Consider the following 72,089-nt stretch of genomic DNA (forward strand, 5'->3'; position numbering starts at 1 on the left):
AAAGAAAGTGATCACTAATTACGAGGAGCAAATTAAATATTCACAACTGTCTTTTGTCAATGTTTGCAAGTATACTAGTATTTGAAGAGAAGCTTTTCGCGGTTCGAATTTATTAAACTATTCCCTTGGTTAAACGAGGCGCCAATCGGCCAGATTAATTAGTAGTCGTGCGTCGCGAACAGCTATTATTAAAAATGTTGACGTTGAAACAGTTGGATTTATATTGCAATAACACCCCCAACCAAAACCACCACTTGCCACACGGTTGTGTCTACCACCTGATGCGCGGTTGTATCATGACGCACACGGGTGCTGAATTGTACTTCGTGAAACGACTGAATGAAATAATGTAGTTGCCAACTACCGATCGCTATTTGATTAAGTGTCCTGGGGGGTATTTCAAGGAGTGAAACGGTAGCTTGCCAAGAGCGATCGATATAAGAAAAGAAAGGAATACAATAACGCATATCGACCCGCGAAATATATGTACGTCAGTGTTGTACCAGTCTAGCGCCGCCGCTGATAACAGTAAAACACAGAAATGGAAAAAAACAAACCGGGAAACAAGTATACATTGTTGCATGAGCTCCACGTAAGGGAATCGCACTCGCATACAGTAAAATAATGTTTATTGATATTTATCTACGAACATTTCATTTGTGTTTTACTGAAGCGTCTGAGGGGAAAGGGCTTAGGAACACTGTTTGTATCTCGGCTGTCCTTATCTGCTTGTGCTTCTATTACGCCATGCCACGTGACAAGCTGACCAATCACAACGCGCCGTTCTCTCCACTGTCCCCTTCATGGCAACCTTTCTTTCAAAGTACCGTGGATTAAAGCTAGCCGTAGAATAATGCTGACTGTTCGCACGAAAGCCAAACGCCGGGTATTGTGGAGGCGACGGTCTAGATCTACAGCTTTCCGCCAGTTCCCTCGGATTTAATGACTTAACGGAGAGTACTGTCTTTAACAGCAACATCGTTGCGTGTCGGAATAGCGGTTATAATTTAGGAGGGCATTTGACATTAACTTTCCATACGGCGTATCGGAAAGTGAACGTATATACTGGGACTGTACTACGTATACGGCAGAACGGCAGACTATCGCATTGATTCGCGTGTGTGTGTGTTAGGCTATGTCCGCTAGCGGCAAAGCATAGGTAAGTCGGATAGTGTTTAATATTTCACCTTTACACGATGTACATAGACTCGGCGCTGCTAAAATATAATACCTAACACCGTTGTTTTCGATTCGATTTCAGTCAGACGTAAAGGCTTTGTTGATACTACAAAAGCCACTCAGAGTACGGCAAAGCATCGTCTGTAGAGTTCGGTGTAATATATATTTGGTTTGTCATCCAGTAAACACAGCTCCGGTTTCTTGATATCTCAAGGAGTTGCCAATTAATCACCAGTTGCTTGTAATTGTCGCAAACGTCGTTGAGCAGCTGAGACAAAAATTAAATAAACCGATCTAGTCCCGTTTGTGATGCGTATTTATTAGATCGAGTAGTGAACTTGAATCATCAAGTTGATGTATATATTTAAAGGTCTTTTTAAACATTGATCAGTGAAAGCAACGACCAATAACATTGAACCTGGTGTGTTGGACGGTCACCGTGACAAAAGCCTTACACACTGACCCCGTCGCCCCTAAATAATAACCCGGCATAACCTGACATGAACCCAGACGATATCCAAGCAGTATTCACATTTCATACCGCCAACCATAATTCTGACGCGTCTCGTCCAACACCCCTTCTGGCTTCGTACGTATGAAACGCATTCTCCGTGAAGCAGGTCGCATGTACAGTGAGTACACTGGCAAATCTCTTTCGGGCCCTCATCTCTGACTATGGGATTCGAATGAATAAAAAACACATCCTACGCCGTAAGATGCGTAGAGTTTTTATTTAGTAAGCAGGGAAATATGATAGGGTCTCACAGTATAATTGACATTCCACTCCTCGTCAACTAAGTCAGTGAAACGTATTAGTTGAGCTATGTACATTTCAAAACATCGTCATGCTCCGCTATACCACCATGACTCGAGACCGCTTGTCTGAAAATAATAACGAGATAAAGGATATTAAAATGTTTTCGTGAAAAGATCAACCTTCCGACTATTTCACACGAAGCAAAAATCTAATAAATAGGTCTGGTTGTCTAAGCTATATTGCATGATCGTATCCATATTTGCCCTGCATTTAAAGCAAAAAAAAAAAACAATCAAAAAATGTCTCGCTCATCGAACGAGGTAGATATGGGCTGGGCGATTTCGTATTGCATATAAATGTTCGAGGCTTGAAATAATTGATTTTGTAAATATTGACACGTCCTATTATAACTATCAGCGGTTTCATTGCAACTATTAAAAATGAAGCTTTCACGTACTACTATACATATATATTGCACGTAAAAAAAAAACTTCTTGACGCTATTCGTGTGAACTCCATACGTATTTGTAGATACGTGTTAACGCTGTACTCTGCCATACATTACCGTTCTCGACAGCAACGTTATTATATTATAGTGCTTAGTGATGAAAGAACTTTAACGTCAATGCAACGGACCCATGGTCGCAACATTCTTTCGCGGTCTTGTCGGAAATCCATGCTACAGCAATTTTTTTCATCGTTTTTCAACAGTTTTGTTTCCGACTTTGTTTTTACTGAATATTTTTAAACTTGTATCTTTGAGAAAATATCTAAGGCACATTAAATTGCAGCGATATCGTTTTCATTGGTCTTGATGCCTTGTTGTATTTCAACTGTTTTGCCATCGTCCGTGACTAGATTGTCAAACAAGGTATATATGCGTCAAATGAAATTCACTATACGAAGCATATGAGATAATTATTTGCTACGGCGGTTTCGTGGCCGACAACCGCCATTTGCACGGAGGAACTTTGAAATCACGTGACTAATAATGCAGGTTGCCCCAAGTTCAATTGAAAATATGAAACAAAAATCTGTTTTAAAAATTTTGCTGATCTAATCAAACACCAACACACCAGGACACGTGGTAAAATCAATTTTCCTACTCATAAAAAAATCATAAATGAAGTTTCCATCCCCACGTGACCTAGTCCAAACACTAACTACATTTGTGTGGTTGATCAATTATATGCCCCCGGCGGCTGAACAATAAAAGAATCATCATAATTGTCTGTTTCACCCATATGACGTCAGACTTATAGATAATACTTCTCAGCGATGACACAAAAAGGTATAATATTGGCTAACGTACTAGTATTCATTTTTTCCCGTGTACGTTGTTTTCAAATCGTTGATATCGTGGTAACCAAGACGCTTCTGTCGTCATAGTATCGCTAAGAGGTTCAGTCATCCATTCATCTTATAGAACCCCGGTAAGAAAGTGAGACAATGTAATTATTTGGCGATCGTTAATTCCCGACTCCTATGTCACCTTATAATACTTCAGAATTTACAGCGTTATTGGGAAAAAAATGAATACCTGACAAGAAACGCGCACGCCGAAAGGTGTTTATTTGGTTGTCATGGCGACGAGATAAGAAATATGGAAATAAATAATGCATATTTATTGAAAAATAATCGTATTCACAACACAATTTAATAAGACGACCATACAGCACACTCACACACTTTATTTAATGAAATAAATTGATAGGAAAGGTCCCTGTTGAAATTCACACACGCGATTACGCTCAAAATAAACCAAAATGACAGCAGGCTGTTCAGCGAGTGTACGTTATGATACTTACACGATACCGTGACGCCGTAACGACGCTGTAATGTACACTTGTCCCGGCAATGACATGTACACCACTTTACTAGCCGCCGTCGCGCTCTCCAAGTGAACGTGAACTCTTCTAATCAAATCTAGTTTACTAGCAACAGGCCGTGCAAATGTCAGAACAATGTTCATTGCGCGTAACTGCTGGCGTGAGACACATCGTCTGCCTGACTCCGGGTGGTACTTTTTGTTTTCCGCAAATTAAATAATTACCAACAGTTTATTTACCCACGGTTTTGTGTTATTTCACTAAAGGATAATATTAAATTGTCTGAATGCTGTTGAATCCTCGACTTTGAATATGAAGAAGAAACTAATGAATAATTAATTACCGTCTTTGTGCATATTGTGCCATGTACGGCCGTCAAGATTAATATTGATTTCCCCGGCCGACATATTCGTATCTAGGCAACAAGGAGTGTATTGTATCAGTTCATTACCTTATATGCGTGAATGCCCCCCAACGCTGCGTAATGATTACAGTACGTGCATGCATCGTCACAGCTTTCGTTTCAATTACTTGGCGAGAAAAGTCAACTAAATTATAAAAAATAACACTTATTTTTTTCAAATAATACGTAACGGCTTTCTGCCAGTGATTCCCCGGCCGCTGTGCTGTCGCCACGTGGAGGTGAGCTCTACAACCTGTTTATACAGCTGGTATATCATATTGATATTCGATGTAGTACGCGCATAACATGTTACGGTAATAGTTGATCTACCGCTACATGAGACTGGATTGCCAGTATGCGGAATAGAAATCTCCTGCCAGTTACGCTCCAGTCCCTCATCACGTGACCGAGTATTATTTTACAAAATAAAAATTAAAATACAATTATGCTCATATTTGTATAATAATTGTATTATTCAAATGGTAACGATTTCATAGATTCTGCATAAATAACGTGCCGACCTCTGGTTAACGATCCTGTTTGCCATCAAGCTGATAAACCATAAGCACAGACCAACATCCATGCTAGGAATAAATGAAAGCTCTTTCGCAAGTAATTGCGGGTGCTACAATGCAGATAACACGTATATGTATATATATATATATAACGCAGGACACTCGTTGCTATGAAGCGTGGGGCGCCAAAGAATAAACCTGAACCAAAATGAAAAAAAAAATCCCGTTTTAATCACGCCACCATACACGCCGGGGCAACGAGTGGTTTGGCAATTCCCCCCAAAATAGCAGTAACATTAACTTGAAGCTCAGCGGGTAAGGGACGTGGAGCCGTCGCTATTGTTGTTATCGCTATTGTCAGTTTCTCTTTTTATTCCGTCCATTGTTATACTATTGTCTGTTTCTCGTTTTGTATTATCAATTGTAATGCTGTTCGCTCGGACTGGCTCAGAGTTTTAAATCACGTACGATGAGACATTTTGTTGGCGATTCTTTATTTTCGAGATATACGAGTTGTTCGTAACTTCGTAAGTTGTCAATGTTTGCGTCCAGGGTATAGGTCGGGTCGAACTAGTGGTCTTATATTCGTGACAAGCGCTGGACCACACCGTAGTTCCTTTTGAGACATGTCCATGTACGTATGTCACTAAGTTCACTGTTAAGGAGGTCGAAGTCCAAATGTAGGAGGTTGAACATCAACTGATTATTGCAACTTGCAATCAAACGAACCAAAGAGAATATTGAACAAGTGCTCCCCTATAAACTGTAGTTTTTGTTTTTGTTTTAAAGTTTTGTTTGGTGGATGGAAAAATGACGACTTCCAAACATTGAAATGTTTGTGTAATTAACTACATTTTGTTTTCAATAATGGCAACGATTTTGACTATTGTTCATTTTGATTGTGATCCAACATTCGGCCGATCACAACACCACAAGTGTACGGGGACTTTTTCAACTTGATCGACAGGGGTCCAGTGAGTAAGTTGCATATTTTTTACGGTTTCATTTGCAAATGGACAGTCTCCTTTAGAGGTACTAAACTTTGACAGAAACGGCGTTAGACTCTGATATAATGTGTTTATTCTTCCAATTTCTAAAAAAAGTGTTGTTGTTATTCTTTTCTCCATTTCTATGGGTATTGTTCACGATGTCATTCTATGGTGTCCTTAAAACTTATTCTTTGCTGAGAACTGATGAATCGAGTGCCACGGTCCTTCACAGGCTTGGCTATAGCGACAGACAATACGCTTGTTGGTGACATCACACCACTGTTATCGTGCCACGTTTGTCAACAGCGACGGAAAGACTCACTATTCCGAGCAGACAATAATATACAGAAATTCACCGTTATGTCCCAGCCATGTAGTGCTAAATCTATAAACATCGCGTTGTCAAATAGAATGTTTCTTTGACTACGCACCCCTCAAAAAAAAAATATATATACCAGGAAAGCGTGTTTAAAATTGTAACACTCTGTCAGGGTGTCAGCCGTATATGGGGTTTATCCCAAGATATGACAAGGCACTAATCGAGCTTCTTGCTAAGAACCACTCATGCGTAAACAGGTCTCATCAACAATACACGCCGTTGTGATGCCATGCTGTGCTCATGGCAACATATCATTACACCAGTCCCATTGTGTATCTCCCAAGGTACGCATGTGTGTATATGTGATCAATGCACATGTATCACACTATTCTTAATTAATGAGCCTATCAAAACACGTGATGATCTATTTTCTGTTATTTATCAGATGAGCCAATAGTTGTCCCTACAATCAGAAAATGAAGCAAAACTTGCAGTTCGCAGTCAACGAAACGAACAACATGTATACGTATATACAATTACTCATCCTACGTTACCGTTTGTTGCATATCGTGGTGTCCATGACAACCAACGTAATCAAGAATGGAATTCGACATGTAGGATATAAATATACGAATTGAGCGACTCTCGGCCACACATATACTTAATATTTTATTTTAACGTTATTGCACGTGCGCGTATATTTAAACTTAATCGCGACTTGCCCAACCCCACCTATCCAGTTCCTTAATGTCGCATCTTTATACAAATCACGCGTGATCCAAGATTTGTTTTATATCGTGAGGTCGTTGTTGTTCCCTTGAGAAGATAATTTTGACTATAATCGGCACTGATTCCCAACATTTGTGCTGTGGTATCCAATCAATAACACTACCAGAAATTCCATGAAAACTGAAGTAAATGAAATATTCTGTCAATGAACATCAATACACAACCAATAGAGATACTGAACCCCTGCATATTACCCGTTCAATCTGCCCACCGTGACGTGCCGTTTCGCCACTGCCAACATAGTGACAAAGTCCAGTGTGGTTTATTATCTCACTGCCAATGTCAAGGACGTGAAGGTTTTCACAGAACCAGTAAACGACACATGTCAGTCGAATAAATGTGGAAATCATCTCGTTGCTATAGTAATACATCATTTGCTGCCATGGTGATAGACCATATTGCTTCATTGTTAGTTCATTATCCGTACACGAAGCATGGCCGTAGCTAGCTTTTTATTTGGGTCAAGAATTACGTACAAGAAGTCACGGAAATATGTTTTTTTTTAAATAAATCTAACAAATTCTAACACACCACGACCCTGTAATACAAGTTAGAAATTACTTCATCTAAGGGAAACAAATCCTACTGTCATCTCGCACAGGTTGCCATAATGCTATTAACAGTGTATACTTGGGCACTTTTCGATAATGTATTTTTCGAGTAAAAAGCTTGTCTGATGGTGTATTATTAAGTCTTCTCTGGCATACACTGACATATGGTTGACCAGTTGCCAATACATCAATGCCTACAGCGTTGTTTTCTATTCGTTGCGTGTATACATTCATCATTGCGTAATTTCCTTAGGTATCATCATCATCATGCTGCAATTTTGTTCCAAAAAGACATTTACATATATATAACGTGTTTGAATTGGTGGGAGTACAAGCATGCTACTTATACGTTGCCTCAAATTGGTGTCCACCTGAAATCACTCAACACTAAACACGTAATAAATTAAATTTACAAAGCGGTTCTTGGACCTAGTATGGGGGAAAGGGTCATTATATTGCCCACTGGCCTGTTGCATACCAAAGCGGGCAATTATTGATGATTGTCAACCGCTCAAGATGTTGATGACACGCCGGTACACAGTGCCGTATTCCACGATCTGCACTCGCAACTTTAACATCGATTCATGCGTCTGACAACGTAATTTACATATAAAACTATTCTAAAAAAATCCTTTTTTAATTTGAAAAATCCCAGTGTGGGGACATATATATACTGTTATATATAAATTTACTATAAACCCTCATTTAACTGTGGATAAATCATAGATTTGAAGACTTCGGTTTTTCTTTTTACTCGTCCAGGCCATTTAGCTCCATGCCCAGACAGACCACTTAATACACCACGGTAATCGGTCATCTCACCTCATTACCCCCAAGTCATTGTAAAGGACAATAGATTACTTTCCCTCCTCTGATTGACGTTATCGCGGGTTTTGTGAATGACCTACGGATTCTTTAAACCCGTGAACAAATTGAGTCGTCGAAGGTTCGTTTTTACGTAGCATTGGACAGTATTGTAGCACATTGATACCTGACTATATTGCTGTTGTAGTTTCAATTTAAGATGCCCTTAAAATAGTCAATGCGCTCTTGAAGAAGTACTCGAATAGTGGAGAGCGCCAACCCTGCGATAGCTTTCACAAATGAGGTAGCTATTTCCATGGGTCACGCCTTCCTAAAAGCGAAGATCAAAGGTGAATTGGAGAGAATAAACAACGTACTAACGACAATTGCTCCTTTCTCCGCGCGTCTGAGTAACCCCGGCAACCGAATCAGAGCGTGCGCGCATTGTCGAATCTCCGAACACAACCAGTACAATAGGCCATTATGGCTGGCTGTATTTGTGGTTCACACTGTAATTAATTATCTTGTACCAAAGTTGTATTCGCGATGAACCACTGATTGCAGCGCTGCTAATATTAATGTGTTGTTAACAACTGGATTAGTATTCACGTTTAAAGACCGTTGCTGTTAGGTAAGACATGATGATATGTATATCATATTTGTTTGTTCAGGCTGTGTGCATCGTCGAAGTGTTCCATTCGGACATCGTTTGCGAAATGTTTGATAAACTGTTGTGGGGGTAATTATATGATTGTAATTCAACATTGTTTCCACCACCCAGTATAATTACGTCCATTTCGTCCACCCCTGCATACATGTATACGTTTTTGTCTCAAGATGAACCGGGGCTTTTACCGGGCTGGTGAACCACGCACTAGGATCGTCTAATCTCCCTATTCCTCTCTCTGTTATTAAACCACCGCCCACTTTTATTTTTGCGAAAGATCCCCCAAGTTGATAGCACAAGTCAACTTTATTTTAATGTTATTGTGCTGGTAATGTAATACACACTGTTAGCGATTATAAACGACAATTCAATTAGTACATACACTATGTCACACATTTTCTCACGCAATTGTGCACTTTTATAGTTCACATAACTTTCTAATAACTAAAATTTATTTGTCAAAAAAACACGAACATCTTTTTGTGTATAGAAAAGTCCATACAACTCTGCTAAATATAATCCTATCACCTTGTAAAATAAAAAAAAAAACTTAATCGAATCTTTCGTTTTTCTATAAGAAAATTACAATTACTAAAGTAAAACGTGAGTATGCAGTTCGTGTTCGCTAACGTTGTTCGGTGTTCAGCGGCGAACCCCGCGTCGAACGTTAGTACGCCCAAGTACGCACGTGGCGCGCTTGTACAGGACTGTTTACTTTGCGTGATAACGCGTGTATACGGTATTCCTGTTTATGTTAGAAGCAAGTGTAAGTGTATAACCATATCAACACAAGTCGCTTCAAACTATAACGCCATCATGGAATAGATGCATGTTTTCTACCAGTGACGAGCACTCGTCCCGGGGCTCGATAACACGCGTAAGCATGACCATCAGTTGGGACACCTGTGTGGTATTGATAATATATAGTATACCTATATCAAGCATCAAATGGGAATACTATCAAATCTGTTTATTCCAGAGTTAACATTATTTTTCCATAACTCATAATTTCTTGTTTGCTGGAGGTATCGCAATAACGTTATCTATAATGGATCAGATATAATTTTTGGGTCGTGATGAGAAAAAATGTCGTTAGCAGGAAACAAATGTGACGGTGTTTAATTCGGTTTTATGTTGGAAATTGGCCTTTAAGTGCTCGTCTCCTTTACTGAAAAATAACTAATCAATCATTCAACGTCGTCTATCTAATTACAGCCACAAATTCATTACCTATATTGCTCACTGTTTAAACATACGACAAACTCCGCGAGGATCAGGTGTTTTTTTTCTGTTTTATGATTTGAATCTTTGAAAACATAAATTTGAAGACAACAGCAATTGTATAATCGCATCCGATCTTGTGATTTGTACTGATAGGAATCTGAAAACGCTTTGACGGGTCAGGCAGATATTAGTAGTTCAGCGTCTCATCGCGCATTTCAATCAATCAATTCAACAAGCAAGAAAGTTATGCATCTCATTAAAATAACATCACGGAAGTCCAGCTAGATGCGGTTGTGCTCTTTTAGTGGGCTGAGGTATTTTGCAACAACATGTACGACTATACACAGTGGAACCCCTCTTAATAATACTGGTTAACGCGAAGTTGAAACGGAAATACTGATATATTTGATATTGTTTTTTCCCCCTGTTAATATCGTTAAAAATGAGAATGACTATTAAACGAACCAGATTATCATGAATTTGAATTCACTGTTCTTGAAAGCTCCAAAATACCCCGGTATCTTTCGTAGTCCGCTACTTGAGGCTACACAAAAGTATTGTATAAACAGAACATTGTGTGAAGTCGACGAATCATATGATATGCACGTTTAAACAACTGGAGAAAGCTGTCGATAAATATAGTATATAGAAAATAGTAGGATGTAATCGTAGTAATCATTTGAGATATACGTAGGTAGTGGCCGTGAAAGCGAAATTGCAGCTTCTATCATGATTTGAGTCGGAAGTGATCGTGTCTTAGGATGACGTTCAAGGTTTCAATGCTCTGTGCAAAGACGATCGAGCTGTTCATATTGAATATCTATTTGCTATGACGATCAAAATATTAATAACAAATAACTTCTTTTGATGTAGAAGAACAACGTAAAGGAATAAATGAGTATGACTATGTTTTGAGTAACATTGACAACCGTCGCAATGCTCCTTAGTTGTATTATTAAGTAGCAACGACATCCGCCGATATGCGTGCGTTGTTGTATTAGTCGTCCATAGCAACGCGACAACATTTGCTTAACTACAAACAACTAGGGAGTACGGCGCGATTATGATGTGTAGATGGCGTCGATCGATGGATGTTGAAAGAGCAACAAGAAATGTAATATTTTCTTTTTTCCCCATGGTTTGAGACTCACGTAGGAATATACTTATACTGTTAAGAATGGAGATAACATGTGTCCCTTAATTAGGCGGGATTTGGGGTGCGACACGTGAGAACCACTCTCGAAGAGAATGCGGCTGAATTTGTGTTGCGAGCTTTGAACGTAATTTTTTCCCCAGGCTTCGCTCAAGATATAACAGCGACCAGGATGAAACCACCGTTGGTTTACGGCACTGAAATAGCGCATGCGATCATTAGATCGTAATGTCACGTGGTTTTATTCCAGGCAAAGGTAGTAGATAGAGATTATGTACAGAAGCTATAGGACATCATGATATGTAGATATATTCACGTCCGGAGTACTTCCTTTAAAACCGACCTACATGCAATGGATGGAGACAGCGTTCTTCATCCGTTTTCGTCTTCGTCAGTGATAACATATCTCTTGTAACAATTAACTAACAGAAATTTTTTTTGTTTTTTTTTGTCCATACAGAGAAATGAGGTTCGGAAGAGTGAGGCCGAGGCCCCGTTTTGGCAACGGCGAACGCCAGAAGGAATACCGTGAAAAGAAGCGTTATTTAGCTAACGTGATACGGGTATCTTTGATCGCTGGATGCGTGGTTTCCGTAATTGCTTGGTCGTCGTTATCGGCGAGAAATTTTGACGAAGGCGGTTCATACGCAGGTAAGTGTCCATTGTCACAACACGTGTGGAGTTTGGGGTTTGTGAACATTTTTAAACATTGTCGCATTACCGCTATTACGTGAAGTACTATCAAACTTGTAACCAATGATATATAACATGGCAACAGACTAATTGCCATAAGCGAACATATATCATCAAATTATTGTAGTAATGAAAGTGTTTGTAGTCTCAAAACGACGTAGAACAAATGGATTGATTCAAGTCATCGACATCCTAAAAAGGTCTGTCATATTTCTAGAGAATTAGACTGAAATGTAAATGCGCCATCTTGGTGACACTGGCACATTGACCCATATCATTCGTTTGCCACGCGACGCTACACACAACAAACAGTTATGATAAAACGATGACAGGTTCTAACAACCTTTTATTTTCAATATATAAGAAACTTAAAGTAATTTTTAGTCAAAATTATTAACGACCCAAAATACTGATTTCAAATTGTCATAAATCATTCAATTTGAAAAATAAAATGCTTAATTATAAATATTCATATTTTGATTTCCCGGTAGTTGAACAATAATTAGCTTCAACTCACGTATCACCCACCATCTTGGTACTCGTCTCTGAAACTCACCTGTGCCACGCGACTAATTTAATGTTTACCCACACTTTTAATTTGAGACTAGCACATCGGCGTCTAGGGTAGCAATTTACTTACTTCAGGGTCTCGCATTTCTCAGCTCATTGAATGGGTGACATGTATCATCAATTTGTATCTGTTCAAGTTTGTTGACAGCGTGATTGCTATGACGACCGTATCTATTAATTACCACACTGGGATAATTACGTTAATGTTTTGACTACTTATCTGCATGTCGGGCGATGACAGCTATCTTTCTTTCGTGTCTTCAATGTGGACGTCAGTGTGTCACGTATAAACTTGTCTACTACCTACATCCGGGTTCTGTTGACCAACATGTACTGGTATCGCGCCGGCGTACTGATGTGTTTCTAGTGTACCAATATGGGAAAAAGAGAGTGTTAAATTCTCTAAGCGTTTGTGGGGAAATTGGCGACTTGACACAAGCAATTACCTTGAATTAATTAATTAATTATAATTAATTATAATTAATTAATTAATTAATTAATTAATTAATTAATTAATTAATTTATTTATTTATTTATTTATTTATTTATTTATTTATTTATTTATTTATTTATTTATTTATTTATTTATTTATTTATTTATTTATTTATCGAAAACTCTGCGAATAATTTCATTGCCGACTTGGACATTACGTCATTCCGCCACTTTTAGGGCCTCTTCATAAAGGTCGTGCAATAGAATACATTCTTGCACTTTGAAGTGTCTTTCGTAGGTCACACTAAGAACTTTGCAAATATTGTTTCTATTCAAGTACCAAGTACACAATGTTATGCTTGGTCGTCGTATATGTAAACTCAAATTGTACGTTTTGTGTTCACCGTGACCGTGACCACCTCGCTCACAGTTTTTCACACTCGTTTGGGACGTTGTTTGTTATTTTCAAGTTTGCAAATAAAACAGGCAAAAATGAGACAATGTCGAAATAAATTAAAATGCATTGTAAACAACGAAAGGTTCTGTAAAGTAATGTTTTTGGAGTTGTTCCAACTGTCATTAACGTTCAACAATCGATATGGTTGGACGGGTTTGTGGCGAAATCACTCTACCGTGAAGGCCATCGGCGATAAACTGGGATAAATAGTATTTCCCGTGAAAATGGGATTAATATAATTAACCAAAATTACGTGCGATAGTGTCGATGTAAACTGTACTTGGCCTTATTGCCAATGGCAATTTATTACACGCGCGAACGCATTACCAATCGACAGATACATTCAAACGTAGATGCCGAATTTATAACCACTTTAACATTATACGTATTTGTCATATAATAGAAACACACGTTACTGTCAAAGCAGGCCCCGGCGGCCATTGAGTGGGATGGGTGCGCAATATTACCTTTAAATCACAGCCTATATACCGGGTTAAACAGCGATGAACTTTTCATCACCATGATCGCAATTTGATTCATTCCATAGTTACCGTAGATCTTTACTGCAAGAATATAGGTATGACGAAATATAGTTATGATAACTGGTGACTCTACAACTCGTGTAAATGTTTAAGGGATATATATGCAATTACAATGTTTTTAGTTATTTACTTTAAATGCTTAAGATGTAAAAAACGTAGAGACCTTACATACAGAGACGTTAATAAGTATTTTACAAGCTCCGAATCGCTATTCGCTCGGTCCGTTATAAGTGCTATAAAGAGTAACATTTGCCATTCAATCTATTTGCAGCAAGATTATAACCAAATGATGGGGTTCCCCCCCATTAAAAGGGGCCGGTATGTGCATGTCATCCCCAACCTCAGTAATTCAAGTTGCCCCGAACACAAAGCACGTTTTCATAATCTAACCATAGAAGGGACACGACCTCTCAATCTGGCTCACCAAAACGGCTGAAGACAAAAGGTGTACGTTGCTTACACAATGTTGTCATGGGTTTGGAGGCAACAATTGTCGACTGTGTCTTGGAATGTATAAACTGAATCCCAACAGCCACCCTGAACGAAAAATAAAGCTTACTCTAAAACCAAAGGCAAATAACACCTCGTTCAAGTTGACGTCCCTGACTAAGTGTGCGTCAAGGTGCAATGTTGCTTGCACACGATGCTCAGATGACAATATTTGTTTAGTTGCCCGAGACTCTCGTCAGTTACGAGCGAGTGTTTGGATGAGATTAACAATCGGGCGCCATCATTGTGGCATGATGGGCGTATAATAACACGTATTGATATTAGGAACAAAAGCATATTTCATCTCGGGTTTAGGTGACTCACGAGCGTCATCACCAACATTGCAACAATGGACATTTAAATATGAATATATATCAAGTATAGAATGAATAGATTAGCTAATAGAATGTTTAAGTGTGTGTAATTCTATAGTTACTGTAGAGCATGTCGAAACGTTAATATTACTTTCTTGAAAACATATTCATTCAAACTCCACCACGAAACAATCCCATCATCGCATAATGCATACTACTTCAGCCAACTCTTTGATACTTCTCGTGCCCCACTGCCAAATAGAAACTTCCTGGCACCCGTCATGGTCTAGACCATCCAAACCCAATGACTACTGCTTACAGCAGCACCTTTCAATGAGTGTGGCGTGGGAGATCACGTGACTGAATCATGATGGCGCACTGATTAGAGAGTATAGTTTCACCATGAATAGTAGTCCGCACGGGAGCACACAAGCACATTTCCGAACGACCACCTGCATATAATATAATATAATATAATATAATATAATATAATATAATATAATATAATATAATATAATATAATATAATATAATATAATATAATATAATATAATATAATATAATATAATATAATATAATATAATATAATATAATATAATATAATATAATATAATATAATATAATATAATATAATATAATATGATATGATATAAATATAATATAAATCTTATCAGGGTGCATCAGGTGCCACGATTGTTGATTAACAATCATCCTATTTGATACACAACACTCTTATATTACAATATTTAAATATGTCAGATCGTCAATCATCCATTGAAGGAGACTGTACTGTATTCAGTGCGTGAACAATTTTAACGAGAATATTAAAGTAATTATAACGACAATCATTCATCCGTGACATACTAGTAGTTATTCGGTTCCCGCCATTGAACATTGTAACTACTATATATAGTGAAAAAAACATTTGGTTAATTACACAATTAGCGCAAATTGTATACAAAAGCAAAAAAAAAACAATGTTCCTATTTACATTTTAAACCGGAATAAAACATTACATTTTCTTTTGCTCTTCGCCCATTTCCTGAAATACACAATAGTAAATGTGGAACCTTCGAGAGTTGTTCGATGTAAACATACGTCTTGATATTATATAAAAATGGTCTTCACGCTAATGCGAATTAGTGGGAATACTAGAGAGTCCGTCGTAATATAGCTGACTTGTACATACTGAATGTACAATTAAATCTCTCGAACGACTGTTGAATTAAATGAGCTTTCGATTTACAACTGCGTGCTGTGATCAACCAACCGCATATATGTGTATTAAATATAGAGTCGCCGCCATCTTGGACTGAAATTGACCGACGTCGTAGTCAGAGCATGGTCAGAGTGAACATTTTCCAAACACTCGCAATTGATTTTTTAATTTAGACACCAGCTGAATTGAATTGCCATTAACAATGTTATATGTATTTACTTTGCATATTGACCATGACCCAGGGTATTATTCGCTAAAGATCGCGAGTTGCCAATCTCACGCATTCTCAGAGTCGACGGCGTTGTTGCTATGGCAACTATTGGCAAACATCAACTCACATTACACTGTTCATTCAATGGACTGACAATATTAGATAAAAAAAATCGCAGTGTCCACAGGACAAAAATGATGTATTTATTAGTATTTTTCCACATTTCGAAATGATACGTTTTTTTTTCACGTTTCACAGTTAGTGCTGTTTGCTCGAGGCATTGTGGCGGCGAACAGGGTAGCTCTCAGTGAAACATGCCAAACGCAACTATTTACAGCCACTGACTTTATCACGTCGTGCAGGGACGTGTTCATGTGTTTGGGCAATACAAAAAAAACAAAACACAACAGTTCGTGCATTGTCTGAATCACGTCGTCCCCCAATATAATCCGCATTTCACATTGACGCAGACACTTTCTCTAGCTCCGTGTGTACGCATATAATAGTCACGAATTCACTATTGTTATTTTATACCTAGTAAAACCAATTAAAACTGTAACGGTGTTTAATATACTAGTATTAAAATACTCTGTACTGGTCTAATTTTGAGAAACATTATTCCACCTCCTAAACCAAATGTTTTTTTTTAATAGGGAAAACAAAAGCGAAATTATTGCAACCCACAAAACGCTGTTTTTCTATTTTTTTCACACACACAAACAATAAATAAATAACTAAACACTGTAATTGTTTTTATTGTTTGCAGACTCGCACTTTTCGTCTCGAAGCTTGCTCCAGTCGACCGATGCGGGCACGACGTCATTTTCAAATGTATCAACCGAATCACCGCCGTCATCGTCATCCTCATCTCATGTATCATGGGAAAGTTGCGACTACGAATCAGCACACTATGCCTATTTGTGGGTCATATTGTACTTAATAATAGTTCTTATCATCTTTGTAGGTAGGTGGTATTATTTATATGTTATATTGGTGTAATCGCGAAGTGGCGCACAGTTTCTAACTACTGTAAAATACTTAACAATTTTAGCTGGAATTGATTTTCACTGAAAGGACGTTTTGGATGTTTTGTATGGAATTTATTTTCACTGATTTTTGACAAGTTGAATTTAAAATATAGGAAAAAAGGTGTGTTCGCTGGATTTTATTTTCACTGAATCATTCCTTCAGCGAAAATTAATTTCAAGCGAAAATAAAGTATTCTACAGTACTTCGTATAGTATGACGCGCATTGATTTGGTTTTGAAGCGTGTACGCTTGACGTCACGTCCGGCGTCTCGTCCAGCTTAATATACTTCGAGATGTGTGTGGTCGGAACTGTAAGTATACTCCCTTAATTACTGTACGTACGCAAATGTGCAATTAAAGTAATTGGCTTGGCACCCTAAATCGCGCATATTCATTGTCTGAGGAAACATGATTCAGAATTGTGTCATTATATGCCCAGGATTACATACAATCGTCATTGAGATCGGAAGAACATCGATCATAGATAGCTACGTCAAGTGACAAAAGTCGGATGAAGAACATTACGGCGTTCGAATACCATGTAAACAAACAATGTATTTTACGCGCGTTGTAACATGGGACCCACATTGACCTCAACGCTTTAATATACATCACATCACATAATAAAATAAAACTAACTGAATAACTATTTTTAGAGATTTATTTGATTTTAGTTTTCAGGTCACTGACCACAAGGTTTATTTTCATTTAGAGTAATGTAAAATCCAGTGGGAGGAGCCTGGGTCAGGCATTTTAAAAGGACAAAAAAAAAAGTAATTAAACCATATTGACCAAAGTTTGGCTATCCATTTAATATGGCCGCTTGTGGGTGCTTTTCTGTCAAGTCAGGCAGGCAGAAAATTCTATGATTAAAACTTACACTTCCTACAATAGCAGCCTTGGGCTCTGTCTAACTCTGTTCTCAACAAGCACAGTCTGGTCCATCAAATGTCCATTTCAAATGGCAGAAGTGTTTGCATTGATTGGCTCATCTGGTCGTTGTTTACGACTGACTGACTGACTGCTGCTGTTCTTTTGGTATCTATGATCTATGTTGGTAAATCAAACATTTTCAAAGTGCAGAAAGCCATGTCACAAACTTAAAGGGCGATGGTCGTCGTGCTGAGCATGTGCAACGTTTGTGTTGATAAACATTGATTTTCTCACAGTCAAATGCGGTCTTCTAAATAGAAATCACCGCCAGTGACTCCCTTGATACCATCCAATCATCTAAAAAAATACCTAATTAAAGCCTGGTAATTTCTCAGTTTGTACTTGTTTGATCTGTGCAACAGTCAAAGTCACCATCTTTGTTTATATGAGACTCATTTATATCCCGCATTCATGGCGCGACGACTACAGCCCTTTACGTTTTATGTCTGTCTCTGTGTTGCAGCTGTATTCCCTTCCTCGTTTCAAAGACAGTTCGATAATGCAAGCAATTACTTAGATCAAGTTTTTCATTTTTTTCATTTAAACTATTGGCACTGGTACTTCATTATTGTTACAAACATTGTAAAACTTTCAAATCAAAACAATTTTTTTTTTCATCACTATTATCAAAGGCGAACATATCTTTTGTTAGTGTGAACAAGGCTATTAATATTCATGATGATATAACTATGAGTATCTTCAGGTTTGTTAGTGTTAACAGGGCTATTAAAGCAGCTTACCAAGGGAAATCTTTGTAATCACTTGTTTTCTGGCGGCAGTCGTCGTGCTGCGTCCAGTTCGATATGGGACTCATAGTGACGTATACAACGCATGTAAAATACATTGTTTATTTACATGAAATTCGAACGCGGCGACCATCGTGCTTTAAGTCATCATTCAGTATCACTATGTGTATAGCCATGAAAATGTATATATACTGTAAAATACTTTATTTTTGCTGGAATTAATTTTCACTGAATAGACTTTTTGGGTGTTTTGTATGGAATTTATTTTCACTGATTTTTGACGAGTTGAATGTAAAATATAGGAAAAAAGGTATATTCGCTGGATTTTATTTTCACTGAATTATTCCTTCAGCGAAAATAGCGAAAATTCTGAAAGCTTAGATATAACATGGAGCATACAATAAGGAATCTTGTTGCTGAGGGTTGCCTTAGTGTTTATATTCATTGTATATCCAACTGTTTTCATATAACTCTAATCTAGGTACAAGATAAGTAACTAATAGGAATCTATTGAAGCGGGAAGGTCGTCACCTGCACACGCGCGGGAATTGAGTCCCAAGCAACGATAACAACACACAGTAAAAATGCAAAGGTTCATGGGTAGACGCTTGTTTGTAAACAATTACACACTATGGCCATCTGGCGCATGCTCAGGTGACGACTTCCCCGCTTTAATTATTGAGACTCTTATGGAGGATATAAGAGATAGTCGACGATTCCAAGACTCCCTATATATTCGAGCATGCCTAACTGATCATGATTAGTTGTGATAGAACGCTACTGAAAAGTAAAAATTATGTAAATTTTCGTTATTTTTTCATATGCAACATTTCATGTTACAAGGATGAAGAAAATGAAATATAAATATTGGCAGCATCTGATTCGCTTTTTGTCTATTTTAAGGCATGTTGCCATTGTTTCCTATGGCAAGGGTAATTTTTCATGATATCTACAAATTTTCGTTGGCAATTTCAAGTGAAGAAGTTTTATAATATATAGCGTTCTACTTGTTGATGTTTAGATGTACTACAAAATTGACATTATTTTAGTGTCGAAATGTGTTTGCTTTGTAGTCTATGGAAACCATTAGTAAATTTTTATTTTATACATATTATTTGATGTTTTTTTTTTCAAAAAACACAGTGACAGTGTATAAAAAAATCATGTATTGTTCACTAACATTAAAACGCTTTATTATAGACAGATTTTGACACAAAATATTGTCACTGCTGTACGGCTTAAATATGCACACATGTCTAAAAAGCATATGTTGTAGCATTTTACCTTAAAGAGATTTCCTGAGGTCGTTACCTTAATTATAAGAGACAAACTGATATATAAATGTAGTTATTATGTGTCGTATGTACTGTCTGTGTAGCACTGGATAAAAGCTATTACTATCTAACAGGCATTTAATGACCCCCCACCATATGGTACGCGATTAGGGGCTATAGTTTTGTCATTTCTATCATCAGCTCTGAGTGGCATCTAAATGTTCGTACATTTTCGCATCATATATTTATCTGTATTTGGTTAAATAGGAATGAATTATTGAATTATGAAATTGACGATTAATACGTTTCGATATTTCATTTCATTCTGAAATTGACATTTGACACATTTTGATATTTCAATTCTTGACCAATGAGTTACAAAAAGTGTTCGTAAAAAAAATGTTAATTTTAAATTTATGAAAAACTATAATTGACTATAATTAATTGAGATAATTTGTTGTATCCATTCATCTATCCAGCACTGATTTGTGTACGTGTTTGATCGGCTTTTCATGCTTTGATTAAATGAAAGTGATGTCTCCACATAATTAACACTAAAATATGCATTTATTCATAAGATAATGTAACAATCAATGGTAGATATATACATTTAAAACCTGTTTTTTTTAAACCGTGTAAACATTTACAATGTCATAAGTTGCCTCGTATATAAATTACAGAAATATCATGAAATGATTTTGGGAACAACCATTCTCTCTCATTCTTCCTTCACAAGTACGTGTAACTCAAAAGATACTGTGGAGACTTGCTTTCAGGTGAAGTATTGCCGATTATTTGGACAACTGCTTGAAGGCGACAGATTGCCGATTACAGAGATTTGCCTGAAGGCGATATACTGCTGATTATTTTTAGAATTACTTAAAGGCGACAGACACTCGATTTTTAATGATTTGCTCGGAGGTGGCGTACAGCCATTTTTTGGAGGAATTAATTGAAGGCGACAAACTGCTGATTAATTTGATTTGCATGGAGTCAATGTACTGCCATTTGTTTTAGAGAATTGTCTGGAATGTGAGTTGTCAGTTGACGGTAAATTTGTTTATGGCATAGCACTACTTGTTTTGTTGTTGCATTTATTTGGAATTTAGAAGTAGTTTACATTCAATAAGACATATCCTTGTTGTGTTTAAAATAAACTGAGGTAAACTGAGTAATACTACTTATAGTTTTTGAATATTTGAGTTCTACACTAATAATGATGATTACCTTGTAGTGAAAATAAGTTTGCAGCTTGAAACAATAGATGGAAAACCACAATATTTCTATTATGTTTATATTTTAAGATAATTTCTGGCTTAAATTTTAAATCTATAAACTGCTAAGAAATTGTACAGAAAAAGACAAATTCTAAATTTTAAAAGCAGGTAGTAAACAATAGTTTGATTGCATCAAAGTATGTTTTGTTTTTTCCTTTGGAAATGCACTTGAAATATTGCATCTCATCCTTAGCAACAGCTGTTGCCCATGCTGACTCATTGGAAGATGTGAAGGGCCTTTCATTATCAATTTTAACAGAATTACTAAGTGGATAAGTACGATGAGATCACAGAGGGGATTAAAGTAAATAGGATGATTTCACTTATTAATCCCCGTGGTCCGAATATACCATTGAGATCTAACGACTTGATTGATGAATGATAGGAAACAAACCATAAATACATGGCACAAGAGCTATTATATTGATGTCAACTTTATCAATGTGACATGTATACAACCCAATGGTAATACAAGCCTACTGAGTAATTTCTCTAATTCCACTGTAAGAACGAACAAATGTGGAGATTAAAAATGGCATCTGATATTTTGATATTTTTTTTTTATAATGTAGAAAAATATTACAATTTTGATGGAAAATGTGAATATTTGTTTTTTTACAAAATCGTTAGATTTGGTTTTCACTCATTGTCCCAGTGAATGATTATCTGAGTCAGTGAAGCGAAGTTGAATACGTAAATAGATTTCAAAGATAACATGATCAATGATCTCTGAAAGGAAACAACAAAAACAACATTTCGATTTTGAATATTTCACTTTCACTATGTTCAGGTAAAGATCGAGAACGATTTCTGTAAAATTGATTCCATTCCATGAATCAATAATACATTTCATTTGTACTATATACATATATCAGATATAGATATGTATACGCCGACTGCATAGTAAAATCACTGCTGTGGCAACCCGGCATTTCCAATGCAATTAAATATTCACAACAAGCAGTCCGTATCACACTACGTTCTTATTAAAAAGATCATATTTATCTGTGTCGCATACAACTTGTTTTACCACTTCCGTGTGAAGTGACAATCTGGCTGTTTATATACCGAGTACATGCAAGTTGCCATGGAATAGTTTTGTTTGTCTCACCTCTTTAGCTATTGAAGTTGAGTGCTTTTGAAAGCTTCTTCTTTTCTTTGTTTTGCGGCTTAGTATGAAATAATCTAGAATAAGGTCATGCCTTCCAACATAAGGAGATAACCAGTCAAATTTAAAATTGTTGTCTCTAAAAAAACTCAACTTTATGTTTTGTGTGAAAAGGGGGTACCATATTGCCACAACCTGCTCTTTCAGTACTGCGGTACTGTATGCTCTTATGCGGATTACAGAGGTGTTTTTTTTTTTTTTTTTTGGTTCAAAATGAGTAATATTTAATGATTCGGTATACAGAAAATGTGAGTTTTTGGTTTATAAGCGCGTCCTTCAACAATGTATATCTAATAGAATGAATACACCATATATCTTAAGTTACGTCAAGTTAGAAATGATTTCTTTTTTGTGGCGAATCTTATTTAAATATCAACATTCATTTGTGAATAACATATATTTAAAAATAGAATGTCAGCAGCAGGTTATTTTTTTGTTTGTTAAGAATGACTGTAATTACATAGTCGTGAGAGTTTTGGTGGCCTGTGATTTTACAATTCACCGACACAGAGTTATTTTGTTTGAATCAACCATTGTTATACGTTGAAATATCTTCAAAAAAAAAAAAAAAAACACTCTTTGACAATAGAAAGGTTGATTGTATACGAACTGAGCCCAAACTGTTCATAATATACTGTGAATTTCAATTACTCTTTCCTCCAGGCTGTCGACATTGATCGATCACTTTATATGATCCCATTTTTAGTCGCCAAAATAAACTTCATATCACGCGATACATTAAATTGGTATTCGATGCAATATACACAATACACATATACGGTACCAGTAAAAGCTTCTTCGTAATTGGCTATAGTGTGTTACAAAATATCTGTATTAATAATGGAGTCGTCACTTTCCTGTTTATACGACGCTGCATAAATCAAGTCCATCGTCGGTACACAACAAAATGTAGAATATTATTTATTTTCTTTCAAACCGTGTTTCAAAGATAATTACTTTTTCTGAAAATTAAAGCATTACATTCAACATGAACAAGACGTTTTCACATGTTTATTCTTACTGATTATATATGCATCTGAAATCACCACTGAGAGGGATAAACACTCTGATTTTAATTTGCTCTTATTTAATATGATTTCATTTTATTGTCTGAGCATTTTTATGAAAAAAACGCACAAAAAAATATAAATAGGAGTAAAATCCAGGCGTCGTTAAATTTCACACAGGCATTAAATTCAAGAGGATTATATCTACAGCATGTCAAGCACAGCATGGCAATCTGTTCAGACTCTGTACGCAGAAGGTTTGACTAATAATCCATTTAAAACCACAAGCCAATATTGTTCTCAAAAATGTCCTTACAGAGCCTAAGCCGGAGGTTGGTTCGCGTTAAGAAGCAGAAAAACATAAAAGAAGAATCTCTTCTAATTTGATAGGCAGTTGCTAATAAAATGTGATTACACTGTATTATCAAACTGGTTTTCCTTTTTTTTTGAAATTTCTTGCTCATCTCCAGATTAATACATTGTCGGAACAGCAGCAGCAGCAGCTTTTTTATTTTTTAAATTGAACAAATATTAACTGCCCATGGTATATATTCTAAATTAAAAAAAATATCAAAATAGTTATATAGCTGTTTTTATGATTTATGTTGATTGAGACATTGATATGAAAAAAAAATATCATCCATCTCCAATCAATCTTTTTTTTTTAAAACTATGAACTCTTCGAAGCAATGTCAAATGTGCAAATTATTTGGCATTGTAATCAGCAGTTTTCACCCCCCCCCAAACACCAACATCTTAGAAATCAAGTAAATTGCCTTCTAGCTATGATATTGACCTTTAACATTAACTTGAATTCAATCTTGCATTGCTGTTTAATTTTCTTGATGATAATTGTACTGAAAAAATAATGAAAATTGAAATGAAATAAATAAAATTAAAAATCATGAACTAATATGAATTATTATTTTCATAGTACTAACAGGTTTTGAACATGTGTCAACATTGAATATGTTTATTCAGAATAATACCACATTGGTTCACTTGTCACTAGCAGCCATACCACGTTAGTGATGCCAGCTTGCGTATGCTTAATCCAGAGATAACATTTGAACACTGAACACAGGCACTGCGACGTCACAGCAATCTCGCTATTCACTTATTTGACATTTTCATATTTTCCATAGAAATAATTTCATTTTAAGTGCATTGGTAACTATTTTCACTTTGTTAAAGCTATTGAGTGTAACGCTGTTTACCGGTTTTATGATGGGGGAGAGGATACCAGCTTGATTGCGGTAATGGAATAAAAGTACTCTGTCTCCACGGAATAATAGAGCTGGCTCAATTCGAGCTGCTACTGTCGGTTCAACGCATCAGTGGCCATGTTGTGAAATGAGACATCTGAATCGAGGCTATAAATAGATTTGTATAAAAAACAAAACAAAAGGCTAGGCCAAGTTTTTCCTTGGTCCCCTGTGATTACATTATGCCTTCTTTATATCACCATCATAGTGTGTTTCTTACATATAAGCTCTTGTTGACACTTTCATGCAATTCTCTTCATATCTTTGTAACTAGGGGTAACACATAGGGTTATGATGAATGTCAACGAAAAAATTGGCCTAGTGGAAATGATGGTTTTGTTCAAGCTCGGGTGCTTTAGGAAAAGTTCATTTGCACTGTAGTGTGGGTGGGCAACATTTTGGAGGTTTTCAGATTGATTTCCTGTTTGTTCAGTATTTTTTATGTTAATTTCTAATATGTTCATTTCTCGCTCTCCAACAGCTCTAGCAATTATCTGTGATGACTTCTTCGTGCCATCGTTGGAGGTTATCTCGGAAAAATTGGAACTTTCAGAGGATGTTGCCGGGGCAACGTTCATGGCAGCTGGATCTTCAGCTCCCGAATTGTTTACATCAGTCGCCGGTGTCGTCCAAGAGACGGATCTCGGTATCGGTACCATTGTAGGGTCAGCTGTTTTTAACATTTTGATCATAATTGCTTTGTCTGCTGCCCTCGCAGGTCAGGTAAGTCAAATTCTGCTTTAGTTAATGAACCCCTTCCCATAAAAAAACAAACATTAATTTTATCTCTATTTCAAGCACATCTCTGATAGATGCACACATTAATAATAAATTGTGTTTATTATACGTTGAATCTTTATAATACATCAGATTTTGAATGGAATTTACATGAGCGCTACTAGGTAAGAGTCAACATGGTAACCTAATTTCTGGAATAACAATAAAAATTAATTATTGTCTCACAGTATTATACCAATTCTCGGTTCTCAAAATAATAAAGACCCATACAAAGAAAGAATTTGTAAATGCATGCTAAAATTCATCAATGTTTTGTGGTTGCCATGACAATTTTGTCAATAAATAGATATAGCTATCTGTCAGAGTTTTGTCGCCGTGTACAGAGTAGATCTTGAGTCCGTCGTAAATTAAGATTTCTCTTTCTCTTGATTAAATAAATCTTACAGTATCTACTATGTTGACTAACTCTCTGTTATGAAAGACCCGCATTTTGCTTTCACAAAAGGATGAGATGACGAACGGTTTTTAGTTGTTGTGAATGCGTGTTTGCGTGCATGTGGTAATTACTTGCATAAATAGACAGTTCCAGTAGTCTTGACTCCGTAGTGAAGATTAATTCTATTTTCTTTTTTTTATGGTAAATGTGCAAAATAATAAAACTGCGACAAATGAATTCGATGAAATCCGTTTTATACGGTGGCTCAGTTTACTAATTAATTAATTAATTTAATAATGAAATATATTTTCACAGGAATTTTATTTCACCATTTTGGCATTTTTAGACATTTGAACATTAATAAATATGTTCCTAGACGCAAACGTTTTTTTCTGATAACAAATGATTTCTATATGCGCATAATATTTTAATCTCTAAACTTTAAATCAAGGAAAATACAGAACAAGCTTTTTTTTTAACTCACTTCACAGTACATGCACTTCCAATCGTATGGCTTGTTTTCAACATCGACAATGAAGAATGATATATCCACCTAATTGGGATATGTGAGAATCAAAAAATAATTACAAACTGCCTGTCTATACTGTTTACAAATGGGAACAAATTGTTTTCATAGATCAGACTGTACTTATGCCAACATGTGTGTATGTAAATTATAAGCTCTTCTGATTTCAACGTGAATAGAATTTTAAATTTGGTAGAAGTGGTGGGGAAAAAAAGCTGTTAAAAGGAGTTTGATCCAAATTGAACTACTGCGCACGTTTTTGAGCGTATGTGTAAAGCTTTTATGAGAATAAAAATCGCAGTGAATGTAATGGAAAAGTATGATTACATTTGAAACTTACTAAATAAAATGTGAATTATTTGAAAATTTGTTGCAATATTATGCGTCATATCAATTAGAATGTGTAACTTGTTTAACCAAACAAAATTCTGAGATATTTATGATATCATTTTGCTTATTTAATTATTATTTTTTTTTATTCTTTTTCTGTATCGTTATATAATCTTTAATTTATTGTTCTGTTTCTCCCCCAGATATTGCATTTAGACTGGCGTCCATTGATGCGGGATAGTTTATTCTACGGTATTTCAATTTGCTGTTTTATTACATTTTCCTGGGATGCACACTTTGAACTATGGGAGTCCATAGTGTTGCTGGTGCTCTACGTCTTATATATTGTAATCATGAAGTTCAACCACCATTTTATGAATCTCATGGATAAGTGTGCTTGGTGAGTGTATTAAACCAAATACAATAAACATTAATCCCTTGATTGAGGTAGTTCAAATTTGGAATGAAGACCCCAAAACACGGGGGATTAACTGATACCCTGGATGAGGAGGGTACATGCAACAGATGTAATTATGGACGAACTTTTGTTATTCTGTAAAATACTTTATTTTCGCTTGGATTTAATTTTCACTATTTTCGCTGATTCAGTGAAAATAAAATCCAGCGAATATACTTTTTAGCTCCGTTGTCGACTTTGTCGAGCGGAGCTTATCATATGAGTGATTGTCCGTCGTCGTCCCTGTCAATGTTTTACTTTTTCGACTTCTTCTTGAAAACTACAAGCCTGAATGCTTTGATACTTGGTGTATATGTACCTTGGGTAGACCTCTCTTAGGTTTGTTCATTTCATGTTGATATCTTCAATTCTCTAATTTTGGTGAATATTTTTGTCATTTTTGGTAAAAAGTGATATTTTTGACTTCTTGTTAAAAACCGCAAGTCCAATTGCTTTGATACTACATATATAGGTACTACATGTGAACCTCTCTCAGATTTGTTCATTTCGTGATGATATCTTCAATTCTCTAATTTTGGTGAATATTTTTGTAATTTTTGGTAAAAAGTGATATTTTCGACTTCTTGTTAAAAACCACAAGTCCGATTGCTTTGATATTACATATATAGGTACTACATGTGGACCTCTCTCAGATTTGTTCATTTTGTGATGATGTCTTCAATTCTCTAATTTTGGTGAATATTTTTGTAATTTTTGGTAAAAAGTGATATTTTCGACTTCTTGTTAAAAACCGCAAGTGCAATTGCTTTGATATTACATATATAGGTACTACATGTGGACCTCTCTCAGATTTGTTCATTTTGTAATGATATCTTTAATTCTCTAATTTTGGTGAATATTTTGGTTATTTTTGGTAGAAAGTGATATTTTCGACTTCTTGTTAAAAACTGTAAGTCCGATTGCTTTGATACTATACATATTGTTCATTTTCTAATGATGTCTTCAGTTCTTTAATTGAAATGTGCATTGCTAACAGCGGAGCTATCTCAGCCGATAGGCTGCTTGTTTTCCTATATTTTACATTCAACTTTTCAAAAATCAGTGAAAATAAATGTCATACAAAATACCCAAATAGTCTTTTCAGTGAAAAGTAATTCCAACTAAAATAACAGTACAGTAGTTCATAGGGTTATAATGTAAACAAAACGTTAACGATGGAAATGTTTTCACCTCTTTGAATAAGATAGTACGGCAATACTTCTGTGCAGAGTGGAATACTGTTATGTAACTGCATCGCCAAACTTAAACTCAGTGAAATAGTGAGTACCAGTACTGTAAAATCCTTTATTTTCGCTCAGAATTTATTTTCGCTTTTTTCGCTGAAGGGATGAAATAAGTGAAAATAAAATCCAGCTAATATACCTTTTTTTTTCTATATTTTACATTTGACTCATCAAATACTAGTGAAAATAAACTCCCTACAAAACAGCCTAAAAGTCTTTTAATTTATTTATTTAATTTATTGATTATTATTTATTTTAATAAGGTGTTTTCAGTAAGTAACCAAATACATGTACCGGTACCGGTAATGTTCATTGGTGTAACAATTCTTCATAACAATTTGATCTGTTAAAAACTTTTTGTTTCAACTTTTTTTATGAAGTCGTTTTTTTTATTTAAGAAATTGGCAAATTGTTTTCAAAAAATTGAGATAAGCCAACTTGTTTTTGATAATCAGTGAGACAACCAAAAACAGAACATTTTTGCTCACATCTACTGTAGACTACTTTATTTTCACTATTTTCGCTGATTCTGTAAAAATAAAATCCAGCGAATATACTTTCTTTCCTATATTTCACATTCAACTTGTCAAATATCAGTGAAAATAAATTCCATACAAAACGCCCAAAAAGCCTTTTTAGTGAAAATTAATTCCAGCTGAAATAAAGTATTTCACAGTATATGGGTAACTATGGAATTATTAATTAGTGAGTGATATTACAAATTACCATAAAAATATGTTGTCCACCCACACTACAGTGTGATGGTTGTGATCGAAATGGGTTGCTACTATATGTGCATTCATCATGTCAGAGTTAACACTGGAATGAGTTTTGCAGAAAACAAATAAGCTTCGTCAAGATTTAGGGTTTGTAGGTGCCAAGACAATTTTGGTGTGGTTCTAAACAGATCACAAAATGTTTTGGTACGCTAATTCTTTTTCAATCATGAACTTGTAGTCAATCCTGTCACTGCCTATGTGTAAATCAATTTCTTTCAAACCAGGACTGCGAAGAATGTAATATTACAGTGGTAGCATTCTGTTGCTAAACACACACCATAAAAACAAAAGAATTTGTTGTCCTTTGTTTTTATGCTACAATTTCTCTGAATTATTCTCCTTTTAATTTCTGAATATTAAATGCTGACATATTTTTTTTACAGTGAGTGCTGTAGTCGGCAAGTTGTGCCCATAGATGCCGAGACTGGAGTGGAAGGAGAAACTGATACCACTAATCTTCCTGATGAAGAGACTCCAGTGAAAAGATTTGACAATGAAAACAACATTGCAAATGATAAAGATTCGCTGCCACCTCTGAAGAAGGTAGGGAAGTCAAAAGAAAAGCATTGTTTGAAGTGTGGAAGTTACCCTTTTCACCACCAGTTCTCGTTTTTTTCATCACAAATTCACAAATAGTCTTGTTTATGGTCTGCACGCTCCTTCAGAAGATGGGGACAAAAATAGTGAAATTTTTTGAGTAAAAACTGAGAGCATCTGATTGAATATCAAAGTGATAAAATATTATGTCATATAAAGCATGTATGTGACCTTAGTTGACCTTTAGGAAGTGTTTACTCAACAGTTCAGCACTGTATGTTGTACTATTTTTTCTGCTTGCTTTCAATAATGGATGTTGTTAAGTTAATATCTGTTTCATCCAAAACTTAATTTGCAAAAAATACAACAAAAAATTGATAAAAATATTGACTTAAAAAGAAATTTGCTGAGAGATGGTTACTGGCAACAATGTCCTTAGCAGGTGAAGAATTAACGCTTTATTTCTCCATGTTGAAATTACATAGGATCGTAGGATGTCAACAATGTCGACGGGCAGTACGAGCGAAAAACATATCTTTCATCATGTTAAACATGGCGAACTCTCAGGAAAGATTGTAAGTCAGTTTATTAAAGTATCTCGTTAAATAAACGCTGTCATCGCAACTGTGCATATGTGTGCTCCTGCTAACAAAAACAAAACAAAAAAAGTTTTAAAAGATCTTCACAATTATGATCAAGGTTTTTTTTTATTTCGTGAGAAAGCGCCAAAATTACGGCTGTTTATCATTTCACGTCTACAAACTATTTGAATTGAACTGCGTAATGACGAAGTGGAAAACAGAAGAAGAATAATAAAAAAAGCAGGATGCACATTTATGTGGTTTTGATGACAGTGTCTCTCTATGTTTATATGAGGTGAAGCCTGTCTGTATATGGTGATGCTAATGTCGTGTATTTCAATAATGGATTATGTTAAATCAGTTTGTATGTGGGGCTGGGGTGTATATATAGCCGACTCCTGCGTTAAGAATTTAATTACAAACCTGATATAATTTATCATATTTTACATGATTGATACGTTTTTGCGCATTTTGACTATTATATTTTATGTTTTATTCATTGTTTTGTAGGAAAAGCTATACCATTATTGTAGACAGTACATGTCAGACATCGGTAATAGGCTATAAATTAAATAAATTAATTTTTTTTTTTTCTCGTCAAGCATGAAATATTGATGCAGTCAGGGTACGTTTATAGCGAACCATTCATGCAAAAAACTGGGGACTGCATACCGATTATAGACTTGGGATTTCTACTTGATAATCCTGCAAACAACCGGTTGAACAAATTTGCGCATGAATAACGGTCGTACTGTGCATGCATACTGATTCTATAAGGCACTGGTTTACCTACATAATCCATATGATTTACGCTCGGCCACTTCTCGTGCCTGATTGAAGTTTAATTTTCTCAGAATTCCACATCAGTCTAGGACGTTGAGTGTATATACAGACAGGTGTTGACCTGGAATACCCTGTGTTACCTCCAAAACGAGCCTCCTTTGTGTGAATCAAAAACTTGATAAAAAACAATAATGGCTCATGTTGCATTGTGATTTGTTGAATTCACTGTGCGTTCTTGTAGGTTTTTTTTTATCACGGCCAGTAGGTAACTTACAAAAATAACTAAAACACAAGTTTTCAGCAAATCCTAAACAACAAATTTCGTTTAGAATTACATAATACTGAGGGAAAAGTTATCATGTAAACTTTTAAAGAAAAATATTCTTGTTTTTTTTTTCCTGAGACTTACATTATTGAAAACATTCCATTGTCACAACAAACAAGAATATTTTTTTTTTTACCATAATTGGTTCATTTTCTATGTACATTTGTTTGCTTGCATACATGCATGGGATTAGCATTATCAAATCTGTATCCTGCCTAATTGGTTGTCTTGGTAACCAACCTGTCATAATAAATTGGGATTAAAGCAGTGATTTAGTAAAGACAACAAATTGGCAGGTTTTTCAGATTTGAAATCTTGTTTTGTATTGATTCGTTCTATTCTGTGGGTTTGGTTTATATGTTGAGTGTCTTTTTAATTAGTTTGTAAGAATGAATTAAATACAGTGTTGTTCTACAGATTTGAGGCAACACCTCTACCAATTCAATTCTACAAGTAATTGTCTGATTTTCTTCACTACTTCTCATTATGTACAATTTTATTAACAACAAAATTCAGGTCATGTAATTATCTGCACTGGATGCATTTGTTTTGTTTGTTTGTTCTACATTATTACTCTATACGACGATGTATCGATAAAAGTAGAACTAAACAATCAAATCTAAATTTCCATGAAAAAACAAAAATTGCACACCTGGTGTGCCCGACCATCTCACAAAAAAAAATATAAATGTAACGTTAAAAACACAATACAGTTTTAAAAATAAAAATAATCAAAATTGTAATCACTGTAATACCTCACTGTATAAATGTATAAATATGGTTGATGATGCACTTTATAAAAAAATTGTAATGTATTCAAATATGGGAAGCATGTCTCGTCAACAAAATGTTTTTTATTAAATGTGGGCATGTTTATTTATCACTGACAAAGATTTCCTGCCGAATTCACCTCGCAACATCCACAAATTATTGTTGTTAACTTTTATAACCCGAGCACAGAACTATCACTGTCAATGTTTCGTAATTCACGGTGGCTTATATGTCATTTGGTGTTCTATGTGGTGGATATATTTTTATTATCTAATTGTCTAATTTCTTAATACACGTTTCCACTTGGCTTTATATCTATAACATTCTATAAATAGTTTACTAACCGCTGTACTTCTAATTTTTCTTATTTCCCCTATTCCCTGCCATAAATCATTCCCTTACCTCCTGGCTTTGCTATTTTGTTAATTTTTTTTATAATTATTTTTATTTATCAACATTTGTATATGGTAATCTAATAAAAAAAATCCCTATTAATAAATAATAAACCATGTCTGATCCAAATCAAATCAAATCAAATCAAAATCTGATGACTGGAACATTTATTTAGACCTCTTCTCTTTCTGATATGAGGAGGGGCAGTGCAATTGACTTGAGGAAGGGCAGTGCAATTGATGTTAGGAGGGGCAGTGCAATAGACGTCAAAAAGGGTAGTGTAATTGATGTCAAGAGGGGTAGTGCAATTGACGTTAGACGGAGTAGTAATACGGTAGATGTAGATATTTTAAATAAATCTAAACCCAATACCAATGGTACTGCAAATAAAAATAATGAACACAGCTCAGGTAGCACAGGTAAAGGAACTCCATCCAAAACGCTAAATCCAAAAAATAAATTACCAAATAACGGGTCAGTAGTGCCTCCTATTTCAGTAAGAAATCAAGAGACAATAATTAGAGGTCCAGATGACAAATCACATTTAATAAGTAATAATAAAGGCACAAACAACATCACGGTTGAGGGAATAGACAATATAGGTCACACCCTTTCACCTGATTCCTCTGACCCATCCTATGACCCCTCTGACCCTAAGGCCAACAAGAGACCATCAATTGCCATCCAACCATCTGCCTTGGAACTGAATAATCTGGTGAAGGAGGCTGAATCCGCTACTGCACGAAATAACATTCCAGAAGAAGTTGAGGTGAGTAAGAAGCAAATGATTACCTCGTTTGAGGTCAGTGTTAAGTAATAATGACTCCCTTGCACAGTAGTTAGTGTTAACTTGTATTTTTAAAGGTTAAATGCTCTTTTAAGCTTTCAAGTAATTTATCATTCTCTCTGGCTCTCTTTGTCTTTGTCTTTGTTCCTTGTAATTTATTTGACAGTTGATTCGAGTTCAGCGTGTGTCTCAGTTTAATTGGTAATCAATTATTTTAAGCAAGTTTGTTTAAATAACAATGAATAATATAGACGTTTGAATCGTTTAACAATTTGTAATGATTCTATTAAATACGAATAACTGCATGCTTCATTATTTTAAGCCAAGTACGTCTGATTTTTCAAGATTGCTGTGTTCCTGTATCCGGGTAGTTGCTGGAAAATACATTCAGAATTCATTCTTTGTTTGTTTGTTACACGAATACTCATCGCTCACTGACAGAAGTTGTATATACAAGTAGAGAATGTGGCTTTGTGAATTAATATCAGAATATGGCGTTTAAAGTTTGCAGGAACAATTAGGCAGCATTTTTGGGGGTTTATTTAAATATGTTCACACTATGCGGTAGACATTTACTCCTCTGATAGTTTTCTTGGTACTCGCCAGCGTTTCTGGAACTGCATGGCAATTGTTTGGTAATGTAGGCGTGCGCGTCATATTTTGATTTATCATTTACCATGCTGGAAAATAGTATAAAAACGAATGCGTTTATGGATGAGACTGGGACGGTAATGGGAGTGCGAAGCATGTGTATGATGTAGACTGGTAGGCGATGGAATGTAACGTGATGGATTTATACAGCGAACAGAGCAGGGAGTAATTTTCAATCTCATTTTGTCACTTTGTATTTGGTAAATACCAGAAATTATAATAAAATTGTATTCTATGGTTTTATTTTTGTTAGTCTGTATATGCGCGTGTCAATTTTTGTCTGCACGGCATTCAGTGTGCGTTTTTCTAACCAAGCATATTTCATGGATATGCTTAGGTGATTTAGTATTTCCAAATTGTTCTGACTATATGTATTTATGAAAGCCCATTCTTGCTGTCATCTTAAAAGAAAACTTAACATATAGTGCCGAGTGTTGAACCAGTCCTCTCTATTTTGTGCTTTGGTATAGCGCCCTCATCACACATTATCAGAGTACTTTTGTTTTTATTTAAATATTAATTCTTATGTTTTGTTAATGTTTACTGAAATATATATATATCTAAAAGTAAAATAAATAAATAAAATTGATCTTTTATCGATATATATTTAAAATATATTTAAAATAATGAATGAAATTCTAAGATTAAATATAAATACCTCTGTTAGCATGTTTGTAAATACTGGTACTCATTGTTACTTCATTTCCTTGCTGCCCTCCTTTAGAAGGACTCTCAGGAAGCAACTGTACAAGCCGAAGAAGAGGAAGTGCAGCTTGTAGTTTGTCCATGCTTGCCTGCCCTCAATATGAATTATCCCGACAAGGAATTAGCACGTCAAAGCGGTTGCTGTGGATGGTTCAAATACTTCTTTAAGTGGATCCTCTTTATCGTCAGTTTCCCGTTCGTGTGTCTGTTTACCTGGACTATCCCCAACTGTGGCAAACCACATCTCAAGTAAGTGTCTTTGTCTTCGCTTAGGGCCTCCCATGTATATTGGTCAACTAATGCTGGGATGGGGGTGGTATGGTGTATGGAATGGTTGTTTTAGTTTTTTTGGGACGTTTCTAGTGGCCAAAATGTTTATGATTTAATGTTCCACGCCAAGAATGTTAATGTGCCTCATCTGACTGGGCCAATCTGTGGGACTTGATTACATTAACACTTCCTGTAAAAGTAAGGCTCAATTTATTGCAAGATATTAGTACAAATTCCAGTGCTTTTTAAAATTACCGTATTTTGAGTATTAATATTACACAAAATAGCCAGTGTGAAACATAACTCTTTTGTGAAGGGCAGAAGGTAACATAAATTGACTAGCAACAGTAAAAGCCTACTCAATAAAATTGCACTCAAGGGCAATATAAGAATATTGACTTAAAAAAATCTGGTGGTCACCAGCCAAATCTTCTAGAAAATAATGGGTAATGGCCATTTTGGAAGTATTAGAATGCTTTTTACCATTGATTTCTATTACAGAGATATTATTATATCTCAAATTGTAAGTTTCTCAAAATATGTCCCTGTAACGCACAATAGAATACTATTTCACGGTGAGACAATAGTTCCATGATTTTGTATAATCAACAAACAAACAAACATGTGATTTATGAGCAACTTTTTAAAGCATTATGAGTTTGCTTTTACATCAAGTTTAATAACACAGGATAATTATAAGGTTCTTACATACAGTGTCCAACTGCACACCTGTGTTCTGATATACAATGCAAATGCAAGAGAAAATGATGACTATGTCTTGTAAAACTGTTAATATATCTTTTTTTTTTTTCAGGAAATGGTTTTTACTTTCATTTACTATTTCCGTGGTTTGGATTATGGTTCTCAGCTTCGTTATGGTGACTATTGTACAGAAAACTGGATGTTTACTCAATATTAATGCCTATGCGATGGGTCTTGTCATTGTAGCCATGGGAACTAGCATACCGGTGAGTTATAATTAATTTATATAATTATTATAATAAGCATGTGTGTATCTATGTTTATAATCGAAATATGAAAAATGATTGATACACTTGCGAAACAGAATCAATTTTTTTTTCTCAAACATAACAGTGCAATGTTGTTATGTATTAAATAATATTTATTGGTTTTACAAATTCTAAAAAAAAATAAAACTTTGATTTATTGTTTTCAATGCAGACAATGTGTGTCAGCACGGAAGAGTTAAGCATGACACAGTTGTCCAGTGTGTTTTTTTAAATAAATATTTTATCACAGTTGAAGTACATGCTAAAGTTGTCGCACTGTAATGTGTTTGACGAGGATTCTGTGAGACATTGCATGTACATACATTATTTCAAATACGTTATTAACACAAAACCTGAACATGTACTGCATGATAATACTGTGTAGTACTTACCTTATTTGGACCAAGTACTACCATATTAGGACATGAACTTACCTTATTTGGACCAAGTACTACTATATTAGGACATGCACTTACCTTATTTGGACCAAGTACTACCATATTAGGACATGAACTTACCTTATTTGAACCAAGTACTACCATATTAGGACATGAACTTACCTTATTTGGACCAAGTACTACCATATTAGGACATGAACTTACCTTATTTGGACCAAGTACTACTATATTAGGACATGCACTCACCTTAATTGAACCATGTACTACTATATTAGGACATGCACTTACCTTAATTGAACCATGTACTACCATATTAGGTCTACTTCAACATATATATCTTTTTTTTTCTCCCACAGGATGCACTTAGTTCTATTCTAGTTGCTCGTGACGGTTACGGTGATATGGCAGTGTCCAATGCAATTGGCTCAAACGTGTTTGATATCAACCTGGGACTCGGGCTTCCATTCGTCATTCGTATAGCCATCGATAAAGGAAAGTCTATTTACCTTTTCAAGAATGATGAAGGGGTAAGTAAACTAATCAACCTCCATGAGAAATGTATATATATAACAACATATGAAGCAATCAAACCATTTCAGAATGACGCTTTGTCTTCTCGAGACAGAGCTTGTAGATTTTGAGAATTTAACCTTATAATGAAAATTTATGTTTACTTCCCTCCTCCTCTGAGGTATACAAATGTTTACCTCCCTCTTCCTCTGAGGAATACACCCGCCATAAATAAAAAAAAACACACCGACGTACAAAAAACATATCATGAAATTGGAAAAAAAGAAGTAGCATTTTAAAATATGATTATTTACCAAGTTTGTGCATGTGACAAAAAAAAAATATTTTTCCATTCATGTACCTGTTTCTTTTGTTTTTCTTGCAGTTAACCACTGCTTACGAAAATGGAGATATGCTGATGACTCCGCACTCGAAATTTGGTTTTATACTTCTGCTGATATTAGTGATCACCCAGATTACATTTATTGCTGTCCGATTTCGATTGAACAAATACATTGGAATAGTGTTTGTGTCAATGTACGTCCTGTTCCTCGTCTACGCATTCATCCAAGAATTTCTCTGTGACGGTTACAAGTGCTAGTGTTGAAACATTTTCGAAACTTGATATTTACAGACGTGCAAGTAATAAACTAATGATATACGCAAAACTCTTTTTTTCATTTGATATTTTGATTTATTTTCTCTCTCACCTTGCGCTTTGAAGACAGGGTAATCATATGTTGATATATTTTGTTTGTCACTATGAAGACATGGAACATTAGGCATGTTATGTGCTAAAGTTACCATGAATGTTTCTGATTGGTCCCTTCAAAAACAGTGGAATTCTCTGCCTTGGATGTGGTCGTCAAGACAGAGGAAGAGGAATTTTGCCAGTCACACAGTGTCGTGTTTTTTTTTTCTACGCGTAGATATGGAATCTATTTACTTTACAACGATCACAGGGGATTAATGTATAGCTTTAAAGTTCTCTCTGCATTTACCATTTTAGCTGCTTGATTTTAGCCTCTTCATGTATGCAACTCGCGGCAAGGTGCCTGGTGCACTGCTGCGAGACTACTGTACTTTGTAGAATATGAAATACTGTGCGGTTTCCATGACAATACATCTCCTTGGTTACACAAGGGAAAACAAAAACTAATAATGGAAATCGATCAAGAGTTCTACTTTGGAAGTGCCACAGTTTTATTTTATTGAGATACAAGAAGGTTTGTAAATTTCAAAGCCTTTGTATTTATTGAGCGTGACACTATATTTATAAATATGCAAATTTTATGTCTACTGATTGGAACTAGTGCCAACTATATGCGTGCATCGAACAAACATTGCAAAGTAGGAGTGGATTAACAGAAGAGCCTTGAAGAAAACAAGTGGTGAGAAATCACTGTATTCTAACGAAGTCCTTAATTTAAGATTTACAAGTTCTTACCTCTACTAACTAAGAAACAACTTATTTTCTCAGTTTGGAGAAATTCTAGCGTCTGTTATTTCTTTATATTACTGACTGTTGTGTCAATTTTGAGCAACTTATTATATATACACATTTTTGACATTTAATTATTCGATAACTCATTCCAGACATTTTTTTCGACTGATCAATTTTTGAAAAAAAAAAAAAAATGCTGTAATAATCATGCTGAAAAAATGTTCTCGCAAATATCTACCTTGCGGAAAAATTACTATATAAAGTGTGCATGCAATGTTTTCCAGACCGAGGTGTTTACAGTTCATAGAGTGAGGAATCATAGGAAAGCTTCTTCTATGGCATAGCCAAGAAGATTTTCATTTTTATTACCACTGTTAATTTATTCTTTTCATCCATACTATGCCAGAAGGCTATGAATTCTTTACTCTTTTCTCAAATTGTAGTTTTGATCAAAGTTCTTGAAAGGATTAATACTTCAATATATGCTGTACAGGTACAGGTACAGGCACAGGAGTTGGTTATATTTTGATGGAATTTATTTTCATAAGAAAAAGCATACCAGGAATTTTGTTTATCTAACTGTATGTAATGTATCTTTACTGATTCGTTAAATGGAAAATGCTTTTTTTTTTTTTTTTGCTGAATTAATTTGACCAAATATTTCTATGGAGAAAAAAAATTATGAGGAAGTATAAAGAAATATTTTACAGTACTTCTTGAAAATGACTAAATTGGCGACAAATATTGGTGGTCAATTACAAATGCTAAAAGTAACTATTACTTTTAAGCCTCAATCATAAATGATGTCCAAGTTCACTTTCGAAGTTTTTGTGCATTTTCGTCCATTTGACACCTGGTGTATACATTACCCCGCGGAGGCGACTACACCCTTTACATCTTCGTGTGGTTCAAGCGTGTGTGATCTAGAGCCGAAAAAACTATTCTTTTCATCTCCATGGTAACCAGTAACCAGCGTCTCTTTCATACTTCATGTGCCAGCAATAGATATGTTACTTTTTCAAGAATTTTTTCTTTTCTTCAGATGAAGACTATGCATATCCAGTTTAGTAGCTTAATTCGGTGGTTGACCACTATGTTTAGATTCATTGTTGTGTTCACACGAAATGAAACATCTGGAGATGATTCAATTCTATGTAGTTTATTTTTAAAAAGTACACTCTGTAGTAATATTTAGGAGTGATTGCGTCATGCCAGTGTAATGCAATTCAGAGAATAACTGTCTCTAATTTTATAACTTTTTTTTTCTCAAATCATACAGGGAAGAGATGTTATGTTTTTCGGGAAATAACATTTTCGCTGATGACCTTGAGGCTGTTGTGGAACACCTTGTTCTTATATATTTACATTTTTGATATTCTTAAATGTCTTGATAATTTTTAGTTTATTATATTTTAATCATAATCCCAGCTTATCGATGAAGGGCTTTGTTCATTTCAAAGACTGGGTACAGTTTCTATGTAGAGAAAATATTGGTACGTCCTTGGAGGATGAAACAATATTTGTTTTACCGCCATAGTATTGTCATTCATGTACGTAAATTCTATTTATTTTCTTTGGTATTCTCCTGGTGTAGTGGGTGTACATAAGCATTAGGACGATAAATTAGATTTTCAAATTTGTGAATTTGTCTAAGCCTTGTAATTTTTAATTTAGATCAAAAAAATTAATTTGTTTCTGATCTTGTAATGTATGCTGATATGCCCTTTTTTCTCATTTTTTTGTAGCGAAATTTTTACAATATTTTGGGAGATAAAAACTGGCTCACATGCACAAACTGGCACATGCGCTGACCAAAAAACCTATTTGTGGCTTCTAGTTTGTGTTCTTTTATGAGTAACCTCTTTGACCTAACTCAGTTTAACGTCAGATAGATTCTGATGAAAAAGTAATAATAATAATAATGAACTTGGTCTTGGTGAAAAATTTTATCAGCAAAATCCATTAGATTTCATGAAAACTATTATATTCTAACTATTTTAGTCTGGTTACTGAAGGATGGGAAACCCCAGAAAAAATGCTTAATATTTGCCATTGTGCGTTCATTATGTTCTAAAGGTCAGTAACCTTACAATCAATAATGTTCTCCCACTTAAAGTTCGCCTTCCATTATTTCAAATCTTTGCTTACAAAACAAATATAAAACGTTCTGTTATTAGGGCGCCCTCATGTCTGCGTTTTGGGGTACTTTTGTTTTTTCCCTACAAGTTGCAATGTAATTATTTATTGTTTATTTAATAGATTTGTTTAATTTGTAGATATTGTGTGTAAATAACGTATTTCTAAATTATTGACAGTTGTTTTGTTTTTACTACAAGGAAGAAAATATAATAATAATAATAATAATAATAATAAATTGGCCACTTTTTAGCATTAACTTGACCCCTTACAGTAAGCACACTGCGTGTAAACTGTGCTTACAACACCTTTCGGTTCAAGGTGCATTATGCGTTTTTTTTAAATCTACTTCAAGTTTCTGATGTGTAAAATCATTTCCGTATTTGTAAATATATCAATAAATTAAATTCTAGATTTTTCTACAATGTTTGGTATTATTTATTTTGGACAGTTGGTTATTTATACCGAGTCGTTGATTATGGTGGTGTGTGGTAACAATCAGTCCAACATCCCTTGTGTATTTTCAATTCAAATGAAAGCACGCCTTCTATTTTGAAAATGACGACGGTGGTTACAGGTCGCAGCAAAAATGCATTCGACGAGTTGAACCACGTTTTTTTTTGAAAATCTCTCTTTTTTTTTCTTCTTTGAATGAATGGCCAGATTGAATTTGTAGGGGAGTGTGTGTTCACTAATAACATATCAAATTGTACGAAAGTCGCTGGTGGTTGTGATATCAGCGAATCTCTGCATCGTCCGGTGCCGATTCCAACAACCCAGGCGGGGTCAGCCAGGGAAAACGCGTATTTTATCATGTTAAACAAATGGCCAATGGTTTGATTGGATGCGTCTGTTGGAAACGTTGCAGGCTGTGTGTGGCAAAGTGACAACTATTTATGTAGACCATGTTTTAACAAAGTAATGAAACTGTCAACTCAGTCGTGAGATGAACACATTAGCACCGAAGTATGGAGATATATGTCACGTGACAAAACTAAATTGTGCAGTGGTTCAAGTTGTTTTTTTGGTTGGTTAAGTCATTTAACATAAATGCAAAGATGAAGAAAGTTTGTTAAAATTCAACAACATTTGCAGCATCGGATGGAATGAATATTCTATCCTATAACTATGTATAGTGAAGTCACTGATCCCACACAAGTCCACAAGTACTCGTACTTGCCAATAAATTGCGCCATCTAGTGACGAAACACTTCCGTGACGTCAAATTTACGTAGATGCAGGTGTAAGCGAAGTCGTTTTAATAGACTACTATCTGCTATTGTGTAGTCGTTTGTTATTAAAAATATCCTCGGGGGCGGAGCTACGTCACAGACGTTCCACGTTGCTAAGACGCGCACCACTGTACCACGTATTTCTATGGACTTTGTGCGCGCTGCTGTGGAACGCCGGTGGAGCCGGTGAAAACTCGAGAAAACAACACAAACTCAACTTTGAAGTAATCCTGAACAACCAAATTCATATATGTTACACACGTAGGGCTAATCTTGTTACACTGTTCAGGGAACTCTCAACAACCATTGCAAAGTACCGTTTTCTGCGAGTTTTTGGTCTTTGTTTTCACCGCGAGGGTTGCCAGGCGGTAGAAAATGCCCGTATGTCCGCCCCCGAGGATAGCAAATTTCCAAAACTATATTTTGTTCATTGACTGATAGGCTACTTGTCAAAGTAATACAAACGCTTTTCACGTCACGCGGTGGCGCTAATCAAAGGGAAGGTTCAGGATAACAAGCAACGTCCACAAAATACTAGTAATGTACAATCACCGTATACATTCATTTTACAACCAATAAACAGCAACATTGATAATGTGGTTGATCATCCAACGTTGTCACGTGTTCTTTTATTTAAATATATACGTAGGGTGTTATACCTTTCCTTTTGCCTAATTTCGCGTGGTTGAAGTTCGCGGCGAGCAAAATGTTGCAAGTCACCAGAATTGTGCTCTCCAAATCAGATAAGAAATCGTTAACATAAATGATGCGTAAAATGATGTTTTGAAACAGATTAACGGTTGATCATTATTCGCAAATAGAGATCAAGTCTTTTCACATATTCATTTTATTTCCACATTCTTCGTTTCAATATAATAGTGGTATATTTATTCTAATGCCACTTTTTTTAAAAAAAAATTAAAAACTCACTGATTTTTGAATATAAATATTAAATATAGTAGCCGAATGTTTTACCTACTCTATGTATCGAGTGTGGGCCCTTATCTGTTCCAGTTTGAAAAAACAAGAATTCCTTATCTGATTTAGTTAAATCAGCAAAATCCTGCTCACAACTTATCACAACTTATCAAATCTGCATACGTAATACATGTAGTACCAAATTAATTTGTGACGACAACGTTAAATTTGAAAAAAAAAACAACTTTGAGATTTTATTCACAAATCAAGTTAACACATTCAAGAAAAACGAAATGTAGCGTATTTGGAAATTATCCTTAAAATAAAGTGTAAAATATAGCATCTAATCAATTCTTCGCGTTCATTTTATAAAATATAAGCATTTTTTTATTGAAATATATTCAGCTATGCTTCAAACGATATTTACACTTCTGATGCAATATTGCCCCGGAACATGAATAATACAAACAACATTAAGTATTATTATGTTTCACTAACTACTTACCAACTATATATATATTAAAAAAAGCTATTTATCAAGTAATCTTATGGATGGGTGGCAGTACTACAACAAATATTACAATGTAACGATGTCATATCGAACGCGTTGTAATGTAATCTTATGGATGGATGACAGTACTACAAAACGTATTACAATGTAACGATATCATATCGAACGCGTTGTAACGTAATCTTATGGATGGATGACAGTATTAATAAAATATTACAATGTAACGATGTCATATTGAACGCGATGTAACGTAATTTATGGATGGATGGCAATACTATAAAAAGTATTACAATGTAACAATGTCATATCGAACGCGCTGTAACGAATATTATGGTTGGGTGGCAGTACTACAAAAAGTATTACAATGTAACGATGTCATGTCGAACGCGCTGTAACGTAATCTAAAGGATGGCCTGTACTACATAAAATATTCAATGTAACGGTATCATGCCATAAATCACAATGAGTAACATGCAATATTCTTCATAAATGTTTGAAAAAAAATATTCAAAATTATTGCTTTTTTAGTGAACGAAAAATTCAGTAAATTCATTTTCGTCTGACATTTTCTTTTCATTGAGATAGCTTGCTAACCTGTTTGCCTCAGAATTTTCTGAACCTTCTGTTACGGGGAATAATGAGGATTCTCACTCGACTGAAATTATTTTTATGAGCTTTTGAGCTGTCCTATAAAATAATGTAATAAAGTTTCGCTTAAAGGTCATCGCTATAACGTTCTTTATGAGAGACCTGTGGCTATTGCGTGACATATTTTATGGCACTTGTGAATAGGCGGGAAATTAAGGAAATAGTTGAGGTTTCGGCCTGTTCCGAATTACTTCGGATCACAAAGTCGAATCTTCGTGAAGGCATGTGCTTCGCAAAGCATTAGCAAATGAAATTCGAACAAATAATAACGACACGCTAAAAACCGGTGGCGCTCATGTGAACTATCAAATATTTCACACAATAGTCTTAATATTCTAATAAAGATTTATGGATGACTCAAGCTGTAATTTTAAAAACGACAAGGAAAATTGGAATATCGTATTCCCAATATAACAGTAAGAGAGAGTCAAGAAACGGCATGAAAACAACGATTCAGTCTACACGTAGATCCGATTTGTTGGTCCCTTAAGTTTAAAAAAAACAAAACAAAAACATAGACAAAATAGACTCTTGGAGTAGCATGAGTAAATAACAGAGATATACGTACTTGGTCAACATGAATCGTCCCCTAAAATAAATCTCGACTCTAGCCACGAGGCAATCACGTGACGTTGAAAATGACGTAGATAGGAGGCGCAGTTCCATGTTTGGTTGTGTAATTAATTGGTTGACAATCGTGATCAAAATAATACGAATGCTATCCATTGCGTCTTTTATACTTATTGCGTCACAGAATCGCTTCGACGTAAGAGGGCGCGACTTACAGAAAGGTGTATAGGGATGCCTAAATTATGCATAAAATTAGTCAAACGTGAAAGTAAATAAGAACAATAACAATAAAAATAGAAACAATATTGATAATAATGTACGCATTATTAATAATCGACGAATGACGACGGACAATGACATTAAAGCTTTCTATGTCATATATACATATGCTGGGATGAAGATCTCCAGTGTATGACAGGGTATATTGATATTTTTTAGGATTTAGGTAAAAACGTTAACTTAACACGTCTTTCCGGTAGAATCATCAACTTGTTCAAATAGCATGAACTTCGGCACCTCGTCTCAATTTTTTAGTAAACTATCCAGAAGCAACCTAAAATGTTCTGATATATAATCACTTCGAGACGCGGATTGATATACTGTGAGGTTACCCAGTAAACGGCCTTATCATCATTTTGAATGAGTTGAGACTGTACATATACGACTCGTGCCAGGCACCCCAGGTTATAATGCTTCCGGATCTGAAACTACCGTCGGAGTGTGGAAGCCAGATGCCATTAGGATTTGAACGATTGCATTTCCTAAACCAGAAACCAGCCTTCCGTAAACGTGCACAGTTGACCGCAAGTATTACGTCATTATCACGATCCTGAAAAAAAAAAAAAAAAAAATTGCAAAATGAGCACATGATGCGTTGATGGTAGTGAACAGTGCATTTTTTTCCTGCATGAATTTTATTCCCTCTGTGCCTTGCTTGTACCATTTCAAATGCTCAACCACAAACTGATATTTCGTACTAAACGTAGCAATATGTACGCTAAACGTCATCGTTTTGTGTGTGCTCTAGAAGATCACGCGAAAAAAACAACAACAATTAGTGCGACGGTACCATGTTTATGAGAATTATCAAAACTGGGATATCCGCGGTGTCCTAACGTCTCTAATAAGTAACAGACGCAGTTATAATTTGTTGCACAGCTCGATACTTACCACCGTTGAAAACATCATGCCGCTATGGTATGACAGTGAGTCGCCCCTGTTTCCTTCAGTAAAGCTGCCCAGACTAAGCCGAAAACCATCAGCCTCACTGCCTACGTAGAACGCATTATAAATAGCATACCCGTCAACATTCTCCCAGTCAGTCATTTCTATAGAGAATAATGGTAATAACGATTAAGATTCTCATAATGATGACGATGGTGACACTGATACATATCTGGCAATAAAAACAAAACAAAACATGTATAGACTTACTCATTATTTGAAAAACGTGCGTCATAGTTATGTCACATTCAAACATTTTGCTTTGTTCACATTAGACGCAGCAACAATAACGCACAACGTTATTTGGTAAAGGTATTTTGGGCTGTTAAATCGGGAGAGTCGTCAGCTGCGCATGCGTAAGATGGTCTTTGCGTTTTTAGCGTGTGTTGTTATCGTCGATTGGGACTCAATTCCCGCGCGTGCGCAGGTGACGACCCTCCCGCTTTAACTAAATTATCGCTAAATGCTGGAAAACACATACCGGTATCAGCAGAAACAAATGTCTTCAAGTAATTTATTGTATTGCTTCTATACGCAAAGCAGAATTATCATAACATGTGAGAGATTACTTACCAATTCGCAGCTCATACCGGCCAAGAGACGTGATTTGATGTAAAAACTTATTGCCAATCCAAAATTCACCACCAGGGTCCCCAAAGCCGGCTGCATACTCCTCCCAGTTTCGTTCGAAGCTAACACTGCCATCCTGTAACAAATCGCAAATATACAATATAGTTGTTACTTTCATTGTAAAAAAGCATTCAATCGTGACCGATGACATTCAACATCACCAGTGCATAACTGACGCTGGCTTGTTGTCACTACCAAGTGCAACACGATATAGTAATATCTTTGACTGCTGTATTTCATTATTGTAATTTCCATAAGGTCTAATAGTGAGTGTCCGTAGACTATGGTTCATTATTATCCAGGAAGATTTGATATATTTAATTTTATAATTTCAAGAATGAAGTGATACTCACAATTCGTCTTTGTATAACTGTCCACGGTATGCCATCAGTGGTGAAATCACAATAAATTTCTTTATATCCCTCATCCGTTCCTAAACCATTTATAGCATAAACTCCATTATATAAATAACCAATTTTCGCGAGTTCTGTACAAGGATCTGTTTGTGTTTCTTTATGCCTACGAAACTGTTTTGTAACAACTGTCACTGGAACAGAAGGTGTAAATATTTTGGCTGAAGGAGGAATTGATGTAGGTAGAACTGCGCTAGTGATAGGACCTCCTTCGATGTCAGTTGGGGCTGTAGTTATAACAAATGGTGGTGTATCAGGCCTATCATCTACTGTTGCCCTCTTCTTCATATTCGAGACGTCATCATGACCCGGACCAGATTTGTCATAACCTGGCGATTCGTAGCTCCTGTTCATAGTAGAGATGTTTCCATGACCAGATGATTCATTGCTTCTCATCATAGTGGCGACATCCTCATGACCAGAATGAGTAATTAATTCCTGTTTTATTTTCATCTCTGTTCTTGTCTGCAATCGTATTTGATCTGTCGTTGGTTGCCCATTATCAGGAGAAGCCCACACGTCAATTAGTTGTACATCAGGTGTAGTACCTGGAACTCTTATCTTTGATGGTATTGTACTTTGTAACAACACGTCCTGTCCCAAGGTTGGTTTTCCATTGTCAGGAGTAGCTTTCTCATCACCAATTATTTCACTAGATGGAGGACTAGGTGATCCTATGTCTGGTGGTAGTGCTTTTTGAGATGATAAGCCATGGTCAATTGTTGGTCTTCTATTAACAGGAGAAGCTGTCACATCCATTATTTCAGTAGATGGAGGACTTGGAGCTCCCACGTTTGGTGATAATGTCCTTTGAGATGATAGACCATGAACTATTGTTGGTCTTCCATATTCAGAAGAAGAATTTTCATCAACTATTTCACCAGAATGAGGACTTCGAGCTCCTATGTCTGGTGATAATGTCATTTGAGATGATACACCATGAGCTATTGTTGGTCTTCCATATTCAGAAGAAGAATTGTCATCAACTATTTCACCAGAATGAGGACTTCGAGCTCCTATGTTTGGTGATAATGTCCTTTGAGATGATACACCATGAACTATTGTTGGTCTTCCATATTCAGAAGAAGATTTTTCATCAACTATTTCACCAGAATGAGGACTTCGATCTCCTATGTCTGGTGATAATGTCCTTTGCAATGATAGATTATGAATCATTGTCGGTCTTCTATAATCAGGAGGAGATCTTGGAGCTCCCACATCTGGCGGTAAAGTATTTTGACCCATTGTTGGTTTTAAGTTAACAGGAGAAACTGTTACATCAATTATTTCACCTGATTGAGGACTTGGAGCTCCTATGTCTGGTGATAGTGCCATTCGAGATGATAGACCATGAACCATTGTTGGTCTTCTATAATCAGAAGAATATTTTTGATCAACTGTTTCACCTGACGGAGGACTTGGTACTTCCATGTCTGTTGGTACTCTCTTTTGAGGTGATAGATCCTGATTGAAGGTTGATTTCCTATTATCAGAAGAAGATTTGCCATCAATTAGTTCACCGGATGGGGGACTTGGAGCTCCCACGTTTGGTGGTACTGTATTTTGATGGAATTGACCCTTATCCATTGTTGGTCTTCTGTTAACAGGAGAAACTGTCATATCAATGATTTCACCTGATGGAGGACTTGAAGCTCCTATGTCTGGTGATAGTGCCATTTGAGATGATAAACCATGAACCATTGTGGGTCTTTCATAATCAGGAAAAGCTGTCTCATCAATTATTTCATCAGATGGATGACTTGGAACGGTCATGTATAGTGGTACTCTCTTATGAGATGATGGATCCTGATCGAAGGTTGATTCCCTATTATCAGAAGAAGATTTGCCATCAATTAGTTCACCGGATGGGGGACTTGGAGCTCCCACATTTGGTGGTACTGTATTTTGATGGAATTGACCCTTATCCATTGTTGGTCTTCTGTTAACAGGAGAAACTGTCATATCAATGATTTCACCTGATGGAGGACTTGGAGCTCCTATGTCTGGTGATAGTGCCATTTGAGATGATAGACCATGATCTATTGTCGAACTTCTATAATCAGGAGAAGATTTTCGATGAACTATTTCACCTGATGGAGGACTTGGTTCTTCCATGTCTGGTCGTACTATATTTTGAGATGATAGATTCTGATCTAAGATTGTTTTTTCATTAACAGCTGAAGTATCCCCATCAATTAGTTCACCAGATGGAGAAGATATTCCATAACTTATTTCACCCGATGGAGGACTTGAAGCTCTTATGTCTGGTTGTATTGTACTTTGAAATGAGAGGTCCTGCCCTAAGGTTGGTTTTTCAATATCAGGAATAGTTTTCTCGTCACCAATAAGTCCACCAGCTGGAGGACTGGGTGCTCCCATGTTTGATGATAATATCCTTTGAGACGTTAGATCATTAACCATAGTTGGTCTTCCATAATCAGGAAAAGATTTTCCATCAAATAATTCACCTGATGGAGGACTTTGAGATTTCATGTTTGGTGACAATGTTTGTTGAGATGATAGACTATGAACCAATGTTGGTCTTTCATAATCAGGAGAATCCTTCTCATCAAATATATCACCAGATGGAAAACTTTGAGCTTTCATGTCTGGGGATAATGTTCTTTGAGATGATAGACTATCAACCATTTTTGGTTTTCCATAATCAGAAGAAGATTTGTCATAAATTATTTCAACTGATGGATGACTTGAAGCTCTTATGTCCGGTGGTACTGTACTTTGAAATGACAGCTCCTGATCTATGTCCTGGTTTCTATTATCAGGAGTGGCTTTCTCATCCCTAAATGGAGGGCTTGGAGATACCATGTTTCGTGGTCTAGTCTTTTGAGATGATAAACCCTGATCCATGGTTGATTTTTCATTTTCAAGTAAAGATTTCTCATCAGTTATTTCACTAGATGGAGGACTTCGAGCTCTCATGTCTGGTGATAATGTCTCTTGATGGAATGTACCCAGATCCAAAGTTATTTTTTCATTATCCTGAATGGTGTTCACATCAATTATTGCACCAGATGGATGCATTGGTGCTTCCATGTCTGTTGGTAGTGTTATGTGAGAAGATAGACCATGATCAATTGTGGCTCTTCTGTTAACAGAAGATGTCACATCAAATATTTCACCAGAGGGATGACTTGGAACATCCATGTACGGTGGTATTGTTCCTTGAAAAGACAAACCATGATCCATTGTTGTTCTTCCATGATCAGCAGACGACTTTTCATCAATAATTTCAATAGATTGATAACTAGGAGCTCCTATTTTTGGTGGTAGTGCCTTTCGAGATGACAGTCTCTTATCCATTGTTGGTTTTCTATTAACATGAGAAGCTGTCGCAACAATTATTTCACTAGATGGACGACTTGGAGCTTCATTATCTGGTGGTATTGTCCATTGATATGATAGGCTCTGATCCAAGGTTGTTTTTTCATTAAAAGGAGAAGATGTCCCATCAATTAGTACACCAGACGGAGGATTTGGTGCCCCAACATTTGGTGGTATATTCCTTTGAGATGATAGACCTTGATCAAAGGTTGGTTTTTCAATAGCAGGAGAAGATTTCCCATCAATTATTACGCCAGATGGAGGACTTGGTGCTCCTATGTCTGGTGGTAGTACCTTTTGAGATGAGAGGGCCTGATCTATTGTTGGTTTTCTATTAACAGGAGAAGCTGTCACATCCATAATTTCACCAGTTGGATGACTTGGAACTTCATTGTCTGGCAGTATTGACCTCTGAGATGATTGGCTTTGCCTCAATGTTTGTTTTTCAATAACAGGAGAAGATGTCCCATCAATAAGTACAAAAACCGGAGGACTTGGTGCCCCCACGTTTGGTGGTATAGTCCTTTGAGATGACAGACCTTGATCAAAGGTTGGTTTTTCAATAGCAGGAGAAGATTTCCCATCAATTATTACACCTGAAGGAGGACTTGGCGCTCCTATGTGTGGTGGTAGTGCCTTTTGAGATGCGAGGGCCTGATCTATTGTTGGTTTTCTATTAACAGGAGAAGCTGTCACATCCATTATTTCACCAGTTGGACGACTTGGAACTTCATTGTCTGGCAGTATTGACCTCTGAGATGATTGGCTTTGCCTCAATGTTTGTTTTTCAATAACAGGAGAAGATGTCCCATCAATAAGTACAAAAAACGGAGGACTTGGTGCCCCCACGTTTGGTGGTATAGTCCTTTGAGATGATAGACCTTGATCAAAGGTTGGTTTTTCAATAGCAGGAGAAGATTTCCCATCAATTATTACACCTGAAGGAGGACTTGGCGCTCCTATGTGTGGTGGTAGTGTCTTTTGAGATGATAGGCCCCGATGCAAGGTTGGTTTTTCATCAACAGAAAAGTATTTTCCATCAACTATTACGCCAGTTGGAGCACTTGGTTCTCCTGTGTCTGGTGGAAATGCTTTTTGAGATGAGAGGCCCTGATCTATTGTTGATTTTCTATTAACAGGATAAGCTGTCACATCTATTATTTCACCAGATAGATGGCTTGGAGCTTCAATGTCATGCGGTATTGTCCTTTGAGATGATAGGCTCTGATCCAAGGTTGTTTTTTCATTAAAAGGAGAAGATTTCCCATCAATTAATACACCAGATGGGGGACTTGGTGCCCCCACGTTTGGTTGTATAGTCCTTTGAGATGATAGACTTTGATCCAAGGTTGTTTTTTCATTAAAAGGAGAAGATGTCCCATCAATTAGTACACCAGACGGAGGATTTGGTGCCCCAACATTTGGTGGTATAGTCCTTTGAGATGATAGACCTTGATGAAAGGTTGGTTTTTCAATAGCAGGAGAAGATTTCCCATCAATTATTACGCCAGATGGAGGACTTGGTGCTCCTATGTCTGGTGGTAGTACCTTTTGAGATGAGAGGGCCTGATCTATTGTTGGTTTTCTATTAACAGGAGAAGCTGTCACATCCATTATTTCACCAGTTGGACGACTTGGAACTTCATTGTCTGGCAGTATTGACCTCTGAGATGATTGGCTTTGCCTCAATGTTTGTTTTTCAATAACAGGAGGAGATGTCCCATCAATAAGTACAAAAAACGGAGGACTTGGTGCCCCCATGTTTGGTGGTATAGTCCTTTGAGATGATAGACCTTGATCAAAGGTTGGTTTTTCAATAGCAGGAGAAGATTTCCCATCAATTATTACACCTGAAGGAGGACTTGGCGCTCCTATGTGTGGTGGTAGTGCCTTTTGAGATGAGAGGCCCTGATCTATTGTTGGTTTTCTATTAACAGGATAAGTTGTCACATCCATTAGTTCATCAGATGGACGACTTGGAGCTTCAGTGTCTGGCGGTATTGTCCTTTGAGATGATAGGATCTGATCCAAGGTTGGTTTTTCATTAAAAGGAGATGTCCAATCAATTCGTACACCAGATGGGGGACTTGGTGTCCCCACGTTTGGTGGTATAGTCCTTTGAGATGATAGACCTTGATCCAAGGTTTGGTTTTCAATAACGGGAGAAGATTTCCCATCAATTATTATGCCAGATGGAGGACTTGGCGCTCCTATGTGTGGTGGTAGTGTCTTTTGAGATGATAGGCCCTGATGCAAGGTTGGTTTTTCATCAACAGAAAAGTATTTTCCATCAACTATTACGCCAGTTGGAGCACTTGGTTCTCCTGTGTCTGGTGGAAATGCTTTTTGAGATGAGAGGCCCTGATCTATTGTTGATTTTCTATTAACAGGAGAAGCTGTCACATCCATTATTTCACCAGATGGACGACTTGGAGCATCAATGCCTTGCGGTATTGTCCTTTGAGATGATAGGCTCTGATCCAAGCTTGTTTTTTCATCAAAAGGAGAAGATTTCCCATCAATTAATACACCAGATGGGGGACTTGGTGCCCCCACGTTTGGTTGTATAGTCCTTTGAAATGATAGACTTTGATCCAAGGTTGGTGTTTCATCAACAGAAAAATATTTCCCATCAATTATTACGCCAGATGGAGGACTTGGTGCTCCTATGTCTGGTGGTAGTGCCTTTTGAGATGATAGGCTCTGATCCAAGGTTGTCTTTTCATTAAAAGGAGAAGATTTCCCATCAATTAGTACACCAGATGGGGGACTTGGTGCCCCCACGTTTGGTGGTATAGTCCTTTGAGATGATAGGTCCTGAACCAAGCTTGGTTTTTCATTTTCAGGTGAAGAGTTCACATTAATTATTTCACTAGATAGAAGGCTTTGTACTCCTATATGTGGAGGTAGTGTTTTTTGCGATGATTGACTTTGACCTATATTTTGTCTTTCATAATCAGATGAAGTTGGCGTAACATGTGATTGACTTCCTATATCAGTTTCATCTATGTCTGGTTGCAAGTGAGCTGAGTGAAGTGAGCTAGGTTTTATTTTAGCAGAAGATACTGTCACATCAATTTGTCCACCAAGTAGCAGATGTTGTGGTAATGTCTCTTGATGTGATGGATCATAATCTATAGTTGGTCTTTTTATAACAGGAGAGGATACCATTAATGGTAATCTATGAGGTGGAGAACCAGAGGCTCCTATATCTGAAGTTTGTTTTTCTATGTCAGTGGTGGTTGTCACTGTTGATTCTGCTACATCTGATTCTAATAAATTTTTTGATGATATATGTATGGTTTCCATTCCTATTTTAAGTGCAGATGACCCCAGAGTTGGCATATAAGGTGCGTTGATTGAAGTTAGTGGTGTAGCAGAGGGTTTCACATAATCTTCATTGTTATTTTGAATTGCTGTTGTTTCTTTTGATGCCAAATCCATTGTTCCAACTGTTGAGTGAGAGCCATATGTTTTAGCATTCCTGGTTATTGGCATGATGACAAATGATGGTTGGTAACCAGTTGTACTGTCTTCATACATCTCAGTTTTAATGTCTGATGATCCTTCAAAGTTGTCTTCCACATCAGAGGAGCCTTCAAACTCGGTGGTATGAGTAACTGATAAAATCTGCTGAGTTGAGATGGAAGAAATATCTGATGTACTAGTTTGATCTGTTGCAACTGGTGTTGATTCTGTTATATGATCCCCAGACCCATCACCTGAGTAGACATCATCATTGGTTGTAAGTGACAGTAATGTATGTTTGTTGACACCGCCAATTGTTTTGAATTCAGTACTAGGTATACCATTTGGACTACTTGTCATTATCATAGTAGTTGTTAAATCACTCAAATCTTCAGTGACTTGCTGCATCAACTTTGCTGTGGTTGTATAGCTTGGTGGCATCTTTGTTTCAGTTGAAGCAATTTCGTTCGTACTATGCTTAGTTTTCAATCCAGTTATGGTTTTGGTTGTTGATTTCAAACCATCACTAGTTGCATCAAGATCAATTAAAAATGGATACATTGTTGTAGATGGTTGTTTTATTTCTTTATTTAAAAATGGTTTGTCCTGATCAGTGGTTTGGTGGTCATATTTTATACTGGAAACTGAGCTGGAAGGAATGTCTGATGTACTAGAAGGATGATCTGTTGCAACGTCAATTGGTGTTGATTCTGTTATATGGTTCCCAGACCCATCACCCGAGAAGTCATCATCATTGGTTGTAAGTGGCAGTGATGTTGTATGTTTGCTGATGAATTCCTTGATCCCATCAATTGTTTTGAATTCATGACTAGGTATATCTAGTTTATCATTTGGACTACTTGTCATTATCATAGTAGTTGTTAAATCACTCAAATCTTCAGTGACTTGCTGCATCAACTTTGCTGTGGTTGTATAGCTTGGTGGCATCTTTTTTTCAGTTGAAGCAATTTCGTTCGTACTATGCTTAGTTTTCAATCCAGTTATGGTTTTGGTTGTTGATTTCAAACCATCACTAGTTGCATCAAGATCAATTAAAAATGGATACATTGTTGTAGATGGTTGTTTTATTTCTTTATTTAAAAATGGTTTGTCCTGATCAGTGGTTTGGTGGTCATATTTTATACTGGAAACTGAGCTGGAAGGAATGTCTGATGTACTAGAAGGATGATCTGTTGCAACGTCAACTGGTGTTGATTCTGTTATATGATCCCCAGACCCATCACCTGAGAAGTCATCATCATTGGTTGTAAGTGGCAGTGATGTTGTATGTTTGCTGATGAATTCCTTGATCCCATCAATTGTTTTGAATTCATGACTAGGTATATCTAGTTTATCATTTGGACTACTTGTCATTATCATAGTAGTAGTTAAATCACTCAAATCTTCAGTGACTTGCTGCATCAACTTTGCAGTGGTTTTAAAGATTGGTGACATCTTTGTTTCAGTTGAAGCAATTTCGTTCGTACTATGCTTAGTTTTCAATCCAGTTATGGTTTTGGTTGTTGATTTCAAACCATCACTAATTGCATCAAGATCAATTGAAAATGGGTACATTGTTGTTGAAGGTTGTTTTGTTTCTTTATTTAAAAATGATTTGTCCTGATCAGTGGTTTGGTGGTCGTATTTCATACTGGAAACTGAGCTGGAAGGAATGTCTGATGTACTAGAAGGATGATCTGTTGCAACGTCAACTGATGTTGATTCTGTTATATGATCCCCAGACCCATCACCTGAGAAGTCATCATCATTGGTTGTAAGTGGCAGTGATGTTGTATGTTTGCTGATGAATTCCTTGATCCCATCAATTGTTTTGAATTCATGACTAGGTATATCTAGTTTATCATTTGGACTACTTGTCATTATCATAGTAGTAGTTAAATCACTCAAATCTTCAGTGACTTGCTGCATCAACTTTGCAGTGGTTTTAAAGATTGGTGACATCTTTGTTTCAGTTGAAGCAATTTCGTTCGTACTATGCTTAGTTTTCAATCCAGTTATGGTTTTGGTTGTTGATTTCAAACCATCACTAATTGCATCAAGATCAATTGAAAATGGGTACATTGTTGTTGAAGGTTGTTTTGTTTCTTTATTTAAAAATGATTTGTCCTGATCAGTGGTTTGGTGGTCGTATTTCATACTGGAAACTGAGCTTGAAAAAATGTCTGATGTACTAGTAGGATGATCTGTTGCAACATCAACTGGTGTTGATTCTGTTAAATGATCCCCAGACCCATCACCTGAGAAGTCATCATCATTGGTTGTAAGTGGCAGTGATGTTGTATGTTTGCTGATGAATTCCTTGATCCCATCAATCGTTTTGAATTCATGACTAGGTATATCTAGTTTATCATTTGGACTACTTGCCATTATCATAGTAGTTGTTAAATCACTCAAATCTTCAGTGACTTGATTCGTCAACAGTGTATTGGTTGTAAAGATTGGTAGCCTCTTTGTTTCAGTTGAAGTAATTTCGTTCGTACTATGCTTAGTTTTCAATCCAGTTATGGTTTTGGTTGTTGATTTCAAACCATCACTAGTTGCACCAAGATCAATTAAAAATGGGTACATTGTTGTAGAAGTTTGTTTTGTTTCTTTATTCAAAAATGATTTGTCCTGATCAGTGGTTTGGTGGTCATATTTCTTACTGGAAACTGAGCTGGAAGGAATGTCTGGTGTACTATTAAGACGATCTGTTGCAACATCAACTGCTGTTGATTCCGTTATATGATCCCCAGACCCATCACCCGAGAAGTCATCATCATTGGTTGTAAGTGGCATTAATGTTGTATGTTTGCTGTTGAATTCCTTGATCCCATCAATTGTTTTGAATTCATGACTAGGTATATCTAGTTTATCATTTGGACTACTTGTTATTGCTGGTTGTGTTGTAGTTAACTTGTTCATGCTGTTGAAATGATTGGTTGAATGGATTGTCCTTGTATACTCAGCAGATACTGTTGATGCATCACTAGGTACTTTTTCATCCCCTGAACCTTCCACTACACCAGTTGGAATTTCTTTTGTAAGTGGGGTTATTGATGTATGATCCGATGTCATAACTGGCTGCCTCGTCAACATTGCAATGGTTGTAACGCTTGGAGGAAATTTGGTTTGGGCATTTTTATTTTCACCATGCTTAGTTTTCAATCCAGTTATGGTTTTGGTTGTTGATGTCAATCCATCACTTGTTGCATCAAGATCAATTAAAAATGGAATAATTGTTGTTGAAGGTTGTTTTGTTTCTTTACTTAAAAATGGCTCATCTCGATCAGTGGTGTGGTCATATTTCATACTTTTAGGATGCACTGTTGATAAAATTACTTTACTTGACTCAATATCATTGTTTTGCATTGTTGTTAGTGGAGCAGATGTCGTACTATACATATTATTCACTTTTGGTTGCATTTTAGACTCACGTGTTTGCAATTTGCTAACATGAGAAATGGCTTGATGTGGTTGCAATGTTGACTTGATATCAGAAGGAACTGTAGAGTATACTGCATAATTCACTTGGCCTGGAGTTGTTGGCACAGGAGATGCAACTGGAAATTGTTTTTCTAAAATAGAATGTGTAATTTCAGAAATGGCACCATCACCCGAGGAGTCATATATTGATTCTGTAGATGGCAAAATAGTAGCAGATATTGATGATTCCATACGGTTTGTTTGAATGTCATCAGAAACTGTTGGCAATAATGGCATATCAGTTCTGACCAAAAAACTGTCATCCCCAGAGTAGCCATCCCCTGATGATTCATCCTGACCAGAGGACGATGATTTCTTAATTGTTGTTTTTGTAAGAAAAGAATCTGTGTCAGTCGTTCCACTGTAATAATTCACTGAAGTACTTGGTTCTGAGCTCAGAGTTTCAGTAACAACAACAATTGGTGGATGGGATGTTGTCATTTGTTCGGCATCCCCCCTTTTCGTTTCTACATATTGAGTTGATTGAGTTTGCATTACATTTTTAGTAGTTGGGATGAAAGTTGTATCCTTTTGTCGGATCTCGTCATAACCTAAACTTCCATCAAGTTCATTTATCTCTTTAGAACTCACATGTTGTGACATAGAGCTAATTGGAAAAGTCTTTGAAGTAAGTATGGATGAGAAATCATCCGTTGGACTAATGATATCAGTATTCAAATATCCCTGTGTTGTGCTATCAAATTTGTATTTGCCATGTTTTGTTGACAGAGTTTGGAGCACATGTGTCTTAGGTGAATTGATGTCATGATCTTGTACAGTTGTTGAAGTTAGCAATGAATTATCCTGCAAATCACTTGTAAACATGGTTTCCATATCACCAGACATTTCTTCATCAGCTTCTGTACTGGTGGTTTTTAGAAATATCGCTTGTATCTTTGTTATGTCAGTACTTTGTTTTTGCAGTGGCGTTTTAGTTATGTAATTGATGTCAGGAAGTGGAGTCAAGTTAAGTTTTGTCATGCCTGAAATCATGCCATCACCAGAAATGTCATCATCTCCTTCTAGTGTAGTTGTATATGCCACATCTGCTTTCCCATTTATGTCTGTTGTTATTCCACTGTCTGTGGTACTTTGTGAATTCATTACATTGTCCGTCACTTGTGGAGTTTGATTAGTTTCAATTGTTACTTTACTTTCACTCGTGTAGCCATCATCAGAATATTCTTCATTCCTTCCTGTATTATCCTTTCCTGCAAACAATGTGTTAGAAGTTGATGTACGCCTAATTAATGGTATAGTTTCCGTTGTATGAACAGTGACCTGATCCTTACTCACAAATTGGAGAGGTGATTCAGTCTTCTCATTATCTCCACTTCTATTTTCACTTTCTTGGGTAGTCTCTGCACGAAAACTGTATGTAGAACTTGGCGCATCTAATATCACTGTTGTTGATGGTATTGTTTCATTTATGCTTAATTCTTCAGCAATCGTTCTCACATCTTCTGTGTTACCTGATACCTGTTTCAGTGTAGACTTGTATGGTCGCTGACTCGTGGGTTGTACAGTAAGCTTGTACATTTTTTTGGATACCTTAGTTCCATAAGAATCAGTTTTTACCTCATCGTCCCCACTTCCTGATACAAAATTGATTGTTGTAGAATGATCATTTGTTTTTCTTGAATAGTCTGATGTAGCTGACATAGGAGACTCTGTTGTGTAATCTGTATTGAATATTTGGTCACTGGGTATTTGAGTTATAATGATCTCATTAAAATCGTCTGTTTTTTCATCAATTCTGTCAGTAGACATTTTTTTGCCTGACTCTCCCATTGACACATTTGGTGGTTTCTGTGTATGCTTGTTCAATGGTTTTGTAGGCCTTCTTGGTGATGGTTCATCAGATAAATCTTGATCAATTATTATTGGTGTAGTTGGTTTTACATGTAAAGGTTTAGTTGTTTTCAAAAATGAATCTGCTTCTTCCGTATATGGTAAATTTGTTGAGACTGTATGTGCTGAGTTGGTTCCATGACTAATTTTTGTCATATCTGGCTCCACTCTCTGTGTCGCTCTTAGGGGATCACTACCATCCCCTGAGTATTCCATATCATTGTATGCCTCTGTTGTATGTGATGGGGTAATATTGGTAGAGGTTACTGTCACAGATTGTTCTGCTGTCTGCATTGTACTACTTTGGTAATTGTCATCACCCGAGGATTCTTTATCAGCAGCAGAATTAGTATCTACCTCTGTTGAACTTACATATGGCTGGGAAGATGTCTGATTTATCACTGGCATGTGTGATTCTATTGTTGGTTCCAGTCTTGGTAAGTCAAAATCATCACCCGAGTATTCTAGATGTATCCCTTCACTTATGTATGCCTCTGTTGAACTTGTATGTGATGAGGTAACATTGGTAGAGGTTACTGTCACAGATTGTTCAGCTGTCTGCATTGTACTACTTTGGTAATTGTCATCACCCGAGTATTCTATATCAGTACCAGAATTAGTATCTACCTCTTTTGAAACTATAAATGGCTGGAAAGATGTCTGACTTGTCACTAGCATGGGCGATTCCATTGTTGGGCTTGTTCTTGCTTGGTCGAAATCTAGATGTGTACCTTCACTGCTGGTTGCATCAGTTGAACTTGTTTTTGCTGGGTTAATTTTGAGAGTAGTTACTGTCCTGGGTTGTTCAACAGTCTGTGTTGTAGTAATTAAGTAATTGTTATCACCAGAATATTCTGTATCAGTTCCAATATTACCAAATATTTCTGTTGATCCTATCACCAGTGGGGTAGATGACAGACTTGTCACTATAATGGGTGATTCTTTTGTCGGCCTGATTCTAGTTAAGTAAACATCATCACCAGAGTATTCTAAATCTGTACTCACATCAGTTGGCTGCTCGTAGCCATCACCAGAATATTCCTCCTTCCTACCTGTATTGTCCTTTTCAGAAGTTGATGTAGATTTAATTAATGGCGTAGTTCCTGATGTATAAACATTAACCTGATCCTTACTCACAGACTGTACAGACGACTCAGAGGTCATGTGACTGCCACCACCTTCATGGCCACTTTCTTTTGTAGTCTTGCCTTGGTAACTGTCTGTTGTTGTCGGTACGTCTAGTATGGTGTGTGATATTGCATTTATTGTTACTGATTCAGTAATTATACTAATATCTTCTTTTTTACTTTCTATCTGTTCAGGTGTAAACTCGTTTGGTTTCTGGCTTGTGGTTTGTGGGGTAAAGTTGTAGGATGTTGAGGGTATCCCCATTTCAGTTATTACTTCATCATCTCCACTTCCCGATTCAACAACTATTTTTGTGAGTTGATCATTTGTTTTTGCTGAAACATCAGATTTGTCTGGCATAGAAGAATATGTTGTGGCATTTACAGGAGTAATTTGATTGCTGGAAATTTGAGCTGTAATAAACCCATGAACATTCACAGGATTTGTATTTTCATCAATATTAGTTGTTGTTATTGTTTTGTCTGATTCTTGAATCCCCACTTTAGTCTTCATGTTGGATATATCTGTATGGTTTTGCTCCTCGCCCCGAGGATTTTGTGTTTGTTTTTGAACTATTGTATTTGTTATTTCGTGTGAGTATTTTTTTAATTGTTGTGCAGTCTGGTCAGAGGATGATGACACAATTGAGAGTTCTTGTTCAATCAACATTGGGATAGTCAATTTCATATTTGGAGATTTAGTTGTTGTTTTTAAAAATGAGTCAGCCTCTCTATTTGTAATCCCAATTGTCACACGGTCCTCTGAATCAACAGTTCTAAGTTCTTGTTGACTTTGTTGTTGTCTTTTCGTAGCAGTTGATGCATCGCTCAGTTCATTTTCTGATAGTGGGAGCGATGGGGGTCCAACTGAGATTATTGGCGTCTGAAGAATGTTCATTCCTTTACTTTCATGATGTCCAAGTGATGAAATAGACGTTATTGTAACCCCTGGCTTCAATTGTGTTGTACTGGAGGTGGTTAAAAAGTCAATCAATTTTGCCTGTAAATGTGATGAAGCACGTTCATTCATAGCTTCAGAATCTGTTATGTCCTGTGATGGCTTGCGAATTTCTTTTGAAGAAGAAATTTGTTTTTCATATTGAGGTGGTGGGGTTGCAGGAGGGTAAATGTAAGCTGGTTTTGCATCTTTGTCTTTTGATGCTTCACCTGTGACGTAATTCGCTGAAGGATGACCTGCTTCATGTATGTTATGAGTCCTTGAGGTATATACAAATTGATCCAAAGTTAATATTGGCGGACCAAATATTTCTTTTGTTGTCAATGTGAAACTGTCATCTCCAGAATATTCTATATTATTATCTGTTTTGTGTACATCTTTTGTATGTGACGACTTCGGTTTATGACTGATTTCAATATGAGGTTCCACTGTTCTCTGTGAATTACTAATGTCTCCAGAGAATTCGAAACCAGTGTCTTCAACTGTGTATGCCTCTGTTGAGCTTTGAAATTGTGTGTCATCTCCAGAATATTCTATATTATTATCAGTTGTGTGTACATCTTTTGAAACTGTATGTGACGACTTTGGTGTATGACTGATTTCAATATGAGGTTCCACTGTTCTCTGTGAATTACTATTGTCTCCAGAAAATTCGAAATCAGTGTCTTCAACTGTGTATGCCTCTGTTGAGCTTTGAAATACTTGGTTAATATCAGGCTTCGTTACTGTCCCAGGATAATCTACAGTCTGCACTGTACTAGTTAGGTACTTTCCATTACCTGATATTTCCCTACTAGGGAAATTTGCTGGGTTAATATCCCTATATTTGGTTGCTGTCACAGGTGAATCCATTGTACTTTTTAAAAAATTGTCATATTCTATATCAGTACGAAATACCTCTGTAGAGCCCATTTGCTGTTGGGTGGATGCCAGACTTGTAACCAGCATGGGCGATTCTATTGTCGGTTTATCTGTAGTTAGGAAAACATCATCACCAGAAAATTCTAAATCTGTGATCATATCAGTCGGCTGCTCAGTTTGTTGCTCTTTATCTGGCGTTTCTTTGTCAGTGTGTTGAATTTCTGCTTCATCACCTGAATACTCGATACTAGTAGATATGCCAGTAAACTGATCGAAAACTGGTTCATCAGTTTTCACATTTTGTTTTGATGACGTAATCAATGGTTCATATTTGACTGTGGATAGTGGTTGACTGTGTTTCACTAAATGTGTAGTTAATGTTGGATTTAGTTCTTGTGAGATGGGTACTTTAGTTGCTGTATCGTGCACGGAGGAATCTTGAATTTGATATGATGTGGCTGTTTCTAGAATCGGTGTTTTCGTTTCCATTATTTTAGTACCAACTATGTAATCTGTAGGAATTGTTGGATCAAATGAATAAACATCACCAGCTAAATGTGACACTGTTACTGTTCTCTGTGTAGTTGTAGTTACTATATTTTCTCTGTCCGTTGTACTATCCGACCCACTGCCATCTCCTGAATATTCTAGATCATAATTCTCCGTGTCATGGATGTTTATATTTTGTTTATTTTTTGTTGCTGTCATGTATTGCTGATACTGGGTCGTAGTATAGGGAATTGAACTAGAAACTCCATCAGGCGTTATTCTCTCTGTCTTTTCAGCAAAAAAGTTGTCTTCATCTGCAATATCACTTGTAATCGGCATATGACTGAATTGGTCTTCGCCGCGCATTGTAGTACTTGGTGATTCAGTAAGCAAACTAGTTGGACTACTAACTAAAATCAATCCTTCATTTTTATAATCATTGTCAGTGTCATTTGAGGTGGTTTCACTCTGTCGATCTGTAATAAGAAACGACTGTTTGATTTCTGTCACGTCGTTAGATTTTGTCACAAATTCATCTGTTGGATTTGGACGGATTTTATTTCCAGTCGAGGTAACGACATCAGTAGAAAGATCATATTCTTCATCGTACGTTGAACCTTCTTCGACACTTGATGTGTCTGGTGTAAATGACGCTGAATTTGGTGACGTTATTAACAATGTATTTTCCTCTTCGTACTCATTCCCATCACCGGATGATGTATTGATGTCTTCGGTTATCGAAAATTTGTTTGAAACAGAGGCAGAAAATGGAAACAACACTGATAGCATACTTTTTGCCGTTGGAGTCATAGTATTTTTAAATGAAGCGATAGCCTCAGTTACTGTATCAACTGTCTCTATAGTCGACACAGTTACAGGAGTCCTTTTTTGTCTGTGAAGAAATGCATTTTCATCATTTGGGTCGGAATGTATTTTATTCGTAATACTTGTACGATAGGCATGTTGCTCCTTCGTTGGGATGTTAGTCCTTTTATTTGTAGTGATTCGTTTTGTAGCAGTCGGTACACTGCCAGTTACGATATCCAAAAGTGTAGGCGATCGCTTGTGTGCGGTCAAAGTTGTCACACCATTGGAGGGAAAAACAATTGACTCCTTCTCTGTTGAACGATAAGACACATCGTAACCATTCAAAGGACGAGACTCAGTTGAATATGCGTTTTCACGGCAATCGGTCGTCTTCCTTGCCTGGAGTTGTGTCATCACTGTTGATAGAACAAAATGATTAAGGTATAGATGCATGTTCGCGGACACTCTGAACCTTAAATAAGTGTTATGTACAACATGTGCACGGTCACATTGGTGCTACAAGTACAACGCATAACACAGAGTATACAAATATACATTTTTCGAATGTACTGCACAATTTGTAAAGCAAATTATTTTGGTTCAATTTGCGATGCTGTAATATCTATGTAGTATAATATAAAGAACATGTCATAGTAATCGTAAGGGTTATAGCCGTGTTATTAAGTATCTGAAAACATTGCACAGACTGAATTATTATCCAAATTAGCCATTCTCAACAGTTAGTAAGGGGTGGTCGAACACAATTTAAGTTTTGTTTCCCATGATGGCGTCTCGTTTATCTACAAAGGGCGTCCTAAATCGTCGATAGTTTGTTTTCTCCTCTTTAAACTATATAATTAAATATATATATTACGACTTCTGACGTATTTATTTGAGAATAATATGGACTTTATAACTCACACTGACGGAATTTAAATTAAAAAGCTAAAAGGTAGACCTCTGAGTGCCTATTAAGTTTAACGGCCTCGTTAGAATATCAGCGTTTTGACTATGTTGTTACATCTGGTCTCTAGATCAATCTATTTCGAGATAGTAATTTTATTCCCCACATTTAAATCACATTAATCTATTCGCGAAGGGGAGTTTCTCTTAAAGTGCATAAATATGACTATCATATTGCTTGTAGATTTGTGATAAGATACCGGGGTGTAATGTGGGTCATTTCACCAAGACGCCGCCGACTAACACTAAACGATTCTTCTAGATGTAAAAGTACTGGTTCAAGTAGCGGGCATGCTCGTCACCAGTTATTAGAAAAGTATGTTTTATATATGTTTTCTGTACGTTGGAGTATTCAAAGTCATTTGCCTTATATATTAAGCATAAGTTTGAATATTAAAGCGCGGTGGTCGTCGTGCAGCGCGTGTTCAAATTTCATGTAAATAAACAATGTATTTTACACGCGTTGTATACGTCGCTATGTGTCCCATATCGAACAGGACGCGGCACGACAACTGCCGCCTTTTAATACATAAGCTAAGCACTTTGTATGAGACCGCGCAATGACCTCAAAGATGTGACGGGATTATGTAATACAGTAGGACGTGGTGAGGTGGGAAAGTGTTGACCAATTACAGCACGTCATAGGTTGTCTGGTCGATGCGCTTTGCAGAATAAAGGAAGGCGCCAGTCCATATCAGACAATCTAACCCAATCGTCTCGTTTAGATTTGAATGGGACTTGCTTCAAACAAAAACAGTTGGGTTTATATAAATAAGACTATTTATTAGTATAAATGCAGGTTTGTTGACTATCCAGTGTAAATGATCCTCGAAATGCTGACTTTTACGTCTACGGTGGAACCATCTAAGCTTACTATTTTTGGACACCCGCCACGGACGTATTAATATCAGATTTGTTTGTATTAATCAAAATCGTTTGAGACGGCGTTGAATGAAATGTAATCAAAACAAATGCATGCCAATTGGCAAATGATACATTGTTTCAAAGTTCCGAGTACATTTGTTCTCAATTAACGTCCCCACAATATATTTGTATTGGTAGGTATAAATGACTTCGTGCCAGAATTCCAATACCAGTAAATTGTGCAATTTGGAATATATTGCACTCTGAGTGACCTCTTATGCGGAGGTTACCCTGGCCTTAATAACAATTTGTGAGTGGCGACAAGAGGATGAAGGAATTATATATATTATGTACGGGATAGACAGTGTTTAAAAGTCATATGAACAATAATAATTTGAAAATAGAATATTTATGGGATAACTAGCTCATTTTATCAAAATATACTTTCCAAACCCTAAATAGATTTCCAGGTATCATTTCCTAACGATATGGTCATGTGACTTTTACAGCTTTTCTCATACGTTATGAGTATATGATAAGGTACTGACTTAAGGTGGTTCGCAGCTAGTATTTCTATAAATAATAGCTAATACCTATATTTATCTGTGGGCTCATGGCGACTACGATATATGGCATCGGAAGGGTGTGTAAACAATTAAATGACGACAGGGCAATAAAAAGATTAATCGCTCACATTCGTACTAGTTCGGTCAATATGCATTTAGACTTGCTACTAACTGCAAGACTTTTTTTATGGTAACAGGTTACAATATCCTCCTGCACATCATATCAAAATCTAACAATACATTTTGTCAGCGGTTATTTAATAGGAATTCAAATCCTTCGAGCTAATGAATGAAGGCACACGTGTTGACTTGTGCCAATAATATATATCCAATCACACATATATTACTCACATTGCAACAACCACGCAAAATGAATGTGTTATCTCTCCGGCTTTTTCATGTCATGCACGTGTTTAGCAGATTTCACTGAATTTTGTATTGAATTATACCTTATTTTGTATTTATATCTTTTGGGCTAAGAATATAGTATATCAACTTACTATTATCTAACGTTAGTTCTCTGAAATAATTAAATTCTAACATTCTCTTCATGATTAATGATTTTTGAACGATGAAAAGTCAAAAATCTGACATAATTATTTTCCCACACAAACTAAATTGTTATACTATATTTTTTGAAAAATATGAAGTTAGTACAGAAAAAAAGTCACATAAGTTGTGAAAAACAGTGGAAATCCAAAGTTGGAAAATCTGCTCTACACGTGTGTATTCGAGACACATTTGTATTGCATGGCTGTCAGGGTAATATATTTATGAGTCTAGCATACAGATGTACCTTCTCTTGAATAATTGGTCAGATGGACTATCACAAACCGACACGTGTACTTTCAGTCATGAGATTGGAAAAGATGAATAGCAAACTGACCACGCACTGACTAGGATAACCATTGACTTTGAAGCGGATAACATAATTTTATTTTAACAAATAATTCTCTACTTAGATTTTTTTGAACTTTTTTTTTGTAAGACAATGTTCAAGAATGTATTTATGACATGTCACCACGAACAGATTTGTCAATAAATTGATTGGACTATACCCACGTAACTTACCTGACATTACAATGCTCATCATGTTTTCTATATCGTGTATATGTTGGTGGATGATTTCAAGTTCTGCACTCGGTTCAAACGTTGTATAATTCTGTAAAGAAAAACGAATTTGTTTTAGGAAATAGACGTCCATCATTTGGAGTGTATTATTCATTTGGTACGATTATCATAGAGTTTTTGATTTCCGTTCTAAATCTACTTTTAGCGGAACAATAGGTGTTTGATGATTATCACAACATGTTACCACCACGGTAACATTTTTTATTTAATTTTATTGTCCCATATTCGTATGATGAATCAGACGAAGGCACGCACATATGTATTTTAATTACAGACATATTATAAACATACAAACACGAAATATACGACACCGGAACGCGGGCGCTCACCTCACTACGCCACAGACTAACGTTCCCTTAAAAGACATAGCGTGCAATGAACGCGGACTTGTAGTGATTAAATTAAAAGGGGCAAATTGAATCTCTGACATCACATTCAACCTCATACATATAAACTGACTTCATATGTAAACAATATTCTAATTCACAGTTGTGGAAGGCAAAGAACACAGAATAAAGCACTACACCCAATATCAGGTGTTTCTAAAAACACAAATGTGTTCGTAACATATCATAACGTTCATAATCAAATAATTAGAAGGCATATATGTGAAAAACTTTTTAAATATTGAGGCAACCATTTAAAGCGGGAGGGTCGTCACCTGTGCTCGCGCGGGAATTGAGTCCCAAGCGACGATAACAACACACGCTAAAAACGCAAAAGCTCATGGGTAGACGCTTGTTTGTAAACAACGACACGCTATGGCTATCTGACGCATGCGCAGGTGACGACTCCCCCGCTTTAACAGAAAGTCCTTAGACTATTAGTTATTATTTTTTTTTTATTCTTGTGCACGTCAAGTAAAGTGGACGTGGTTGGTTTTGATGTATATTCTGTCGATTTACATGTTCCCACACGGATGAAGTAAGTCATAGCATTATGCAATGTTATGTTATTACATGTGATAGTAATTTGTGGAATGATTTGTTTTTATCTCGTTTTACAAATATACCAAGCACCATTACACTAATGATATATCACGAACAGCGTAACCACGTCTGTTCACACTAGGCATTCGCTATCTGGTAACCATAGCCACGTTACCTAATTAATTCCCCTTCTTTTGACCTTTGTTAGATGTCGTATGTAACACAAACCGCTTCTGTTTGTCGCATTTTGCGAAATCGAAGTTTCTTCCACGGAAATTACATTCCTCGTTGGTTAAAATAACGTTGATTTACACGGACACCGTGCCGCGTAGGGTTACTTGGTGTGGACATAGTCTGAGTGGTACTGACCAAATGAAAACCATGTGTACGCTCACGACTGTGACGACATCTTATCATGACCCCCTTGACAGGGAGAATTGCCACTTTTGAACTTTGACCTGACCAATTATAAATTACCGTTGTGTTTTCTCAAAGGTGGTATTTCGGGTCATGGTGAGCCAGTATGGCCATGCTGGTTCTATTATGACGCAGCACAGAACAACCCATGGGAACTACATTAGCTACATCTGAATGAATTATCAGCTACATCGCGACAGGTACAAAAACGAAAGCGCTTGCTTCTGATTTTTGAGAATTTTGGACGGGTAGGTAATTTATGGTAAAAAAATAATCTTGGAAATGATTAGCACTCTCCACACTAACACACACACACACACACACACACACACACATACTTTTACGTTTGTAGGTTGAGGGTTGAAAAGCCGGTTGCTCTTGAAGATATGCTTATAGAAAAAAAGGAAATGTGAATTGAAACCTTTATACAGTCTTACAAATGGTAAACCTTTGAATTAATTTAAGAGAAAATGTGATTACCGTTTATGAGAATGGTTCATTTATCGGACTATTAGCGAGAAATATTGTGCTTACTTGCATAATTTTTTTCAAAACTTGCTCAAAACCTTTCGTGGCGTTTTATTTCTCTTTACAACACGTTGCGGCTAAAAAATAACACGTCGTAGGTGTTGAAATAAGGAGTAACCCGCAGAACTGTGTAGGTTTACGAGAGGGTTATATAAATATATTTATTTCAGTTCCTTTTTTTATACATCCAGATCATGACTCGATTTTGTTATACATTAGTGCAGTCGGACTAGTGAAAATTTCAAGTTACTAGCCCTGTGGTCGAACTACGCGTGGTGATTTATCGAATTCCCACACTATGCTTGATTTCAGAGAGTTCAAGCTGATTATGAATCAGATTTTTCTTACTTGAATTGAAGTGTGTACAGTGACACTGATTGAATGCAATATAGTAAAACGATTGAAAGTAAATACAATATTGAAAACATAAACAGGGCTGGTATGTTTTTAGCAGGGCAGGCAAGTTACCTGCCCTGTTGTCTAGGAAACTATGTTGACAAATTTCAAACACTGCAGTTTATATATACATACGTACACGAACAAATAACTAAACTACGTGCGCCATCGCTTCACGATGTGTGATCGCTTTCTTAAGAGCGCAAACACCAATTTGTCAACAAGTACGCCGTGCAAATTAGGTCGCTCTTACCGACGCATACCAGTAATAACAATTAGCTACGTGAAATGTTAAATTGTCTATAATCGAACATGAAACTTGAGAAGATCGTATGTCTAAACATCAATATGCATAGGTCATTGTCTCAGTGTGCCATTTCCTAACCTATAGTACGCCTATCGGAAGCGGCTGTATAACGAAAAACAGAAACGCCAAATGCCTCGGGGGATCGGTTCAAGATTCTGTGACAAAACACAAATTTACCCAATCCCTCGTCTTAATCCTGTAAGGATTACGAACTATGGGAATTATACCCGCTATTAATGCTACATCCTGACATTAGATGAACCGGTTTCTTGCCTCAGGCACACAGATGTTGAATTGGTGTCGTATTTCTCGCTGTACCCTGCATGTTACCCGCCACATACCCAATCTATCGCTGTTCAACAAATTATCCTTTACTGGTTGTGACGAGGGTTATACTTTCATTGTGATATTTCATACACATGGAATTTCTAAACGATACTTTATTAATCTTTCTATGATTTGCCGACTTTGTGATTGCCGGAGGTGACAAGAAGGTTGAATGGGGGTCATTCGTGGGCTCGATTGTTGGAATAGTTACTTAATTATGTGGCTAGACTAGCCAAGCTTCCATGGGAACGGAGTGATCATCAAACGTGTTTGACACGTGGTGATAGAATCTTGGGTTTGATGGGTAGATGAAGCGGGGTGCAAGATTGAGATTGCAAATTGGATACGTGGCGTGTTATTGTGAAACTTGACACACTACATAATCTAGAAAATGCAGATACCGTGAAATTGTGTCAAATTATTGACATGTATGCAACATTCGGAATTAGAGTAAATACAACTGTAGTTGTTGCTGAAACTATCTTACTCACGATTTGTGAATTTGTCAACGCGGTAGCACAAGGTCTCTTGAAACCGAGACATTATGTATATTATGTACTTACAAAACCTTCTCAAAATTCAGTTTAAATCACATAACATGAGATATTCACTACCCCATACTAAAATATGTTTGGATATTTAGAGTAGTAACAATTTCTCACTTCCGGTCCGATTAGACTTAAAATATACCACGAATATTTACTTTTAAGATATACTTTTGATATCTCAGTTCGTCCTGTACTTTCTTTTAGTAATTCGGATTTACCATATCGGGTAAAAACAGATAGTTTAGCGATTTTGAAAGGCCTGGGCTGAATCATTTGCTTAGGGACGGCCGCTTAGTATGTGCACTCTCTAACCTAAAAGCGTTAGGCAACCAAAAAAATGACTAAAACTTCGTCGTTGTTTCATGACGAAAAAAGTAATTAATATTGTTGATCTTTGTCACCATTTTTAATTATTCCTGACTTTTTGAAAAATTGTTCTCCGGGAGTCTGTAATAAAAATGAATCCATGTCCTCCATAGAAATTCACAGTGGGTTGTGTCGTTATGGTCGTCACTGGTCACTGCGTTTCACGGAATCTTGCCAATATTGATTGGGTCGCAATTACCGTAGCTATCGCCGAGGTAAATAGTCTCTCACCCCTTAGTCAATATGGGACTCTGAATCACAGGTACTAGGCCCTGGAGATAGCATCATCAGCATACAGTATCACATTAATGAACATAATTCATATTACAATCTTATGCTTACATAATCCGATATTTATGCTCGAGAATACAGTACTGGGAACTGTCAAGAACACAATGTAATCAATTAAGTAAGAAAAGATACTATAGATCCTACGATATATATATATATATATATATATATATATATATATATATATATATATATATATATATATATATATATATATATATATATATATATATATATATATATAATGTAACTACAAAATAAATGTCAGTTAATACGATATTTGTTTTACAAAATCCTGTAGCCAACATGTACAAGTTGACAATCCCTAATATTGCTAAATCACCAGTTGTGAACTTTAAATCTCATTTATTAGGATTTCCACATGAAGTACACAGATAGGGAAAATGCATCATTATGGCAAGGAAAAATATTGATTTTTTTGTCCAGGTTATATCATGAATTCTCTAATTAATATTTCATTAGTGTACCTGTATGTATTACAATATGTACACATTATATTTTTTGTGGTGGAATTTGCCAAGCCAATTTATAAAATTGTGAACAAATATTTTCGTAATTAACACTGATCACGAAATACGTCCTCGAGAAGTGTCACTTATTGACTATTTTGTATTTTAATTAGTTGTATTGCAATACTAATTAAAATATATGTACATTTCTTTATTTTATTTCTGAGAATGAGTTATACATTTAATACTGGGGATTATTAATTTCAATAAACAATATTCAATTATCCTTCTGCAACACCAATAAAATCATTAATTACAGTATATCACTTAGCAGTATAAAATGAATGCATTATACAAAGCTCATTCTATAAATGGTCAAATGTTTCTTGGTCTAAGAAACTATGGGCATTATCAGAGCATGGGTCTTATTTAGGAACCCAAGCAATAGCAACTGCACAAATCATAAACGCAAATTTACAGCTCCTAAGGATGGTATTCCCAGAATAGCACCACTTGTTGAAAAAACATAAAACTTTAATTCTCAACAACAACGACGACAGGAACAGTTAGTGCGACGAAGCCCTACTTCCCGCGAAAGCTCGGCCCGCCACGAAATCCACTTACCGAGAAAGCCACTCACCGCGGAGCTACTAGCTAATGTATCATTGTATTAGTAATCATAGAGATAACGAATTTGCAATTAAAATTCATAAGTTAACGATTTTATGAAACATTGCCAAAATCACACCAACCTCACAAATATCACAATGCAAGTTGGCAGTCAGAGAGTAATTTATTTGCGCACGAAATTAACACTAACTAATTAATAAAAACA

General features: G+C 36.2%; 2 protein-coding genes across 4 annotated transcripts; one reads left to right on the forward strand and one right to left on the reverse strand.

The window, feature by feature from the left end:
- Nucleotides 1-793: 793 nt before the first annotated feature.
- LOC102803185 (sodium/potassium/calcium exchanger 4-like) lies at nucleotides 794-41,041 on the forward strand. 3 transcript variants are annotated; one of them, XM_006815698.3, is made up of 12 exons: nucleotides 794-1,159; nucleotides 11,640-11,830; nucleotides 16,873-17,070; nucleotides 25,287-25,528; nucleotides 27,039-27,235; nucleotides 29,699-29,858; nucleotides 30,338-30,427; nucleotides 33,364-33,474; nucleotides 34,868-35,097; nucleotides 35,933-36,086; nucleotides 36,883-37,053; nucleotides 37,422-41,041. In XM_006815698.3, the coding sequence occupies exons 2-12, from the start codon at nucleotides 11,644-11,646 to the stop codon at nucleotides 37,635-37,637; spliced, it is 1,956 nt and encodes a 651-aa protein (XP_006815761.1). In that variant the 5' UTR covers nucleotides 794-1,159; nucleotides 11,640-11,643; the 3' UTR covers nucleotides 37,638-41,041. The 3 variants fall into 3 exon arrangements, with proteins under 3 accessions (XP_006815761.1, XP_085355932.1, XP_085355933.1); XM_085499806.1 differs by having other exon boundaries at nucleotides 34,871-35,097; XM_085499807.1 differs by lacking the exon at nucleotides 33,364-33,474.
- Nucleotides 41,042-42,993: 1,952 nt separating this feature from the next.
- LOC146750445 (uncharacterized) lies at nucleotides 42,994-48,113 on the reverse strand. The gene is made up of 4 exons (XM_085505799.1): nucleotides 46,703-48,113; nucleotides 46,293-46,425; nucleotides 45,666-45,823; nucleotides 42,994-45,324 (listed from the first exon to the last, which is right to left on the reverse strand). The coding sequence occupies exons 1-4, from the start codon at nucleotides 48,095-48,097 to the stop codon at nucleotides 45,103-45,105; spliced, it is 1,908 nt and encodes a 635-aa protein (XP_085361925.1). The 5' UTR covers nucleotides 48,098-48,113; the 3' UTR covers nucleotides 42,994-45,102.
- Between the last annotated feature and the right edge of the window lie 23,976 nt (nucleotides 48,114-72,089).

The sequence above is a fragment of the Saccoglossus kowalevskii genome, chromosome 1 (assembly GCF_978046115.1).
Source record: "Saccoglossus kowalevskii chromosome 1, keSacKowa6.1, whole genome shotgun sequence".
Lineage (NCBI taxonomy): Eukaryota > Metazoa > Hemichordata > Enteropneusta > Harrimaniidae > Saccoglossus > Saccoglossus kowalevskii.

Bases quoted from the DNA above. Each gene is read 5' to 3' on its own strand.
- LOC146750445 (XM_085505799.1), bottom strand. From the start codon at position 48,097: ATGGCACTATCACCAGACATAGGAGCTCCAAGTCCTCAATCAGGTGAA. The intron at 46,426-46,702 runs GTGAGTATCACT...GATTTGTTACAG, and splicing joins CAGTTATACAAAGACGAATT to GATGGCAGTGTTAGCTTCGA. The intron at 45,824-46,292 runs GTAAGTAATCTC...TATTCTCTATAG, and splicing joins CCGGTATGAGCTGCGAATTG to AAATGACTGACTGGGAGAAT.
- LOC102803185 (XM_006815698.3), top strand. From the start codon at position 11,644: ATGAGGTTCGGAAGAGTGAGGCCGAGGCCCCGTTTTGGCAACGGCGAA. The intron at 11,831-16,872 runs GTAAGTGTCCAT...TATTGTTTGCAG, and splicing joins CGAAGGCGGTTCATACGCAG to ACTCGCACTTTTCGTCTCGA. The intron at 25,529-27,038 runs GTAAGTCAAATT...TTTCTCCCCCAG, and splicing joins CTGCTGCCCTCGCAGGTCAG to ATATTGCATTTAGACTGGCG.